The 63,909-nt window shown below is 41.9% G+C and overlaps 5 protein-coding genes and 1 pseudogene across 9 annotated transcripts; 4 read left to right on the top strand and 2 right to left on the bottom strand.

Annotated features, from left to right (window-relative positions):
• Window positions 1-4,152: 4,152 nt before the first annotated feature.
• LOC115128384 (proteasome subunit beta type-8-like) lies at window positions 4,153-6,949 on the bottom strand. The gene is made up of 6 exons (XM_029658194.2): window positions 6,807-6,949; window positions 6,319-6,460; window positions 5,588-5,699; window positions 5,030-5,159; window positions 4,627-4,831; window positions 4,153-4,334 (listed from the first exon to the last, which is right to left on the bottom strand). Exons 1-6 carry the CDS (start codon window positions 6,930-6,932, stop codon window positions 4,246-4,248), a joined length of 804 nt encoding a protein of 267 aa, XP_029514054.1. The 5' UTR covers window positions 6,933-6,949; the 3' UTR covers window positions 4,153-4,245.
• A 594-nt stretch (window positions 6,950-7,543) lies between these two features.
• LOC115128383 (proteasome subunit beta type-7-like) lies at window positions 7,544-18,116 on the bottom strand. 3 transcript variants are annotated; one of them, XM_029658191.2, is made up of 9 exons: window positions 17,936-18,116; window positions 17,575-17,635; window positions 17,146-17,239; window positions 15,097-15,194; window positions 14,761-14,901; window positions 8,671-8,786; window positions 8,449-8,507; window positions 8,090-8,241; window positions 7,544-7,942 (listed from the first exon to the last, which is right to left on the bottom strand). In XM_029658191.2, exons 1-9 carry the CDS (start codon window positions 17,982-17,984, stop codon window positions 7,831-7,833), a joined length of 882 nt encoding a protein of 293 aa, XP_029514051.1. In that variant the 5' UTR covers window positions 17,985-18,116; the 3' UTR covers window positions 7,544-7,830. The 3 variants fall into 3 exon arrangements, with proteins under 3 accessions (XP_029514051.1, XP_029514053.1, XP_029514052.1); XM_029658193.2 differs by lacking the exons at window positions 17,575-17,635; window positions 17,936-18,116 and adding an exon at window positions 17,660-17,743; XM_029658192.2 differs by lacking the exon at window positions 17,936-18,116 and having other exon boundaries at window positions 17,575-17,728.
• On the top strand, window positions 17,747-21,210 carry psmb12 (proteasome 20S subunit beta 12). Of its 2 annotated transcripts, none has more exons than XM_029658196.2 (6): window positions 17,747-17,835; window positions 18,640-18,710; window positions 19,547-19,678; window positions 20,109-20,238; window positions 20,322-20,466; window positions 20,768-21,210. In XM_029658196.2, the coding sequence occupies exons 1-6, from the start codon at window positions 17,788-17,790 to the stop codon at window positions 20,893-20,895; spliced, it is 654 nt and encodes a 217-aa protein (XP_029514056.1). In that variant the 5' UTR covers window positions 17,747-17,787; the 3' UTR covers window positions 20,896-21,210. The 2 variants fall into 2 exon arrangements, with proteins under 2 accessions (XP_029514056.1, XP_064873812.1); XM_065017740.1 differs by lacking the exon at window positions 17,747-17,835 and adding an exon at window positions 18,905-19,115 and having other exon boundaries at window positions 18,645-18,710.
• Window positions 21,211-22,989: 1,779 nt separating this feature from the next.
• Window positions 22,990-26,688, top strand: LOC115128387 (proteasome subunit beta type-9). Of its 2 annotated transcripts, XM_029658199.2 has the most exons (7): window positions 22,990-23,089; window positions 23,244-23,383; window positions 23,616-23,683; window positions 23,808-23,939; window positions 24,205-24,334; window positions 25,970-26,111; window positions 26,251-26,688. In XM_029658199.2, the coding sequence occupies exons 2-7, from the start codon at window positions 23,330-23,332 to the stop codon at window positions 26,376-26,378; spliced, it is 654 nt and encodes a 217-aa protein (XP_029514059.1). In that variant the 5' UTR covers window positions 22,990-23,089; window positions 23,244-23,329; the 3' UTR covers window positions 26,379-26,688. The 2 variants fall into 2 exon arrangements, with proteins under 2 accessions (XP_029514059.1, XP_064873811.1); XM_065017739.1 differs by lacking the exon at window positions 22,990-23,089 and having other exon boundaries at window positions 23,109-23,383.
• Window positions 26,689-27,506: 818 nt separating this feature from the next.
• LOC115128386 (antigen peptide transporter 2-like) lies at window positions 27,507-32,015 on the top strand. Its single transcript, XM_029658198.2, has 11 exons — window positions 27,507-28,161; window positions 28,245-28,359; window positions 28,532-28,662; window positions 28,945-29,150; window positions 29,358-29,555; window positions 29,707-29,835; window positions 30,130-30,318; window positions 30,434-30,607; window positions 30,851-31,010; window positions 31,118-31,254; window positions 31,416-32,015. Exons 1-11 carry the CDS (start codon window positions 27,627-27,629, stop codon window positions 31,620-31,622), a joined length of 2,181 nt encoding a protein of 726 aa, XP_029514058.1. The 5' UTR covers window positions 27,507-27,626; the 3' UTR covers window positions 31,623-32,015.
• Window positions 32,016-37,391: 5,376 nt separating this feature from the next.
• On the top strand, window positions 37,392-52,727 carry LOC115128775 (proteasome subunit beta type-8-like; annotated as a pseudogene).
• The last annotated feature ends 11,182 nt before the right edge of the window (window positions 52,728-63,909 follow it).

The following is a 63,909-nucleotide window of genomic DNA, read 5'->3' on the forward strand; positions in this document are numbered from 1 at the left end:
GTGTAACTGAGTCAAGTTTGTGGGCCTCCTTGCTCGCACACGCTTTTTCAGTTCTGCCCACAAATTTTCTGTAGGATTGAGGTCAGGGCTTTGCTTCATCAGACCAGAGGACATTTTTCCAAAATAGTATGATCTTTGTCCTCTGGTCTGATGAAGCAAAAATAGAACTGTTTGGCCATAATGGCCATCGTTATGTTCAGAGGAAAAAGGGGGAGGCTTGCAAACCGAAGCACACCATCCCAACTGTGAAGCACGGGGGTGGCAGAATCATTTTGTGGGGGTGCTTTGCTGCAGGAGGGACTGGTGCACTTCACAGAATAGATGGCATCATGAGGTATGAAAATTATGTGGATATATTGAAGCAACATCTCAAGACAGCAGTCAGGAAGTTAAAGCTTGGTCGCAAATGGGTCTTCCAAATGGACAATGACCCCAAGCATACTTCCAAAGTTGTGTCAAAAGTCAACAAAGTTGTGTCAGACAACAAAGTCAAGTGATAGAAGAATTTGTATGTTTAAGATAATGACTAAAGTATTCCACCCTCAAACCATATAATTGTATGAAATGTGTTACAGTCATAATCCAATAATGTGTGTGACTAGACCATTGTGTTACTATTTCACAATATGAGCAGGGTATAGTTGAGACATTCAAGGACATCTGAACTGTCGACTTGTGATAACGGTGAAACTAATAACTGGAAAGAGAACTCTCCACCCTAGGGAGGAAAAAAACTGTTAGAAACGGCTAGGCTTGCGAAGATGATGAAACATGTGGCTGAAGTGTGATAAACAATGTGTGTGAACTTTGGAAAAATACAGCCCACCTGAAGAGAGGTGGAGTTTCTACTGATGTGAGTTCATTTGTGTGTGTGTGCTATAAAAGACTGGCTCTGCATTTGAGGGGCAGAGCGCTCTCTTAATAAAGTATTGATCTATTGCAGGCTGAGGGTGTCTATTTCTTTGAACTGGAGATTTACAACCTTCAGGAATTAGACAGAGATATATAATTGTTCAGTTAGAACATTGAGAATTTCTTATGACATCAAGGTATTGGAGTGGCCATCACAAAGCCCTGACCTCAATCCTTGTAACGGAATTCCTCTTCTTCAGAGGAGGAGTAGCAAGGATCAGACCAATGTGCAGCGTGGTAAGTGTCCATAATGATATATTTAATAAATCAACTGAACAAAATAACAAAAGTACAAACAAACAACCGAAATAGTCTCCCGTATGATAAAAACACTAACACAGGATACAACCACCCACAAAACACAATATAAAACAGGCTACCTAAATATGGCTCCCAATCAGAGACAACGACTGACACCTGCCTCTGATTGAGAACCATACTAGGCCAAACACATAGAAATATAACAACAGAACAAAACATAGAAAAACAACATAGAATGCCCACCCCAACTCACGCCCTGACCAACTAAAATAAAGACATAAAAAAGGAACTAAGGTCAGAACGTGACAATCCTACAGAAAATTTGTGGGCAGAACTGAAAAAGTGCAAGCAAGGAGGCTTACAATCGAAACTCAATTACACCAGCTCTGTCAGGAGGAATGGGCCAAAATTCCCCCAACTTATTGTGGGAAGTTTGTGGAAGGCTACCCAAAACATTCAACCCAAGTTAAACAATTTAAATGCAATGCTAACAAATACTAATTGAGTGTATGTAAACTTCTGACCCACTGGGAATGTGATGAAAGAAATAAAAGCTGAAATAAATCATTCTCTCTACTATTATTCTGACATTTCACATTCTTAAAGTGGTGATCCTAACTGACCTAAAACAGGGACTTTTTACCCTGATTAAATGTCAGCAATTGTGAAAAATTGAGTTTAAATATATTTGACTAATGTGTATGTAAACCTCCGACTTCAACTGTAAGTGAACTCTGGCCAATGAATCAATGATATTTATTGATCAATAAACTGCCAAGGAGAACAGAGCAGCTGTAGCAGTACTTCTGTCCGCTTCCATGCTGAAATTTAATAGCCTATCATAGGGTATTCACCAAGACCTGTTGAACAGAATCCTGCCTGGCAACAGATGACATCGATGTTGGTAGACTTTTATGAAATGTAGTTGCTATACGGGATGTAATTCACTTTTTATCATAACATGTTGGGACCTACAGTATACTCCCCATGTAATGCACACACTATTCCACTATTCAGACCACAGTGACTCATTTATCAAGCTGAGAAAATGAACATAATATGGGAGAAATAGCCTACTTCAGATGTTATGGCAAATTCATTCCATTAATTAAAAGCACATTGTGTTTGTAATGTTTGATTTGTACAGTGAACTCCTACACTAAGGTGGACATTTACAGAATGGTGCCAACCATAAGCAACTGGGCGAACACATCCGACTGGTTTGTGACATGTACTTGTTTTTCAGGAAACAGTTTGTTTTACGCTTGACAGGACAATAAGGACTTGACTTACTCCTTCAATCGTTGGTTATGAGGTTATGTTATTTGACCCTTTTGCGTGCTAAAATACTTGACTAAACCTATTCAAGTCACAAAGTTGTTAAGTCCCAATTTAGTTAACATGTATTTCACAAGTCTCAACAGACTACAGAGAAAATACAAATCCAGGTTTGTATGACTGGCACTGGGAAACAACTGGTCGATTCTCATATACCAGGGTTCCCCAACTGGTGGCCCGAGGGTGATTTTTGGACATAAAATACTTGAAAAACACCAGCAAATCAGCTCCAAGTGATTCTAATTTGGGAAATCTGTTCCAAAGTATTCCCACGCATAAATATAGATACACTGAGTGTACAAAAATCTAGGAACACCTTCCTAATATTGAATTGCAAGAAAAAAATACATCTATTCATCGGGGAATGGACTCTACAAGGTGTTGAAAGCGTTCCACAGGGATGCTGGCCCATGTTGACTCCAATGCTTCCCACAGTTGTGTCAAGTTGCCTGGACGTCCTTTGGGTGGTGGACCTACTTGATACAAACGGGAAACAAGAACAACCCAGCGGCATTGCAGTTGACACAAACAGGTGTGACACAAACAGGTGTGACACAAACAGGTGTGACACAAACAGGTGTGACACAGACAGGTGTGACACAAACAGGTGTGACACAGACAGGTGTGACACAAACAGGTGTGACACAAACAGGTGTGACACAAACAGGTGTGACACAAACAGGTGTGCCTTGCACCTACTATCATACCCCATTCAAAGGCAACTAAATATTTTGTCTTGCCCATTCACCCTATGAATGGCACATACACAATCCATGTCTCAATTGTTTTAAGGCTTAAAAATTATACTTTAACCTGTCTCCTCCCCTTCATCTACACTGGATCGACACTGATCCACACTGAAGTGGATTTAACACATGGCATCAATAAGTGATCATAGCTTTCACCTGGCCAGTCTATGTTGTGGAAAGAGCAGGCGTTATGATGTTTTCTGAACTCAGTGTATGTGGTCTGAAATTATTATGTTATAGTCAAATATACAGTATGTCTGGTCAATTTGCAGTTTAAAAATGATTTGTAATTATGTTCTGGCCCCCTTAAGAAAAAATGTAGTCATATACTGTACATTCAACTCAGACTGGTAACAGATGCAACAAGTTGTGCCAAATGTTTTTTTAAAACCTTTTTTCTCCCCAGTTTGATGATATCCAATTGGTAGTTACAGTCTTGTCCCATCACTGCAACTCCCGTACGGACTCAGGAGAGGCGAAGATCGAGAGCTGTGCGTCCTCCAAAACACAACCAAGCCACATTGCCTGCTTAACCCAGATGCCAGCCGCACCAATGTATCAGAGAAAACCCTACATCTGGCAACTCTGTCAGCACCCAGCCCGCGACAGGACTCGCTAGAGCACGTTGGGATAAGGACATCCTGTCCGGCCAAACCCTCCCCTAACCCGGATGACGCTGGGCCAATTGTGCACCGCCTGATGGGTTTCCCGGTCACGGCCAGCTGCGACAGAGCCTGAACTTGAACCAGGATCTCTAGTGGCACAGCCAGCACTGCGATGTAGATGCAGTACCTTAGACCACTGCACCACTCGAGAGGCCCGTGACAATTTACTTGACATAAACATTGTTAGGCATGTAAGATCTCCAGGTTAAACAATAGAGGCCAGAGTATACAGTTTGAAAACCGTCTTTATTTGGAGCAGTGTTGGGATCAGTTGAGAGAGAACACAGTGTGTCTGTGTGGGTGTGGAAAATGATCTGGGATCAGAACATGCCTTTCCTGTAGCGGTGGATCAGCTCTGAAACGTCTTCTTTACACACCTTTATCCAGCCGTCCTCCTGCATGTGGTACACTGGACAAACACACAGACAGTTACACATACATGCATTTAAAAATACATACATTAATTTAAAGATATTGTTTACATTTTATTTTCCTTTGGCTTCAGCATATAATAAATGGTTATGAGATAAGATTATAATTGAACATTTAGTTCTAACCTCTTACATGGAATTCACACCTGGAATTTACACAACAAACACCTATCTTATGATTCACATGGTCACACAAGAAATTACTAAATCAAGACAAATCAAATCAAAATAGTCACAGAATGAGTATAGGTTTAGAACAAGGTCACTCACGGTTGACCACTCCTCCGGAGTAGGCGTCTCTGTGTGTGGCGTGGGTGATACCGCGACGGCCCAGCTCGTACGCCTCCTCTACCGTCATGTCCTCACGGTAGCCACTGTCAATCACTCCGTACGCATAGCTGCTACCACAACCAGTAGAGAACATGCGACCAGAGAGACGTGTGGCGTTGTCATCCACATAGTACAAACCAGGGCCCTGGACAGCAAGACACAAATAAATTGAAACTCATCAACAGATGTGACAATTGGAGGCACTCAAACATGTTGGGTACCATAAGGATGAAAACGGAGGCCTTCTAATACACATGCAGGCTCGCGCACACACGCACACACACACACACACACACACGCACATACCACACACACACACATACCACTCCCACCCACCCTGTACCTTATTGTCCCAGCCAATGATCATGCTGCCCATGGAGAGGCCCATGCCCCTGTAGCCCAGCATCATGTTACACAGCAGCTTGGAGGCTGCAGACACTGAGATCCTCTGTTTGTTCCTCAGTTTGTACAGCCTGAGAGACAAAGAGATGGAGGGTCAGTCACTGTATGAGACAAGGCGGTCAGAGTGCTAACACACTGGTTTACCTCCCGATACATTTTAACACCCCAGATACCTAAAGGGTCAAGGCATTAATATGGCTTAGAAAGCAGACCAAGAAGACTAAGATAAGGAGAGGGCGAGTCTGGATCAGCATTATGGACAAAACCTTAATTAGATGGTAACCACAAAGTCACTGGTTGATACTGATATGGTTGTGAGGTCATTACTTTATGTCTCGTGCATTTGTTGTGAGTGTAAGGAAATTTATTGGTAAATGTTCTCTTCGTCCAACCCATGCCTATAAACCGGACTTACACAGACAGGCATTGATGACTGTGATATTAACACAGTGTAACTGTATAGCGGGACTCAATCCCACAGAGACAAGCTCCAACAGACCTGCACTCCTTAGCCAGCAGTCTCTCCCAGTACTGGCAGTCAGCAGCACTGCCGGACATGGTCCCCAGCAGGTAAGGGTTGATCTCTATCACCTTGTTAGCCTCCTTCGACGCTGCAGGGAAAGACAAAGACACAGCAACAGGGTTAGAGAATGGTTGCTTTATGTTTGGTTATAGATGTCGGGGGAACTGAGATGCATTCTGCATCTGGCGGTGTCGGATGTGTCTACGACTGCTTCTGGAACAGAACTCTGAATGGACCAACTCAAGGCTAATCACATCAACCTTCCAAGGTAAATCACATCAAAATGGATGAGCTTACAAACACCCCTTGTAGATTTGGTTTAGTACTCGCAATACAGTGGGCAGTTATAGAAGTAACAGTAGTATGTAATAGATCCTTTATAGCTTAGATGGTAGAGCATGGTGGTTGAACGCCAGGGTAGTGGGTTCTATTCCCGGGACCACCCATATGTAAAATGTATGCACGCATGACTGTAAATCACTTTGCATAAAACTGTCTGCTAAATGTCATATATGAAGTATATATGCTATTACTGGTGTATTACTGTGTATAGGTGTTGTCGGATGAACACAAGTGTATGAGAGATTAAAGCTAATTTTCTTAAATTATAAATCTGAACCACATGCACTCAAGACTCCGCAGGGCTGATGGGGTGAAGTGGTTTTGGTTTTCAAGGAAAGCTAAACCTTATGGAATATGATGTTTACCAATGTAGCTGCCAGCTGAGGCCCTCGAGTCCACAGCCACAATGACACCATGGCGGAATGTAAAAGCCAGGGTAGTAGTACCATGGTTCAGATCTATGGACACACCACCTTCACGGCTGCATGACTTGAGGAACCCTGAGGGCTAGAGAGAAAGAGAGCAATATAGAGGGGAACTGAGAAATAGATTGATCCAACCGTTTAAAAAATGAGTGAGACAGCAGCTTTAGTCAGCATCTTTTCTGGAGCGTGCGCGCACATGTATGGTTGTGCGTGGCGTGCGTAAAACTGTGTTTGAGGTGAGTTGTGCTTCTCCATTGAACCATGCGTAATTCTATAGTTCACTTCACACATGAATAGTTCACTTCACATAAGCATCGCAGAAGAAACAGAAACTACGTGCAAATTGAAAGAAGCTTAAAATTTATTTTGGCACATACCCAAGATCACGGTCTCCAATATTTCTTATTAAAAATGAATAGGATACTCACATCCACTCCAACGGGAACAGAAAATTGCTGATTCGGTCGGTCGATAAAATGCCCTACTCCTGTTCCAATAATCTGCCCACGAAGTTCCGAGTGGGATTTATAACCACTTACATCGAAAAGGGCCATACTGATTCAATCAAATATACGAATGTAGGCTCAAATATATCAATATAGGCTATCTCTTCATTAAATCTGAAAGCAAAAATACAGCCTTACTTCGCTCGGTTGAATCAAGGAAATGTTTTTCCTTTACAATGCACACGAAACCGAAAGGGTTTTTAAGGTAACTTCTCATTCGTGATCGTAAAAGTTACCAACACAGCATCTATAGGCTAATGTGTATTTGACAATAGCCTAACCTAGCCAAGCCTATAGTCATACTGATAAACAAGTGTTCATAGTCTTGGAAGTTTTGCCATAATATATCACAACAATATACAGTAAATTGAGTGTAAATGTATCACACATTTGGCCAATCGCTGAGCATTATTTGTGGCATCGTCGTCAGTAAATATGGAGACTTACCTGTTAGGAGGTTTCATGTGGTTAACATTATGGTGTATTACGTTTCACAATTTGAAACATTTAAAATATCGAAATCCCCTGGAAGGTAGTAGCAGGTATATTCTTCATTGGTGAACCATGGCAAGATGATTAAAAACACACCAAAATGAAGATGATGTGAGAACTGTGCTAAAAGGGAAAGCTAAAAGTGAGGAGGGAAAACTCAAAACACATTTTCATGAAAAATAATGTAGACTTTTTATTCAATCAATCACTTTCCAATATTTCACCCACTAGCTTAGGTATTTTATACCTGTTCAAAATGTATCGCTGCCTACAGTTCATTCAACTAAGATCTTTATGTCACAAGGTTTTTATGGCTTTGCATTGTAGTGTCACCTTGTAGTCAAGTCTTGTCATTATTAGGTGTCTTTTATTCATTTCTTTTATGTCTGAATATTGTGATTAGCCTCTGTGTGACTGTCTCCGGCCTCTCTTTGTCGTTTCTGAGTGGTCAGGTTCAGGCGGTATCCATCCGCTGGACTGTCTCCTGCACTACCTCCAGCTCCAGAGGGACTATTTTCTCTGTCAAAATAGATGTTGTACCTGGACCATACTTGTATCTCTTCTGCCTGAATGAGAGAGGGTGAGAGAGAGAGTGGGAATGAGAGAAAGGAGAGAGAAATGAACCACTGTTTTGACAAACAACAATAATTTTCGCAAATATGCTGTCTAGACTAATACTTGAAGCAGAATCTGAGGATGGTGACATCATTTACCTCTTGTCTTTGTACTCTGACTCCTGGTACGGCCTGATGTAGTCCACCCCCTGTTTACTGATGACACAGATATCTATGTTGTTTCCTGAGCCCAGGTCACTCATGATGCCAGAGTGGATGGCATCCCGGACCAGCTCCTTAGCCTCCTCCATCTAGTAGGACACAGGAATGGGGAGTGAGTGAAGGGACTGGGATGGGGAGGTAGGTCTACAATACATCCAGATTAATGTAAACAAATCTCATGCATTCTTTGTGGCGAGTCCAATGACTTAACTCTTGAGACTTGAACTCTGTCGACGCGATAGCATATGAACTAAATGTATGACAACTTCTAGCCTGCCTAAGGAAAAGTCACAAACCTCCATATTAGGTTTGAACCTGTCCTCCAGAATCCCCAAAGCAGCCAAATCACCAGACCCTACACAAAACACATTTCAAAGTAAAACACAAATATGAATCAACTAAATGTAATCATTTATAGATTATTCATGACTAGTTGATTAATCAACTAATAATGGCCCAAACAATAACAGTGTATGGGTGTATGCTTATGTATGCTTGACACAGTAGCAGTCCCTCACCCATTGCAAGGTATGGCACATTGTCTATGCTCCCATAGGGCCCCACTGTGTAGAGGTGATTGCCGTTGCAGTCCACCCCTCCTAGGATTAGACTGGCCCCTATCTGGCCCCGGTACCTATGAGAGAATTATGAGATTGTTAATAATCTAACAATAATCGCTGGTTGAAAACTGTTTTCTGCCCCTCCCAAAAGATAGAATTTGTAGATAATTGGCCCTCTTTCTGGGACTCACCCACAAACAGGACCAAGCCTGACCTGCTGAGGAGTGACGGACTCCATCCTAGCTGGAGGGGTGCTCTCATCTTATCTACCAACATAGACAGGGCTCTAACTCCTCTAGCTCCACAATGAAATAGGGTGCAGGCCAGGCAGCAGGCTATAAGCCAGCCTGCCAGCATAGTGGAGTCTGCCACTAGCATAGTCAGTGTAGTCAGCTCAGCTATCACCATTGAGACCGTGTCTGTGCCTCGACCTAGGTTGGGCAAAACTAAACATGGCGGTGTTCGCCTTAGCAATCTCACTAGGATAAAGACCACCTCCATTCCTGTCATTACTGAAAGAGATCATGATACCTCACTTCTCAAAATAGGGCTACTTAATGTTAGATCCCTTACTTCAAAGGCAATTATAGTCAATGAACTAATCACTGATCATAATCTTGATGTGATTGGCCTGACTGAAACATGGCTTAAGCCTGATGAATTTACTGTGTTAAATGAGGCCTCACCTCCTGGCTACACTAGTGAGCATATCCCCGTGCATCCCGCAAAGGCGGAGGTGTTGCTAACATTTACGATAGCAAATTTCAATTTACAAAAAAAAAAAATGACGTTTTCGTCTTTTGAGCTTCTAGTCATGAAATCTATGCAGCCTACTCAATCACTTTTTATAGCTACTGTTTACAGGCCTCCTGGGCCATATACAGCGTTTCTCACTGAGTTCCCTGAATTCCTATCGGACCTTGTAGTCATTGCAGATAATATTCTAATCTTTGGTGACTTTAATATTCACATGGAAAAGTCCACAGACCCACTCCAAAAGGCTTTCGGAGCCATCATCGACTCAGTGGGTTTTGTCCAACATGTCTCTGGACCCACTCACTGTCACAGTCATACGCTGGACCTAGTTTTGTCCCATGGAATAAATGTTGTGGATCTTAATGTTTTTCCTCATAATCCTGGACTATCGGACCACCATTTTATTACGTTTGCAATTGCAACAAATAATCTGCTCAGACCCCAACCAAGGAACATCAAAAGTCGTGCTATAAATTCACAGACAACACAAAGATTCCTTGATGCCCTTCCAGACTCCCTCTGCCTACCCAAGGACGCCAGAGGACAAAAATCCGTTAACCACCTAACTGAGTATCTCAATTTAACCTTGCGCAATACCCTAGATGCAGTTGCACCCCTAAAAACTAAAAAAATGTCTCATAAGAAACTAGCTCCCTGGTACACAGAAAATACCCGAGCTCTGAAGCAAGCTTCCAGAAAATTGGAACGGAAATGGCGCCACACCAAACTGGAAGTCTTCCGACTAGCTTGGAAGGACGGTACCGTGCAGTACCGAAGAGCCCTTACTGCTGCTCGATCATCCTATTTTTCTAACTTAATTGAGGAAAATAAGAACAATCCGAAATTCCTTTTTGATACTGTCGCAAAGCTAACTAAAAAGCAGCATTCCCAAGAGAGGATGACTTTCACTTTAGCAGTGATAAATTCATGAACTTCTTTGAGGAAAAGATTATGATTATTAGAAAGCAAATTACGGACTCCTCTTTAAACCTGCGTATTCCTCCAAACCTCAGTTGTCCTGAGTCTGCACAACTCTGCCAGGACCTAGGATCAAGAGAGACGCTCAAGTGTTTTAGTACTATATCTCTTGACACAATGATGAAAATAATCATGGCCTCTAAACCTTCAAGCTGCATACTGGACCCTATTCCAACTAAACTACTGAAAGAGCTGCTTCCTGTGCTTGGCCCTCCTATGTTGAACATAATAAACGGCTCTCTATCCACTGGATGTGTACCAAACTCACTAAAAGTGGCAGTAATAAAGCCTCTCTTGAAAAAGCCAAACCTTGACCCAGAAAATATAAAAAACTATCGGCCTATATCGAATCTTCCATTCCTCTCAAAAATTTTAGAGAAGGCTGTTGCGCAGCAACTCACTGCCTTCCTGAAGACAAACAATGTATACGAAATGCTTCAGTCTGGTTTTAGACCCCATCATAGCACTGAGACGGCACTTGTGAAGGTGGTAAATGACATTTTAATGGCAACGGACCGAGGCTCTGCATCTGTCCTCGTGCTCCTAGACCTTAGTGCTGCTTTTGATACCATCGATCACCACATTCTTTTGGAGAGATTGGAAACCCAAATTGGTCTACACGGACATGTTCTGGCCTGGTTTAGATCTTATCTGTCGGAAAGATATCAGTTTGTCTCTGTGAATGGTTTGTCCTCTGACAAATCAACTGTAAATTTCGGTGTTCCTCAAGGTTCTGTTTTAGGACCACTATTGTTTTCACTATATATTTTACCTCTTGGGGATGTTATTCGAAAACATAATGTAAACTTTCACTGCTATGCGGATGACACACAGCTGTACATTTCAATGAAACATGGTGAAGCCCCAAAATTGCCCTCGCTAGAAGCATGTGTTTCAGACATAAGGAAGTGGATGGCTGCAAACTTTCTACTATTAAACTCGGACAAAACAGAGATGCTTGTTCTAGGTCCCAAGAAACAAAGAGATCTTCTGTTGAATCTGACAATTAATCTTAATGGTTGTACAGTCGTCTCAAATAAAACTGTGAAGGACCTCGGCGTTACTCTGGACCCTGATCTCTCTTTTGAAGAACATATCAAGACCATTTCGAGGACAGCTTTTTTCCATCTACGTAACATTGCAAAAATCAGAAACTTTCTGTCCAAAAATGATGCAGAAAAATTAATCCATGCTTTTGTCACTTCTAGGTTAGACTACTGCAATGCTCTATTTTCCGGCTACCCGGATAAAGCACTAAATAAACTTCAGTTAGTGCTGAATACGGCTGCTAGAATCCTGACTAGAACCAAAAAATTTGATCATATTACTCCAGTGCTAGCCTCTCTACACTGGCTTCCTGTCAAAGCAAGGGCTGATTTCAAGGTTTTACTGCTAACCTACAAAGCATTACATGGGCTTGCTCCTACCTATCTCTCTGATTTGGTCCTGCCGTACATACCTACACGTACGCTACGGTCACAAGACGCAGGCCTCCTAATTGTCCCTAGAATTTCTAAGCAAACAGCTGGAGGCAGGGCTTTCTCCTATAGAGCTCCATTTTTATGGAACGGTCTGCCTACCCATGTCAGAGACGCAAACTCGGTCTCAACCTTTAAGTCTTTACTGAAGACTCATCTCTTCAGTGGGTCATATGATTGAGTGTAGTCTGGCCCAGGAGTGGGAAGGTGAACGGAAAGGCTCTGGAGCAACGAACCACCCTTGCTGTCTCTGCCTGGCCGATTCCCCTCTTTCCACTGGGATTCTCTGCCTCTACCCTGTTACGGGGCTGAGTCACTGGCTTACTGGGGCTCTCTCATGCCGTCCCTGGGGGGTGCGTCACCTGGGTGGGTTGATTCACTGTTGTGGTCGGCCTGTCTGGGTTGGCGCCCCCCTTGGGTTGAGCTGTGGCGGAGATCTTTGTGGGCTATACTCGGCCTTGTCTCAGGATGGTAAGTTGGTGGTTGAAGATATCCCTCTAGTGGTGTGGGGGCTGTGCTTTGGCAAAGTGGGTGGGGTTATATCCTTCCTGTTTGGCCCTGTCCGGGGTGTCCTCGGATGGGGCCACAGTGTCTCCTGACCCCTCCTGTCTCAGCCTCCAGTATTTATGCTGCATTAGTTTATGTGTCGGGGGGCTAGGGTCAGTTTGTTATATCTGGAGTACTTCTCCTGTCCTATTCGGTGTCCTGTGTGAATCTAAGTGTGCGTTCTCTAATTCTCTCCTTCTCTCTTTCTTTCTCTCTCTCGGAGGACCTGAGCCCTAGGACCATGCCCCAGGACTACCTGACATGATGACTCCTTGCTGTCCCCAGTCCACCTGGCCATGCTGCTGCTCCAGTTTCAACTGGCCTGGGCCCTAGGACCATGTCCCAGGACTACCTGACATGATGACTCCTTGCTGTCCCCAGTCCACCTGGCCATGCTGCTGCTCCAGTTTCAACTGTTCTGCCTTACTATTATTCAACCATGCTGGTCATTTATGAACATTTGAACATCTTGGCCACGTTCTGTTATAATCTCCACCCGGCACAGCCAGAAGAGGACTGGCCACCCCACATATGCTCTCTCTAATTCTCTCTTTCTTTCTCTCTCTCGGAGGACCTGAGCCCTAGGACCGTGCCCCAGGACTACCTGACATGATGACTCCTTGCTGTCCCCAGTCCACCTGACTGTGCTGCTGCTCCAGTTTCAACTGTTCTGCCTTATTATTATTCGACCATGCTGGTCATTTATGAACATTTGAACATCTTGGTCATGTTCTGTTATAATCTCTACCCGGCACAGCCAGAAGAGGACTGGCCACCCCACATAGCCTGGTTCCTCTCTAGGTTTCTTCCTAGGTTTTGGCCTTTCTAGGGAGTTTTTCCTAGCCACCGTGCTTTTACACCTGCATTGTTTGCTGTTTGGGGTTTTAGGCTGGGTTTCTGTACAGCACTTTGAGATATCAGCTGATGTACGAAGGGCTATATAAATAAATTTGATTTGATTTTGATTTAACAAGAATTTCTATTTTGAATCAAATTTATCTGACATGAAAGGCTGTTACATTGGAGCGCCTATAGTGGTGGTTGAGGTGAGTTTTTTCAACAGACAGTCATGTTTAAATGGGCAATCTGTGATTGCTACATCAATTTTTGGACTTTTAAATGAAGGATATATACCCATTGATTCTTGAAGAGTGTAACTTATAAATGCCTCATGGGCTTATTAGTTCAACTGTCGTACCCCTATCAGAACCCAAAATAGAAGCATTTTTAACTCCACTGTTTATAAACAATGTATTTGTAAACAAACACTGGAATAGCCTTAAAACATGGGCCTAGATTCAGTCAGTTCAGCTTTAACCAGCGATAACCGACAACAGCATAGCATAGCTTTTGTTTAGGCAATGTCGGAGGTGTAACTGCGTTGGAGCGGTCAAACCCAGAAGTGGTTTGCCGGCGTTATACCTATTATCGCCGACATTATACCTATCGCCGACATTATACCTATCGCCGGCATTATACCTATCGCCGGCGTTATACCTATTATCGCCGACATTATACCTATCGCCGACATTATACCTATCGCCGGCATTATACCTATCGCCGACATTATACCTATCGCCAGCATTATACCTATCGCCGGCATTATACCTATCGCCGACATTATACCTATCGCCGGCATTATACCTATCGCCGACATTATACCTATCGCCGGCATTATACCTATTGCCGACATTATACCTATTATCGCCGACATTATACCTATCGCCGACATTATACCTATCGCCGGCATTATACCTGTCGCCGACATTATACCTATCGCCGGCATTATACCTATCGCCGGCATTGCCATAGGATGCACAGAGTCGCAGTAGTAGAAATCCCATGCAGCCGTGTTACAAGTTCGAACATCGGAATGTGTGACGTAATCTACACCTCGATTAGGCTGATAGAAATCCTTATTATTTAGTTGAATGATTTCCAATTTGAGCGTCATTATTTCTACAGAGCCTACACTTTCTCGTTCTGAACTTGTAACGCAAATGGCGTGGCTTTGTGACAATAAGCACACGAGCAGCCGCTCACCGAATCGTCAGCTCCAGCGCAGTTAAACCTCTGACATCGCCTGAATAAAAACAGTGAAATGTGATTGTTGGTTATCGCAGGTTAACACTGATCTGATTGAATCTAGGCCATGGTAAAAAAATATTATAATAACTGACCTCGCAGATGGTCAGTCCTTTCATCCATTGCTTTGTGGATTAATTCATTAATTAATTAACCACCGCTGTAATGGAGAGTGGTAAAGATACACACACGCGCACACACACACCTGAATAGCATGTCCTGCAGTATGTTTACTGCCATCACGACACGTGGGTTCCTGCCGCTGTTCATAGAAAAGATGGTGAGGTTGGAGGAGAGCAGGTCGGTCGTCTTCTCTGTATCCGCTGCAGTTCCTGCACCACAGCAGCTGAGAGAGGGAGTAGACAGGAGAGAGGGGACAGGAGAACAATGGATGTGCGGGCATGGATATCTCAAATAAAAGGGACAGCCTCCATTTTTATCACTACTCTCCCACTTCTCTCTTACACACACGACAATCAATTCCATTCTAAACATAAGTCACACATTGACTATCCCTTAAAACAGGTGTAGGCCTACTCACTATATATTGGGGGAGATGTAGTGGATCTTGGCGCACATCTTATCAGCCACCACTTCACCGGAGGTGGCCCGTGTGTCTGCTCCCAGTACCACTCCCTCCTGCACAAACAAGGCCCCAAAGAACATTCCATTTAATACCCAATTGATTTCAATACATTTTGTCCATCATTATTGTCTTTTTTAAGTCACATATAGACAGGCAAGGATCATGATAAGGTACAGGGAACAAACATGTAAACACAACAACAAACGCAACAATTTCAAAGATTGTACTGAGTTACAGTTCATATAAGGAAACCAGTCCATTTAAATAAATTCATTAGGCCCTAATCTATGGATTGCACATGACTGGGAATATAGATATGCATCTGTTGGTCACAGATACCTTAAAGAAAAAGTAGGGGCATGCATCAGAAAACCAGTCAGTATCTGTTGTGACAATAATTTGCCTCATGCAAATTTGCCTCATGCAGCGTCTCCTTCACATAGAGTTGATCCGGCTGTTGATTGTGGCCTGTGTAAGGTTGCCCACTCTTTGTCAATGGCTGTGCGAAGTTGCTGGATATTGGCGGGAACTGGAACATGCTGTGGTACACGTCGATCCAGAGCATCCCAAACATGCTCAATGGGTGACATGTCTGTGAGTATGCAGGCCATGGAAGAACTGGGACATTTTCAGCTTCCAGGAATTGTGTACAGATCCTTGCGACATGGGGCTGTGCATTATCATGCTGAAACATGAGGTGATGGCAGTGGATGAATGGCACGACAATGGGCCTCAGGATCTCACCACGGTATCTTTGTGCATTCAAATTTTCATCGATAAAATGCCTGTCCATACCATAACCCCACCACCACCATGGGGCACTCCGTTCACAACGTTGACATTAGCAAATCGCTCCCCCACACATCGCCATACACATTATTTACCATCTGCCCGGTACAGTTGAAACCGGGATTCATCTGTGAAAAGCACACTTCTCCAGTGTGCCAATAGCCATCAAAGGTGAGCATTTGCCCACTGAAGTCAGTTATGAAGCCGAACTGCAGTCAGGTCAAGACCCTGGTGAGGACGACGAGCACACAGATGAGCTTCCCTGAGATGGCTTCTGACAGTTTGTGCAGAAATTATTTGGTTGTATAAACCCACAGTTTCATCAGCTGTCAGGGTTGATTGGTCTTAGACTATCCCGCAGGTGAAGAAGCCGGATGTGGAGGTCCTGGGCTGTCGTCGTTACAAGTGGTCTGCAGTTGTGAGGCCATTTGGACGTACTGACAAACTCTAAAACGATATTGGAGGTGGCTTATGGTAGAGAAATGAATATTAAATTCTCTGGCAAAAGCTCTGGTGGACATTCCTGCAGTCAGCATGCCAATTGCACGCTCCCTCAAAACTTGAGACCTCTGTGGCATTGTGTTGTGTGACAAAACTGCACATTTTAGAGTGGCCTTTTCTTGTCCCCAACATAAGGTGCACCTGTGTAATGATACTGCTGTTTAATCAGCTTCTGTCAGGTGGATGAAAATGTTCACTAACCGGGATGTAAAACATTTGTGCAGGAAATTTGAGAGAAACTGTTGTTTTGTGCATACGGAACATTTCTGTGATCTTTTATTTCAGCTTATGAAACATGGGACCAACACTTGACATGTTATATTTTTGTTCAGTACAGTGCTTGACTTGGGCTTGTGCTCACCAGAGCTGAGTACTGGCACCTCAAATGTTCTACTGCTTGAGCTCCTGTTCCTGTTATAGAATATTATCTCAAAAGTATTGTGGAGCACCTGCACCTAAATATAAGAAGTACCAGCAACCAAAATGAGTACTTGCACCTACAGTATGTCAGTCCAAATATGTCACAATCAAATCTATTATTATTATTAACAAAAAACACAACTAGAACTTGAGAAATTCAATGCAAGCACTGGTTCATTATATTATGTTAAATTTACTTAAAATACATGAAATGGGACCACTGAAAATTGCCCCGCTATATGGATCTTCCACTTATTAGAGATGCCTTCCCATTTCAGTGGACATCACTCTCACCTTGCACACTAGTCCAGCTATGGTGGTCCCAGTCTTCATAGGCTTAGGGGTCTTGGTCTGTCCTCCCTCAAGCAGGGCCTCCAGAGCAACATTTCTGTTTGATGAAGATATAGACCAATCAAATACACAATACCAATACAGTGTACCACAAAATCATACAAAGAAAAGCCCTATCTAATGGTGACCAGATCAATAACATTGCAATCAGCTGATTAACACATAGAAGTATGACTTTCATTAAAAGAAAATGCAGAAAGAATCAAATGCAGCCTTAGAAATTATTTAGTCTTGCGGGTCTTTTTATAAAACATATTTTCATAGATAATACGAGATTTATTACTTTCACTTTTGACATAGGCTTAGTTTGGATTACGATTTACAAAACAAACTCAATGTTATTATCGATAAAAAATAAAAGGGAAATCATACCTGGCGACGTTCTCGAAATTAAATCCTGTAGGTATTTCGAGAACATTTGATAGCGCCATACCTGAAAAGGTTATTTTGCACTCACTTGTAAGATTCTGACTTCCCTTACAACCCTTTGCACGTCGCACAAGGTCGCAATATTCTCGATCTGATGTGACCCTACAGTATGTGACTAAGGAACACAGTTTTATCCCTCTTTAATCGGTGTTAATAATGGAAAGACACTTAATGGACTCTCAAATCAAAGGAGTTAGCACAGGCGTAAGTAAAACATTTGTGATATTTTGTATCTGATCATGTTATACATTTTCCTAAATTGAAACAGCGATATACAGTAGCGTACATTTTGGGACCAATTTACCTGAATTTATGAGGATTTTAATTCTAGGTTGCCTTGTTGATGTTGTCATTAATTCATCTCGGTACACTAAAGCTGAAATTCATGTAAAACGTTTATACATTTAACTTAATAATAATAATAACTTCATATTTTCTGAAGAACAAAGGGCTGAATTTACTTTCGTTTTCGAGTCATTCATCTGCAACTCAAACTCAGGGTAGAAATTAACCTACGTACATGCTCCCAAAATCCCAACTACAGCCCATCCATTGACTATAGACCAAGGGTGTCAAACTCATTTTGCTCTGGGGGCCGCGTTCAGTTTTTAACAAGGTCGGGAGGGCTGCACTGAAAATTGGTTATATTTCTAATGGTTATTAAAAAAAATTGTCCTCTAGCCATCGAATTTCCCATGCTCCCTGTATGAAACTGTATGATTGTAATTCATTTCTACACAATTTCGATTTGGTTTTAGTCATTTTAAAGTATATTGACTTTTTTAACGCAAACCTCCCGGATTGGACCCCCTCACCGGCTGGATGTTTAACACCCCTTGTATAGACCATATTCAAAAGGAGGAAAATGACCTTAGATCAGATATAATAAATGTCATAAATTTATGATCATACAAATATATACTTTTTATTATATCTTATATTGTAATTGTATGCTCCCTCTATCCCCATCGAACTGATTATACATGCTCTGCATTTGATCTCCTACAGACCACCATCTTGGCGGTGACGTTCAATGGAGGGGTTATCATCGGCTCAGATTCCAGGGCGTCCATTGGAGGGTAACATGCTGACCACACCGCTCATGTTACATGCGCGAGCGTTGCAAAATAAATGTACACATACATGTTATTCAAACTGCTCACGCGCGTCAACAAATGTCTGCGTAGCCAGGAGCTAAAATATAACTTGTTTCTATTTGTGACGCTTGACCCTCTGCAAGTCCCGCCTCTCCCATCTCCTCATTGGTTTTTAGGAGCATATACCCACGTGGGTGATTGAAAGATGAACTGAGGTCCACACTCCATTCCAGTTGGTGGTGGTAATGCACCAAGTTTGTTGCCAACCGCCATATAAAGTCTGAAGAAAAAGAAGAAGACTGAAGGAGGAGCGATTACTAGAAACTAACTTGTGTACCCTTTTATCTGTGGATTAATGGTCGGAGTAGAGGACCTTGTGCATTTCAGGTAAAATAACAACCCAATGTTTATATCCCAGGACAAATTAGCTAACAACAGCAAGGTAGCCATGAATGTTTGATTCTTTTCAACCTGGCCCCAATTTAATATAGTTGGTTCAGAATTAGTTTTGATATTTCAACCTGCATGTCCTGATCGCGTCTGGTGTGGATGAACAAAATCAACATGTGCGCAATGGCTCACGCGGAAGCGCATGCGAAACCGGTCTAGTTAGCCTGTGAGGAGGCTCTTCAACACCTATTAACACCTTGCACCAAGTTAATCATGCTCCTCCTTTCCTCTAGACATGTCTTTATGATCAAATACGTCTGTGACACGCAACATATGAAATAAATCAGCCATCACTTATAGCAATATATACATTGCACTGTGTCACCAGGAGTCTGTCTAATGTGTCTCTACCTCCACTTTACCCACAGGTACTACGTGTCCTCTAAGACCATCAACAAGCTGATCCAGGTCCATGACAGGATATTCTGCTGCATCGCCGGCTCCCTGGCAGACGCTCAGGCCGTCACCAAGGCTGCCAAGTTCCAGATCTCCTTCCACAGGTATAGACCACCCTTTCCCTGTCTCTGTCCCTGGCCTTATCTGGATCGACATAGCTCGTGATGATTGATGTCAAACTAATGAAGCTTGACTGATGTGTGATTGATTTGTATTATTATCAGCAATGGGGAGAACTCCATTTCAGAGGTGGTCTTGGTAGTAATGTGCGGCCTACGTTTACATTTTAGTCATTTAGCAGACACTCTTATCCTGAGCAACTTACAGTAGCAATTAGGGTTAAGTGCCATGGTCAAGGGCACATTGACAAAAATGTCTTTACCTAGTTGGCTCGGGGATCAAACCAGCGACCTTTTGGTTACTGGTCCGAAGCTCTTAATCGCTAGGCCTCTTGAACTACAATAGACATAGAAACAAACTGTGGAATAATCCTGAAGCTAAATGATGACAACCATGTCTTCTCTGTGTGGTAAGTATTCAGATGGAGTCCCCTCCTCTGGTGAAGGCAGCAGCGTCCGTGTTGAAGGAGCTGTGCTACAACAACAAGGAGGAGCTGCAGGCCGGCTTCATCACTGCAGGCTGGGACAGGAAGAAAGGGCCACAGGTGAAGCACTGGGGCATAACAAACAGTCAAACAGACCTATAGAATAGAACACACATGATTTCTGACTGTTATCTCACCTGTAGGTTTACACAGTGGCCCTGGGCGGTATGTTACTCAGTCAGCCGTTCACCATCGGAGGATCAGGCAGCACATACATCTACGGTTACGCCGACGCCAAATATAAACCTGACATGAGCAAAGAGGAGTGCCTGCAGTTTGCTACAAATGGTAAAAGTTGATTTTCCCTTTAGGCTTCCTTGTTTTATCCGAATGGCACTGTTTTTTTTATATAGGATAAAAGATGTCAGATATTGAATCATTTTTAATATGTTTTATTGAAAACGTCTTCCAGTGGGACAGGAGAGTGATTGTAGGATGGGTTTGCGATGGGATTATTGGCACTGGAACACAACAGACCTGTTTCCCGAAAATGTGGAAGGATATGGTTCCATACCCATCTCTGCCTGCCATCTGACCTATTTTCCTCTCTTTCCTCCCTCCCCCTTCTTTTTCTCTTCACCCCACCTAGCTCTTGCCCTGGCTATGGGCAGAGACAATGTCAGCGGGGGTGTGGCACACCTGGTAGTGATCACGGAGGAGGGGGTGGAGCATATTGTCATCCCTGGAGACAAGCTGCCCAAGTTCCACGACGAGTAGTGACACTTCAATCAGCCAATCAGCTGTGACACTCTGTGAGAGGAATTTGGAACCTTCACCCAACCAATCACTGTTGTTCATACTGTACATGCAGCATTTGGTGTTCATAGGCCTAACTATTCACATCAGTTTTGGGACTGTGGTTAGAAATAAACACTAATGATTTCCAAGAGTTCAATGTGAGAATCTACTCTGCTCCTGCCTATGTGTTTTCTAATCCACACTGTGTTCACTTTGTTTCTGTGCTTTATATATTTTTTAATCTGATGACCTTTGTATGGAATCAATCAAATCAAAGTAAAAAATATCTTTACACTGCGTGTAAGTGTGTTTGATTAGAAATGTGTCAATCTGACAGTCCCCACTATAATTGATTAGGCTATTTCTGAGGGAATATGCCCCATTTACTTTGAGGCATCATTAGCAATAAATTAGGAAACATCAAATCAAATTTTATTTGTCACAAGTGCCGAATACAACAGGTGTAGTAGACCTTACAGTGAAATGCTTACTTACAAGCCCTTAACCAACAATGCACTTAAGAAAAATAAGAGTTAAGAAAATATTTACTAAATAAACAAAAGTAAAAAATAAAAGAGCAACATTACAATAATAAAATGAAGCTATATACAGGGGGTGCCAGTACCGAGGCAATGTACAGGGCTACAGGTTAGTTGAGGTAATATGTACATGTACACTACCGTTCAAAAGTTTGGGGTCACTTAGACATTTCCTTGTTTTTGAAAGAAAAGCTATTTTTTTGTCCATTAAAATAACATCAAATTCATCAGAAATACAGAGTAGAAATTGTTAATGTTGTACATGACTATTGTAGCTGGAAACTGATGATTTTTTAAGGAATATCTACAGAGGCCCATTATCAGCAACCATTACTCCTGTGTTCCAATGGCACGTTGTGTTAGCTAATCAAAGTTTGTCATTTTAAATGGCTAATTGATCATTAGAAAACCTGTTTGGAATTATGTTAGAACAACTGAAAGCTATTGTCCTGATTAAAGAAGCAATAAAATTGTCCTTCTTTAAACTAGTTGAGTATCTGGAGCATCAGCATTTGTGGGTTCGATTACAGGCTCAAAATGGCCAGGAACAAAGACTTTCTTCTGAAACTCGTCAGTCTATTCTTGTTCTGAGAAATTAAGGCTATTTCATGCGAGAAACAGTGAAGAGGATCCTGGCCTTCTAGGCAGAGTTGCAAAGAAAAAGCCATATCTCAGACTGGCCAATATAAAGAAAAGATTAAGTTGGGCAAAAGAACACAGACACTGGACAGGGGAACTCTGCCTAGAATGGATGGACATTTCTAAGTGACCCCAAACTTTCGAACGGTATTGTAGGTAGGGATAAAGTGAGCCTGTTATAACTAATGCGTATTTAAACCTGTGTTTACATGACAGCAACATACAAATAATAAAACATGTAAATATTGGTATAACTTAAAACTGTTATATAATGAGTGAGACAGGCGCACGAATACGATACCCCAAGACAGGCTAACCTCTCACGGTTACAATAACGGGAGGTTCTTTTTCAAATATATTTATGCCTCTGTAACTTTCTCACTCATCATTATTTACGATTCATTCAGGATTATCCCTAATCATGGTAGCATCCACATTAATGTAGAAGTGTTTAGAAACATATTATATTCTTATCTACAATAAAAGTGACTCCAAAATTACACAATTCATTATTTACCATTCCTTTCTATTGGGCACAAATGAATCTGAAACGCATCCAAAACAAACACCAAATGCATCCAACAAGTTTGTAGAGTCACAAGCTTGATGTAGTCATTGCGTGCTGTGAATATGGGACCACACTACTTAATTTTAGACTACTCTACTACACGTATAACTTAATTTGTCCCAATACTTCTGTTCCCCTAAAATGAAGGGACTATGTACAAAAAGTGCCGTAATTTCTAAACGGTTCACCCGATATGGATGAAAATACCTTTACATTTAAACGGACAGTCTACACTTTAACCTCATAGTCATAGTACCATTTCAATTCCAAAGTGTTGGAGTACAGAGCCAAAACAACAACAAAATATTGTCTCTGACCCGATGCTTTTGGAGCTCTGTATGTTTCTTGGGAAATAATTTCAGCCTCTCACTGACAATCTAACTTTCATTTTCATTTTCTTCTGGAAAATGGTGGACCAGACAGAAAGGTATGACGGCTTCTTTCTCAAATATCTCTAATAGTTGACTCTAAATACAAAATTGTAGTGTAATAGCAATCGCTCGCGTATGTCCTAAATGAGGCGTCGTTTGGTTTTAAATTGCATGTTTTCTTTCTCTTTCCATTTCGCGTTGAGTCAATAGGCTTCTCACACACCGTGCTCACTGAACAGGTATCAACGCGACCAGCCACTTATTATCTATCGGGCGCAAAAATCAAGCGCTTTAAGATGTTAGAAGAATCATCAGAGCCAGGGTGGCTATCTGAAGAAGTAAAAACTGGGGTGAGTATATATTTTGATGACATGTATGGAGGTTGAATTGATATTAGCCTATAATGTTGGGGTGTTCATTCTGTTTTTGTCTATTTATTTGTAGGAATGTTTAAATATAATCTATTGCCTTTTCCAAATGGTCAGTCTCAAAGTGAACGTAGCTGTGTTGAGTCATTCAAATTAGTAATTTAATTATGCCCTCAAGACCGCTTAATCAAACTTGTGTCTGTTTTCCTATCAGACCACCATCATTGCTATTGAGTTTGATGGAGGGGTGGTGCTGGGCTCTGACTCCCGAGTGTCTGCTGGGTAAATTTCTGTACCAAGTCTTTGAAAGCCAATCATTTACTATGAACATTCAAAAAGTGATGGTCCTCCCTAAACCCTCCGTTTTTCCTCCATCCATCCTCCCTCTTCTCTCCATCCCTCACAGGGAGACTGTGGTGAACCGGGTGATGAACAAGCTCTCTCTCCTCCATGACAAGATCTACTGCGCCCTGTCAGGCTCGGCTGCGGACGCCCAGACCATCGCTGAGATGGTTAACTCCCAGCTGGATGTGCACAGGTATTACCCGTGTTTCCTGCTTCATGGCTATTTATTGTGGTCGACAATATATCTAGTCCTATGTAGAACACATTAAGTTGAGTTAATAAATGTATGGAAAGGTCAATAGGCCTTCACTGTGCATTTTCTCATGTTCTCATTTTATTTTTATTTAACCTTTATTTAATTAACTATGCAATAGGGGATTGCCTTTATACAGTAGATGCAGTTAAATAATTATGCTATTAAGCTGTGGCTTATGTGACTTGTGACCTCTTGAACTCAGCATTGAGGTTGGAGAGGATCCTCAAGTTCGTTCAGCTGCCACTCTGGTGAAAAACATCTCGTACAAGTACAAAGAAGAGCTGTCAGCGCATCTCATTGTTGCCGGGTGGGACAAGAGAGGAGGGGGACAGGTCAGTCGCTACATAGAAATGCCACATCTATAAACACTAGTCCCATCTGTATTCATTTCTTTATTGTGCACCTTTCGGAACATTGTCTTGCACCTTGAACATTTAAACTGATGACTGAAGCTCAGAAGAGGTCATTTTAAATTGAATTTAACCATTTTGTAATAGTTTTGAGTGCATGCTTAAATGAACTTTTAGTACAATTAGTAGGGGAGAGCCGGGACAAAAGTAAAACGGGGTGAAAGTAACACACCCATTTGCTCAGATGAGACAGGAGCTAGAATCAGATAGTGAAATCAGCACGTTACTAATGCAGAGGACGAGCAACCTGCAAAAAAACTGCCCAGTCCAACCAAATGATCAACAAAAAGTAGTTGAGTAATGTAAGTACCCGGACGTGTTTTTCGGTTATAGAGTTGAATAGTGTTGAATTTAAGGTTCCAAACAGATGTTGTTTTCTTAAACCCATTTAGTAACTAAATGACAGCACAGGTTTCAAGTAAAATGCTAGCTAGTCTTGGTTGTTAGCCAGGGAGACGTTACAAGAGAGATCGGTGGGACGAATGGAACACAATGTTACCTGATGACCTGGATTAAAATAACTTTAAGCACAGGCCATTGTCTCTTCTAGTTCATAATGCTTTTATAATGTTATCAAGATATCAACAAGTGACAATGTTTAAAAATGTGATCTGACATCATTAGTATTATGCCTTAATCAATTGACTTGATGGGTCAGCTTCTCAAAAAGCTTTTATCGACCGGCTAGTGGTTAAAAATATTTATCTTTATGATTCTGGGGATCAATTACCTTGTGTTAAGCCATGGAAATGTGATAAGCATGATGAGTTTTCTGTTTGTGAGGAGAATAAAAAAAGTTTATTCTATCAAGACTCGAGGAGTGCGTATGATAAGGGCAGCTGGAGATAACCTGATTGTTAGGGCCACAAAAAAAATGTAAATAAAAAAACCTTTATTTAACCAGATAGGCCAGATGGTGATAAACATCTACTACATTCCCATTGAAGTGAGATGAGAAAATGATGGTTAATATCTATTATTTGATCCATTTTAGTCCGATTAATATTGTAAGGCAAAACATTGTGGTTGAGCAACATTGCGATGTTGATGCAATGTTGATTTTCATACATTTAGAACTTATAGCATTAATTATTATTCAAATCGGCACAAAAATGTATTTATGGCTGATAGTACATTTGTTGAAAGTAACGAGCATTACAAATCAGAAACTTGGAGATAAGACAGCTATTGTACACTTCTCGCCAGGTGTTACTTCCGTCCCAAGGCTGTGTTACTCCCGCCCCGCCAGCAGGTACAAAAGTAACGTTGCGGTAGTTCTGTTGCCGGCCTATTTCATGTCAATTCATTTACCCTAGAAATTGAATTACAGTTGCTAATGGTAGAGGACATATATAAATTGAATTGTCATGAAATATGATCTATCTAGCTCTATCGATCCGAGTAATTAGGAAAAGTCCAAAAAGTGTTACTTTCGTTCTGGTTCTCCCCTACATAATCAAACTCACAGTTGTTCACTAGTCTGCATAATATTTTACTTACTTCAGAGTTTGCTAGGTTTCTGTGCTCAAGCATCCCCCTCTCATTGATCTGTCCCAGGTGTACGTGACCCTGAATGGCTTGTTGTCCAGACAACCCTTTGCGGTAGGCGGTTCCGGAAGCGCTTATGTCTATGGGTTTGTTGATGCAGAGTACCGGAAGGCCATGAGCAAAGAGGACTGCCAACAGTTTGTTGTCAACAGTGAGTGACATTGCACTTTTAAAATACTTATGTGTTGATATATGACCTAAACAGCATGACTTTGGAAGCTATTAAGATGTTGTATAATTTTTTATAATAAATTCTCCCTCTCTCTCTTTCTTCACCTCTCCTCTCTCAGCACTTTCATTGGCCATGAGTCGAGATGGTTCGAGTGGAGGTGTGGCCTACCTTGTCACTATCGATGAAAAGGGTGCAGAGGAGAAATGCATCCTGGGCAACGAGTTGCCCACTTTTTATGATCAGTAAAAACTGTGTTGTGAAAACTGAAACACTCAAGTTGTCGTAGTTATTGAACAGTGAGTGGACATTTGGCCGACTTATGAACAAACAGTATTAAATCTACACAGGATATAGAATGTTTGAATAAGGTTATAAATCATGCTGGCACAATGTTCAATATTCTCATCCCCACATCACTACACATACTACTTTTGTATTATTCATAATAGTTAAGCCCTCTGTTGAAGACACTGATTTTATTTTGGGCACCCGGGGACCTCATGCTGGACTGTGTCTTTGGGTGATTCACAAGTCAATAAACCATCTCTCAATTAAACTTTCTTTGGCTATTTCTCTGTATGTTTATTTTTTTCAACACCAAAACAACTATTCAAGAAGTATTCTGCCACCATCAAACGTGTTGGTAATTTTTGTTATTATGATTATGTTTGCCGGGATATAAACCATGCACTTGTGAGGCCATGGGGATTTTCGTAGCAAATTGTATTCATTTTAGGTGATGAGTCATCAGTTACCAAGTGGATATGAAGCCAGCAGGTTTCATTTAAAAAAAAAACGAATTGTTGACTTGTGTTCATTAAAGCTAGCATATGACAGACCTACATTAGCCTACTTAGGTTATCCTAGTGAGTGGTTAAGGTGAAATAGACAATATATCAGCTATATCAATGGGGTTAATGAGGTCACAGACATGGTCACGTATATTTGTGGACTGTGGGAACTGTTACCTCACATGAACTCCAAAAGGCGCCAAAGCGGGGAGCGCAAACGAGACCAGTGCATATACACACGCATACACAAAAGGGGTTCTTCCGTTGTCCCCATAGGAGACCCCTTTTTGGTTCCAGGTATAACTATTTTGGGTTCCATGTAGAACCATCTGTGGAAAGGGATCTACCTGGAACAGAAAGGGGTTCTCCTATGGGGAGAGCCCTTTTAGGTTATAGATAGCACCTTTTTTTCCCCCGAAGAATGTAGGATAAACATGTCACCATTAACCACTATACTAGCAGTATTGTTTGTTATTTATTATGTCACAGAATACAAGCTAAATGATAAGGTGCACAGTATTGTGTAGAATATTTCCCTCTGATTCTGATTAAGGCATATGGGAAATTGAAACTGAAACTAAAACGCTGCCTCTGAAAATATCTGAAAACAGTCCATTCAGTGGACAGGATCTTCATGAATTCGGGGACTTGCCATCTCTCACCTTTTAATTAATAGGTAGGTTATAGATTAAAAAACATTTAGATGACAAAAATGATGCTTAGAACGTGCGTGTTCGCTATGGCTGTAGGTCTATGCATTGACATAACCACATTGGCTTTTGGCGCATCTATTTCCAAAACTGGAACAAGAACTTTTGATGCTTTCGGGAATGTGGTGCGTCTATGGGTTGTAACGGGGATTCGGTTAGTTTTACTACTCTGTTTATCGCTACTCACACTAGGATCGATAAAACCCGTATTCAAGCGCTGGTTAGCGGTGCACTGTTTCCTTGCCCCGGTCTATGAGACTGGGCGACTTATGCTGTATGGAGGTTCACCGGAGCGCGTGTATGGATCTTTGGGTCTGGGGAGTCCAAGTTTGTGGCCATTGTGTACCGTGGCAACAGCTGCAGCAGCCTTATTTTGGGAGACAACCTTCCCTGACAGCAATGGAGAAAGCAACGGTAAACAGAAGACGCAGAAGGCACGAGTGCTGTTCATGAGAGTCCTCATCTTCTACAGACCTGACACCCTCCTTTTGGTTGGGGCATTTATATTCCTGTCACTGGCTGTCCTCTGTAAGTATTTCATTGCTGTTTTGAAAAAAGTAGTATTATATGATGATGATGTTGATGATGATAGTGGTGGTGTGTGTTTTCAGGTGAGATGTTCATCCCATTCTACACTGGAAAAGTGATTGACATCTTGGGTACCCAGTACAAGTGGAATAACTTTCTCACAGCTATCATCCTCATGGGGCTTTACTCTTTGGGAAGGTAAGTTGATACAGCAGTATATACAGTCTCCTGTCAATATCGCACATTCCACGCTGTACGTTGTATTGTTTCAAAATGTTTGTGATTGAAGACGCCGACTTCTCTGCTGCAATGTGAACATCAGATTGATTATTCCAACACACCAATAGCTTAATATGTCTGTTTGTTGCAGCTCTTTCAGTGCTGGCTGTCGTGGTGGCCTCTTCATGTGTGCCATCAACAGCTTCACCTGCAGAATGAAAGTGAAGCTGTTTGGGGCCCTGGTGAAGCAGGAGATTGGCTTCTTTGAGACCATCAAGACAGGTAGAGACACGTTAATGATTCCAAACATCTTATGGTGGTGATCCGAAAGTATGATCAGCGTGCAATCTGTTGTCTCACTGGATCAAGTGGAAACCTTGTTTGTTCATGAAATTTCCACTGTAGCTAAAATGCACATTCTATGGAACTTTCTTTGTCCTTCAATAGACTGTCCTCTAGTGCGTGGCAGAATATCTCTTGAACCCACTGCCAGTTTGTTCTTCTATGCTCCTTGGTTATTCGACGACGTTAAAACAATTTACTTTCACCTCTGAACTGTCGTAGGTGACATCACGTCCCGGCTGTCCACAGACACCACCCTGATGGGCCGGGCGGTGGCCCTAAACGTCAACGTCCTACTGAGGACCCTCATTAAGACGGTGGGTATGCTGTCGCTCATGATGAGCCTGTCCTGGAAGCTGACTCTGCTCATGCTGATGGAGACGCCCATCACCGGCCTGTTGCAAAGCGTCCATGACAACTATTACCAGGTATAGTACAGTCGTTTGTGTCCAGAACAGAAGGTCCGGGAAATGATCTATTGGTGCCTGCAGACCCTGAAATTATTAGCTGAAATCGTTATAATTTTTTATTTTTGTTGTGAAAATACAGTACATGAGATGTTGACTGCTAAATGTACTGGGTAACCTTATAAAATAGAGTCCAGTAAATGTTATTGTGGATTGACTGTTCCTCAGAGGCTCTCTAAGGAGGTGCAGGACTCTATAGCCATGGCGAACGAGGCAGCGGGGGAAACAGTTGGCGGAATCCGGACCGTACGAAGCTTCAAAACTGAGCAGCATGAGGCTGGTCGCTATAACAACAGGTTGATGGACACCCACAATCTCAAGACCAGGCGGGACACCGTCAGGGCAGTCTACCTGCTCCTGAGAAGAGTGAGTATGCAGGGATCACTCCCTGCTCAGAATATGCTCAGAATACATCAATTGTTTTTATTTGATTAGGAATAAGGCAAACTGCCTGTCACCATCTTTTATGATCTTCTGTGCACATTCTCATCACATTCTGTGTGTTTGTGTGTTACAGCTAACAGCAGTGGTAATGCAGGTGGCTATGCTGTACTATGGCAGACTGTTTATCCAGCGAGGTCAGATGAGCACTGGGAACCTGGTCTCTTTCATCCTCTATCAGTCTGACCTGGCAGACAATATCAGGGTACGCTAATGCTACTTTACCTTTGTGTCTCAGCCCCATCCTTCACAGTGAGACAAATGTCTTATCAACAACCGTTAACGTTCCATCAACCATTAAGAGTGTAATACATTTTACAAGTTTAATCGCAATGTATTCATTAAGAAAGTACATAATGTAAAAGTTGCTATAGAGACGAGAAAGATCATACAACATAAATACGTAGTAACTGTTGAAAATGTTGATTCCAAACACTAACATTTTTTTGAGTTACGAAGATACAATTCTGTACAATAAATCTGCCCTCTGCCCTCTCAGACTTTGATTTACATTTTTGGCGACATGCTGAATTCAGTGGGGGCAGCTGGTAAGGTGTTTGAGTACCTGGACAGAGAGCCCCAGGTCAGCACCAAGGGGACACTCCAACCAGAGACCTTGACTGGACACGTCCAGTTCCACAACCTCTCCTTCTCCTACCCCACCCGCCAGGAACGCAAAGTACTGCAGGTAAAGCTTGCCTGGGAGGAAGTTGGAACAAGGGGCAGTTTCGTCATCACCACATTTTTGCATTTCCTTGTGCCATTGCTGAGGTAGTGTGTCATTGGCTCTCTGCTTGTGTTAGGGCTTCTCTCTGGAGCTGAGGCCGGGTCAGCTGACTGCTCTGGTGGGGCCATCAGGAGGGGGGAAGAGCACCTGTGTCAGTCTGCTGGAGAGGTTCTACCAGCCTCAGCAGGGAGAGATCCTATTGGACGGACTGCCACTGCAGAGTTACCAGCACCACTACCTACACAGGAAGGTAATGTCGACAGCTACCAGAACCACTTCCAACACACCTGCACAGCAAAGTAATACAGCTACTCTTACACAGATATTGGTATTTTTACATGTCTAGAGAGCACAGGAAGATAACTGTAGCATGCCGCATTGTCTACCAACATCATTCCCTATTAGAAATCTTTGCAGAAGAAGAAACATTGCATTAAATTTGATGGGATGATTGGTGATAAAGTTTTCCCTGCTTGGGTTTTCCCTCTACCAGATAGCCATGGTAGGCCAGGAGCCTGTTCTGTTCTCTGGGTCCGTCAAGGACAACATTGCCTACGGCCTGGCAGACTGCTCTATGGAGAGGGTACAGGAAGCTGCTCGCAGAGCCAACGCCCACAGCTTCATCAGCCAACTGGAGAAGGGTTACGACACAGGTACACTGGCCCATGATCAATAACAAATAGGAATATTCTATATATCACTGCTGGATGACCACAAGGAGAGACTTGATACATTTACTGTCTGTCTGTCCATCTATTAGATGTAGGAGAGCGGGGTGGTCAGCTGTCCGGCGGTGAGAAGCAGCGTATCGCCATCGCCAGAGCTCTGATCAGAGAGCCACAGGTCCTCATCCTGGACGAGGTCACCAGCGCACTGGACACGGAGAGCGAACACATGGTACGGCATCCCTCCTCACATGAACCATATAGTTTTAGCCTTCCATCATCCATACTCTCAATATGGTTAGTGCTAGTAGTTTCACATACGTACTACCTATGACATTCTCTGTAGGGTTAGCGCTAGTTAGCGGTTTCACATATCTGTTATCGCTGTCTCAGGTCCAGGAGGCCCTGGCTAGCTGCCCCTCCCAGACCCTGCTGGTGATCGCTCACAGGCTGAAGACCATTGAGAGGGCAGATCAGATCATTCTGATTGACCAGGGGACTGTCCAGGAGCAGGGCACTCACCAGGAGTTGATGGACAGGAAGGGGAGCTACTACAAACTAAGAGAGAGACTCTTCACCGAAGACGACATGCCACATTGACAAAACAATGCTACTGTTTGAACTGTAAATAGTGATGTCATTTTCTCACTCTCTCTCTGACCAATACTCACTACCTCCTAATATACTGTAAACCACATGTACAGTACATCAAATTTATGTAAATATTGAATATAGTTAGATTTAGGGGGGTTTCTTAAGAGATGGACACTTCTGTTGGTGACATTTTGTTATCTTGTATGAGTGGTTTTGATTTGATTTGATTGTATTGTCTTCTTCCTATTCTTATTTCTTTAATGTTTGAATAATGCATAGAGGGACAGTGAGTGACCCATGTTCTAAAAAAGTTTATGATGTTCTGGAGCAAAAGTCTATTACGTTGCCTACCCAAGAGAATAAATCATCTATTAAACATTTCAATCTTTTGCTAAACCACATCATTTGATCTGACGCTTGTTTTACATTTCCTGTACACATCCATACCCATCGTTGTGAATGCTGTTGTCTTTAGTGTTTTATCGGTGCGACAGACTTGTCTGCAGCCATTTTTGTGGTGAAGTGTAGCCAAAAGCAATGTTTGCCGGTATTTTTTATTGTGCATGAGCTTTTGTCTTACTTTTTAGTGTTGTCTGGTCCACTTGAATGTGTACATGAGCATATTTGATTGGGGTACGGAATAATTGTTATTTTATCACACAGAGCATTAAGTCTTGGAAAGTCCCTGGAGAACCGTCCCTTGTTCTTTGCCAATGTTTTTGGCAGTCTGCCTGTCTGCACTATGGCTAAAGCCACAACATGTCAGTGCTCCAACACCCCCTACCGGAGAACAATAACACATAGACACAGACCTCAAGAGAGATACTGGCACCCATTTTAACGACCAGATCTGACTAGTGCACATCACCATGACATGGCGGCAGTCGAGTGTCATACTAATAGTGAGAGTTTCTTTTGGAGAATCCTTAACACTGATCAGGGGAAAAACACTGCTACAATGTGTCTTGCAGGTGTTTTGAAGTATTCACTTGGTCAGTGTCTTGTGAGTTTTCTGCTCATCTTTACTGTTTGTGCATCTGCAGCACTGGTACAGACATACATCATCTAGTCATCCAAATCCTCAACTCAATCAAAGTGGTGATAAGAAGTACCTGAGTTTGTTTATTTTGGGGCTCTTGCGGTTTGAGCTCAGGACATTCGTGAGATAAGTGTCATGTGGCAACATTCATCAACTCAATTATTTTCTCAGTAGAAGTTTGCATTGTCAGTTTGACATATACAGTATATTTTCCAGTCCCTTTAAGGTTGGTGACATATCAACAACAATCCACCTACCCACTGCCAACGGATACCGATAACAAGGGGTGGAGGGAGAGCACAAAGGTGAAAATACCAGCGGCCATCTCATCTCAAGACCTTCTGGCATCACAAAATGGCCGACAATAACTTGATCTGTCTGGGTGAAGCGGCAATTGTGCAACCACTGCATGCCAAATCAGTTGGCTTGCAATCCCGCCAGTACTTTCTGCCTTTGCTTTCACTTTCATTTCAGTATACTTCACCAAGCAAAACAAGCCAACGCCAAATCCTGTGTCTTGTGACTGCTATTTAGTCTTGGATACTCAATGCTGTTAAACAAGGACGCAGGCTGACATATTCTATTTTACTAAAATATGTGCCACTCCATTTAGTATATGTTACTTTACGTTAGGTAACATTACATTGACTTACAGTGGGGCAAAAAAGTTTTTAGTCAGCCCCCAATTGTGCAAGTTCTCCCACATAAAAATATGAGAGAGGCCTCATCATAGGTACATTTCAACTATGACAGACAAAATCAGAAAAAAAAGTAAGAGCAGTGCTGTTTTGAGGCTGTTGCTGGGCAACACGGACTTTCAACTCCCTCCAAAGATTTTCTATGGGGTTGAGATCTGGAGACTGGCTAGGCTACTCCAAGACCTTGAAATGCTTCTTACGAAGCCACTCCTTCGTTGCCAGGGCGGTGTGTTTGGGATCATTGTCATGCTGAAAGACCCAGCCACGTTTCATCTTCAATGCCCTTGCTGATGGAAGGAGGTTTTCACTCAAAATCTCACGATACATGGCCCCATTCATTCTTTCCTTTACACGGATCAGTCGTCCTGGTCCCTTTGCAGAAAAACATCCCCAAAGCATGATGTTTCCACCCCCATGCTTCACAGTAGGTATGGTGTTCTTTGGATGCAACTCAGCATTCTTTGTCCTCCAAACATGACGAGTTGAGTTTTTACCAAAAAGTTATATTTTGGTTTCATCTGACCATATGACATTCTCCCAATCTTCTTCTGGATCATCCAAATGCTCTCTAGCAAACTTCAGATGGGCCTGGACATGTACTGGCTTAAGCAGGGGGACACGTCTGGCACTGCAGGATTTGAGTCCCTGGCGGCGTAGTGCGTTACTGATGTTAGGCTTTGTTACTTCGGTCCCAGCTCTCTGCAGGTCATTCACTAGGTCCCCCTGAGTGGTTCTGGGATCTTTGCTCACCGTTCTTGTGATCATTTTGACCCCACGGGGTGAGATCTTGCGTGGAGCCCCAGATCGAGGGAGATTATCAGTGGTCTTGTATGTCTTCCATTTCCTAATAATTGCTCCCACAGTTGATTTCTTCAAACAAAGCTGCTTACCTATTGCAGATTCAGTCTTCCCAGCCTGGTGCAGGTCTACTTTTGTTTCTGGTGTCCTTTGACAGCTCTTTGGTCTTGGCCATAGTGGAGTTTGGAGTGTGACTGTTTGAGGTTGTGGACAGGTGTCTTTTATACTGATAACAAGTTCAAACAGGTGCCATTAATACAGGTAACGAGTGGAGGACAGAGGAGCCTCTTAAAGAAGAAGTTACAGTTCTGTCAGAGCCAGAATATTTATTTTCCACCATCATTTGCAAATAAATTCATAAAAAATCCTACAATGTTATTTTCTGGATTTTTTTCTCTCATTTTGTCTGTCATAGTTGAAGTGTACCTATGATGAAAATTACAGGCCTCTCTCATATTTTTAAGTGGGAGAACTTGCACAATTGGTGGCTGACTAAAAACTTTTTTGCCCCACTGTACCAATGCAATAGTGGTCGTACAATATAAAACTAATTGTAGGACGTATAGTAACGTATGTCTGGCTTGATTTTGACCCGTTTAGTATGATATATTACGTTCAACAGCTTTAGTCTGATATGATATTTTCAACTTGCATCAATATGCTACGTTCTGTTAGGATTTAAGGTTAGGGTTAGGAGTTATGTTAAAGGGTTATGGGAGGGTTGGCTAACATAAGTAGTTGCAAAGTAGCTAAAAAGTAGTAAGTAGTTGCAAAAGTTGACCGTGATGAGATTTGAATAAGCAACCTTTGGGTTGGTCGACGTTTGCATAACACCACCCTCCTTTAGTTTTTGCCTTAAGTAATCTACTGTCTGAAGAATTGCAACATTTGCCTAGAACTAACGCTGCAGATAGCAATACTGGGTAATTTGAAAAGCCATAGTCATTGGTGAGATTTTGGGGCTGCTTCTTTGCGATTTTGGGGCTGCTTCTTGGCAATTTTGGGGCTGTTTCTTGGCAATGTCTCACATGGAATAGCCTTCATTTCTCAGAACAAGAATAGACTGACGAGTTTCAGAAGAAAGGTCTTTGTTTCTGGCCATATTGAGTCTGTAATCGAACCCACAAATGCTGATGCTCCAGATACTCAACTAGTCTAAAGACGGCCAGTTTTATTGCTTCTTTAATCAGCAAAACAGTTTTCAGCTGTGCTAACATAATTGCAAAAGGGTTTTCTAATGATCAATTAGCCTTTTAAAATGATAAACTTGGATAAGCTAACACAACGTGCCATTGGAACACAGGAGTGATGGTTGCTGATAATGGGCCTCTGTACGCTTATGTACTGTAGATATTCCATTAAAAATCATCCGTTTCCTGCTACAATAATCATTTACAACATTAACAATGTCTACACTGTATTTCTGATCAATTTGATGTTATTTTAATGGACATAAAATGTGGAAAATTCATTTTTTGGGGTGTGAGTTGTTTTGATTTCAAGGTATTGTATTGTACTGTATTCTTCCCTTCATTTTGAGTGGCCCACGCTCTCTATTGTTCTTCTGTGACCCCCAGTTGACTGTAAAACCATATATGGAGCAAAGGTCTATCATGTTATCTATCCAAGAGATAGGAAATAGTGTAGTGAACCTGCCACGGTGTAACCACTCCCTGCCAAATCTGATGCTTTTTATTGGCTATTGAGAGGCTTTGAAGTCACTCCCCAGTAAGAGCAGTCCTCCGGCAAATGGAATTCTGCAGTATTTCAATTAAATGTTTCAAGGACAAAATGACTTAAGTGAATTATTTAAGTATGTTTGTTGTTGTAGTGGGAAAGTAACATTAAGTAATCCCTGAAAATGATACTTTAAGGAAGCTGACTTTAAGCTTCTGGGGCTCGTAGAGTGTTTGTGAGAGTGTCGTCTTTCCATTGAGGGGTCATAATAGTTTGTTGTAGCTGCAGCAGCCACATTTGCCAAAGTCTATTTCAGTAACCAAGATAACTGAAAATTGTTTCCAATGTATGATATTACCGTGATATCGTATGATATAGTGAACCCCCCTTCCAAGTGGCGCCCCAGGACAGAGTTTGGGAAACCATGCTCCACAGGAATGAATGAAATTCTACAATATTTCAATTAAATGTTTCAAGGACAAAATAACATGTATTTAAGTATTTTTGTTGCGGTAGGGACAGTAACATTCGTAATTCCTAAAAATTATACTTAAAAAATATATATATTTTGTCATTTTTTATGTTTAGCTCATATAATATCATTTAAAAGTATGCATGAAGGCGTCTGTAATAGAATGCATGTGGCAAAAATAAATGTAAACATTAATACATTCATTTCTATAGCTTCCAAAATAATCTTTTTTACGCTAGTGGGAGAATGCCAAGATGGAGGCACGGCGGCTTCAACACTTCTCGCCCCTATCAGTCATCTAGTGTATATATGAAATATTGGTTTGCACCCCACAGGCGTATAATATCTCAGCACACTGCCCCCACCACATGATTTCAAATAATTTAAACTCAGATCTGGAATTAGGTCACGAGAAGTGGAGGGAACTGGCACAATAACAAAATGGAGGACAATCACAAGGGATAGTCAACTGCTGTGTTGGCTACATGCAAGAATGGTTTGGCTTCAGAAGTTTCCGTAGTTGGCGGTTTCCTTACTTACTGGCTCATCAGAACCTGATCCTTCCTAGTTTGCCTAGTAACTGATTATGTATTGGCAGTCAAATCATAGCTGGGAGCTCCCAAAACTACTGCAAGGAGTTAAGAGCATTAAGGTATAAAATCATGGTTACTGATGCCCTTGGGATGTCCCTACCATAAACTCTAATCCTAACCTTAACCCCTACCCTTACCCTAAACCTTAACCAAGACCCTTACCTAACCCTACCTTAACTCTTACCTTACCCCTTTTCAAATTCAACTTCAATGGGGTGACTTCAGAGTCGTAACATCTCAAGAATCCCACTTAGACATTTTCCAGAAAACAATGGTTATAAGGCACTAATAGATGGCCTTTGCTGTTAGGCAAACAACCACATTATTAGCCAAATTTGGTCACTTTTTGTGACACAAATTCTAAAATAATCATAGAAACCCCATTTTATTTAATAGAGAACACATTGTATTTCATAGAGAACACATTGTATTTCATAGAAAACACATTTCACATTTTGAAATGGTGACGACGTCGAGGGCTTTGTGGTCTGTGGGGAAATGACAGGAAGCCACAGGTGAAGAGAGGAAAGCGAGGCAGTACCGATGTGGCTATTATCTTAGGTCACACACATTCCTCATGGCAGCTTTCAAAATAACTCATTGTTGACTTGAAGACTCACAGGGTGAGCTACACTCTTATTTAGATTGATGGGGCAGCGGTAGAGACGGTAGATAGTTTCAAATCCCTGTATATTCAGATCTCTGTGTAGGCCTATAGTTACTCTATGCATACCAAGGGACGAATGAGCTGAATATCCAACTCCTCCTGTAAATGTGTTTATCTTGATGCCATATTAGACGATGTATATATCTTTCCCCATCCTATATTTTTCAATTCTCCCCCAACCCCCATTTAATTTAAGGATCTACAAGCTGAGGAACTAAGAGAGGATCTCAGTATCTGCTGCCTCTACGCTCCTTGCCAACATGGTGGTCAACTACAGAGGGATGGGACTCTCCATGGGCACAATGATATGTGGCTGTGACAAGTAGGCAAGTTAAAGTTAGGCCCTTCGGGTTGCTTGGTTTGTGTGTCTCACTGTTAGAATAGATTGTCTAGTCTAGTCTTTTATTAACAAGTGATCAATGATATGGTCAATCATTTGATAATGTCAGTATTCAGTAATATCATCGGTCAGATGGGTTTGTTTTGTATACGGCTTGACTACGAAGTTTGCTCTTTTAGTGGGTAATTAACAAACACTCATTAGTTGAAATTGTATTGTCAGCCTGCTACTAATAGACATTCATGATTATTATTATTGTTATTATGATAGCAGGGTCCTGGGCTGTATTACGTTGATGACAATGGTCTGAGACTGGGGAGACATGCTCACCACTGGGTCTGGTAACTATGGTATGATGGACAGTGGCTCCCAATATGACTTGTCTGTTCCAGAAGCCTATGATTTGGCACAGAGGGCCATATTTCATGCTACACACAGAGATGGTTACTCTGGGGGAACAGTCAACAGTAAGTCTGAGCTTATTACCTGGTTTGTAATGTGTGTGTGTGTGTGTGTGTGTGTGTGTGTGTGTGTGTGTGTGTGTGTGTGTGTGTGTGTGTGTGTGTGCGCGCGCGTGTGTGTGTGTGTGTGTGTGTGTGTGTGTGTGTGTGTGTGTGTGTGTGTGCGAGTGTGCGTGCGTGTGTGTGTGCGAGTGTGCGTGCGTGGGTGTGTGTGTGTGTGTGCGAGTGTGCGTGCGTGTGTGTGTGTGTGTGTGTGTGCGAGTGTGCGTGCGTGGGTGTGTGCTTGACTCTGTCTTTGTTATTTGCACTGTATCACATCAATACATCACACATAGTCAAATAAGTATGTAAAATAATAAGTATCATGGAGCCGTGACCTTCTCTTGGGCAACATTAAATGGCAGTCACTGTCTTCAATAAAATACTTTTTTTAGAGAACTGTCATAGTATTTTTTTTAAACAATGTGGTTATGAGTATAAGACAATTATTTTATTTCAAATATTGAACAAAATAAAATCTTTAAAATTGTCTTTCAAATATAAGTTCACATTTAGAATTTATTTTCTCCTGCCACAGAACTTTCTAATGTGTTTTACAATAAACTCTCGTTAGATCTCACAGGTATTTGGAGAAAAAAAACAGGGCTGACATGACATTTCTGTTCCCCAAGAGGTCTATAATAACCTTTTCATACCACTGAGCTAAACCAAACCAAGCTGAGCCGAGCTGAACTGTGCTGGCCTAGTTACGCAACTGGTTACGCATCCACCATTGATGCTGGAACCATTCTGAAAAGGACAATGTGAAAAGAAAATATCTGAATAGTTCCCGATCGTTCTGATCGTTCTGATTGTTCTGATTGTGTTCTGATTGTGACGTCACAACTATTCCACGCTGGGTGACGATTTGGAACTATTCCACGCTGGGTGACGATTTGGAACTATTCCACGCTGGGTGACGATTTGGAACTATTCCACGCTGGGTGACGATTTGGAACTATTCCACGCTGGGTGAATTTTCTTTTCAGAGAAAATGTACGTGTAGTGATGTCCTGCTATTTTTGTTATTGTATTGTCATTTGAAATTTTAGAATAAAAATAAATAAACACAAAATAAATATATACTATTTCATGCTGGGAAGATTTTTCCATGACAGAGGCAACCAGAGTCAAGTGTTTAGAGAGTTGGGTTAGCTTTAAAAATATATATATATTGTTCTTATTCTAAACATTCAGTGACATATGCATCATAATGTAGAAACTTCAAACATAGATACATACCATTCTATATCTATGGGCCCTAGTCTCTAAATACATGGCTTTGGAGGCAACCAAATCTAATTTACGGCACGCAAGAGTTAGAGGCGGGTCCGGTCCACATTATATTATGGTACGGGATTAATGTTTCTTATTTTACTACACAGAAAGTCCCTGGAGGCCCGTCCCTTGTTCTTTGTCTATGTTTTTGGCAGTCTGCCTGGCTGCACCACTGCTAAAGCCACAAGACATCAGTACTCCACCTCCCCCTACCGGGGAACATTAACCTATCGATATAGACCTTAGGTGATACTGGCAACCATTTTATGACCAGATCTGCGACTGGTACACATCACTGCGAAATGGCCGCGGTCGAGTCGCATACAAATATTGAGCATTTCCTTTTTTTAGAATCCTTAACACTGATCAGGGAAAACACTTTGTGCATTTATCTTGCAGGTGTTTTGAAGTATTCACTTGGTCAGTGTCTTGTGAGTCTTCTGCTCACCTTTTCTGTTTGTGCATCTGCAGCACTGGTGCAGACATACATCATCTAGTCATCCAAATCATTGACTTAATCAATCAAAGTTTTGATAAGAAGTGCCTGGGTTTATATACAGTATCCTCTCCTCTCCTGCCCCTTTAGGTTGGTGACTCATTAACAACAATGCACCTACCTACTGCCTACAGAGAGGGAGGGGGAGCACAAAGGGGAAATACCAGCAGCCATCTCATCTCAAGACCTTCTAGCATCACAAACTGGCCGACAATCAGTTGATCTGTATCTGACATGGGTGAAGCTGCAATTGTGTAACCACTCCATGCCGAATCAGTTGGCTTGCAATCACACCCAATGATGTACAGTGCATTTGGAAAGTATTCCGACCCCTTGACTTTTTTTCTTACGTTACAGCCTTATTCTAAAATTGATTAAGTTGTCGTCCCGTCCCCCCATTAATCTACACACACTATCCATAATGACAAAGCAAAAACAGGTTTTCAGAAATGTTTGCAAATGTATAAAAAACGGAAATATCACATTTACATAAGTATTCAGACCCTTTACTCAGTACTTTGTTGAAGCACCTTTGGCAGCGATTACAGTCTTGAGTCTTCTTGGGTAAGACGCTACAAGCTTGGCACACCTGTATTTGGGGAGTTTCTCCCATTTGTCTCTGCAGATCCTCTCAAGCTCTGTCAGGTTGGATGAGGAGCGTCGCTGCACAGCTATTTTCATGTCTCTCCAGAGATGTTTGATCAGGTTCAAGTCCGGGCTCTGGCTGGGCCACTCAAGGTCATTCAGAGACTTGTTCCGAAGCCACTCCTGCGTTGTCTTGGCTGTGTGCTTAGGGTAGTTGTCCTGTTGGAAGGTGAACCTTCACCCCAGTCTGAGGTCCTGAGCGATCTGGAGCAGGTTTTTATCAGGGATCTCTCTGTACTTTGCTCCGTTCATCTTTCCCTCGACCCTGACTGGTCTCCCTGCCTCTGAAAAACATCCACACAGCATGATGCTGGCACCACGCTTCACTGTAGGTATTCAGACCTTCAGAATCTTGTTTCTCATGGTCTGAGTCCTTTAGGTGCCTTTTGGAACACTCCAATGAGGCTGTCATGTGCCTTATACTGAGGAGTGGCTTCCATCTGGCCACTCTACCAGGAAGACCTTATTGGTGCAGAGATGGTTGTCCTTCTGGAAGTTTCTCCCATCTCCACAGAGGAACCTTGGAGCTCTGTCAGAGTGACCATCAGGTTCTTGGTTACCTCCCTGACCAAGGCCCTTCTCCCCCGATTGCCAGCTCTAGGAGAAATCTTGGTGGTTCAAAATTTCTTCCATTTAAGAATGATGGAGGCCACTGTGTTCTTGGGGAGCTTCAATGCTGCACAAATGTTTTGGTACCCTTCCCCAGATCTGTGCCTTGACACAATCCCGTCTCAGAGCTCTACGGACAATTCCTTCGACCTCATGGCTTGGTTTTTGCTTTGACATGCACTGTCAACTGTGGGACCTTATAGACAGGTGTGTGCCTTTCCAAATCATGTCCACTCAATTGAATTTACCACAGGTGGACTCCAATCAAGTTGTAGAAACATCTCAAGGATGGTCAATGGAAACAGGATGCACCTGAGCTCAATTTCGAGTCTCATAGCAAAGGGTCTGAAAACTTAAGTAAATAAGGCAAAAATGATAAAAAACAGTTTTTATTTTGTCATTATGGGGTATTGTGTGTAGATTGATGAGAATTTGTTTTATTTAATCCATTTTAGAATAAGACTCAAACGTAACAAAATGTGGAAAAAGTCAAGGAGTCTGAATAGTTTCCAAATGCACTGTATATACATTCTGGATTGCTGATGCTATGTATTGGCCATTGACAGGCTTTGTAGTCACCGGTCGGCCATATTGGCACTCCCCAGTAAGAGCAGTCCATAGTAATGGATGGAATTCTACAGTATTTCAGTTCGATGTTTCAAGTACAAAATTACATGTATTTAAGTATTTGTTTTGTTCTAGTGGGGACAGTAACATTAGTCATCTTTAAAAATGATACTTTAAGGACATTTTTTAAATACTTTTTACTTTTATCATTAGCTCAATTAATATAATTTAAAAGTATCACTAAAGTTGTCTGTAATATAATAAATGTGGTAAAAGCTTTATAAACTATAGCTTGCAAAATATTTCTTACAACGATGGGGGAGTGCCAAAATGGAGGCACGGTGGCTTCAACACAGCGCCCCACAACCGTCATCTAGTGTATATATAATTTATTGATCGCATCATGTTGGAAAGTACCTTCTGCCTTTGCTTTCACTTTAGTAAAACCACTTCACCAAACAAAACCATGCCAAGCCCTGGGTCTTGTGACTGCTATTGAGGCTTTGATACACACTATTGCTGTTCAACAAGGACACCTTATCTGATCGTAATAAACAAAAGGCTGCATTAGATTTCATTACACAGACTTGGTTTGGTGTTAGATATTTGAGAATAGTCTTAGCAAATGAAGCACAACTTCCAAGCCTCATCATCAGCCTCACCTTAGGTAACCCATGTTGATAGTGAGTCACCACGGTGACCTGACACCGAAGATGATATCAAACATGCTGATTGTGGTAAACAAACAGCAGAAGTCCACTGCATGTAAAACTAGAGAAGCCAGTTTGCAGCCACAGAGGATGTGTCACACACCAAACCAAAATAGGCAGATGATCTAAGATGTCTTCCTGTTTGTTAAAGCTATAGGAAACTAGATAGTCTAGACTGGACCATTACTGAATTTGTTGGAGCTGCAGCAGCCTCATTTCCCATAGTCTATTTCAGTAAGTAAGATCACTGAAAAGGGCCTCCAATGTATAATATCACCATGATATCACATGATATAGTGGACCTAGTGTGGTATCCAGCTATGGTATTTTGATTGTCCTGATTTCTGACTAAGATACAGTGGTATCGTGCATTATTAAGGATTTATACCAGCCTTCTCCTGACACCACAGAACTTAGTATTACATGCTTGGGGGGTGTCAGGTAAACTCCCGTTGTCTTGTTGTGAATCCCCTAGATTACCCTGAAGACAGCACATTTTATTGGCCCTTATTGGTTCATCATCTTACAAGACGACATGCAGTTTCCTGTCCCGTTACAAAAAAATGTGAATGTGGTCTACTGGAAAGTCCTTTTGAGTGTGTTGAATTAAGGATTACAGTAGTTAGGGAGTTGCGCCCCACAGAGGTACAATATCTCAGCACACTGCCCCCACCACGTGATTTCAAAGAATTGAAACTCGGATCTGGAATTAGGTCACTAATGTGGGAGACAAGAATAGGAGAGAACTGGCACAATTTCAAACTTGAGGAAACTCTCAAGGGATAGTCAACTGCTGTTTCGGCTAATAAAAGATGGAATTGGCTACATGCAAGAATTGTTCCGCTTCAGAAGATTCCTTAGTTTCCTTACTTCCAGGCTCATCAGAATCTGATCCTTCCTTACTCCCATAGTAACTGATTATGTAATAGCAGTCCAATCAAAGAACACCCAAAACGAATGCCAGGAGTTAAGAGGAACAAATATATTGTATTTTCTGCTTTCTGGTGGATGAGATTGGATTTAGGCAAACAACCACATTATTGGCAACATTCAGCTACTTTTTCTTGACACTAATTCCGAAACAATCATAGAAAATATTTTATGTCATGGGAAACACATTAAACTTAAAAAAATAAATATATATTGTGGTTACACTTAAAAATATGAAGAGGTCAAATGGGCTCCCGAGTGGCACAGCGGTCTAAGGCACTGCATCTCAGTGCTTGAGGGGTCACTACAGACACCCTGGTTCAAATTCAGGCTGGATCACAACCGGCTGGGATTTGGAGTCCCATAAGGTGGCACACAATTGCCCCAGTGTCCCTGTAGGCTGTAAATTGGCTGGTGTAGGCTGTCATTGTAAATAAGAATTTGTTCCTAACTGACTTGCCTAGTTAAATTAAGGTTACACACAAGGGCTTTGTGGTCTGTGGGGAAGCCACAGGTGGTGAGAGGCAGCACAGATGTGGCTAATATATTAGGTCACACACATTCAGTATGGTGTAATTGCAGACTGCAATTTGGGGGCGTTTCTTGATGTCGGCTTTCCTTGATATCAGGAAACACCCATTGGTCAGTCCATTGATACCTGCCATTGGTCAGTTTTCACATTGCCCCACACTGCTTATTTCGAGGAGACTTCCCGGATTTACAATGTCCAAAAAACACTTGTTTTAAAGGAATGCTTTACATATGATAGGAATTGCATCATTTGTTTATACAGTACTAAGCGTGAATGTCTAGAACCAAAACATTTGATCATATTAGTCCATTGCTAACCTCCCTACACTGGCTTCCTCTTAAGGCAAGGGTTGATTTCAAGGTTTTACTGCTAACCTACAAAGCATTACATGGGCTTGCTCCTACCTATCTTTCCGATTTGGTCCTGCCGTACATACCTACACGTACGCTACGGTCACAAGATGCAGGCCTCCTAATTGTCCCTAGAATTTCTAAGCAAACAGCTGGAGGCAGGGCGTTCTCCTATAGAGCTCCATTTTTATGGAATGGTCTGCCTACCCATGTGAGAGACGCAGACTCGGTCTCAACCTTTAAGTAGGCCGGTTGGACATACTACCAAATTCTCTAAAACGACGTTGAAGGCGGTTTATGGTAGAGAAATTAACATTCAATTATCTGGCAACAGCTCTGGTGGACATTTCTGCAGTCAGCATGTCAATTGCACACTCCCTCAATCTGTGGCATTGTGTTGTGTGACAAAACGGCACATTTTAGAGTGGCCTTTAATTGCCCCCAGCACAAGGTGCACCGGTGCAACGATCATCACGTTGGGAAAAAGTCCCTTCTGCCTTTGCTTTCACTTTCACTTTAATAGACTTCACCAAGCAAAACAAGCCAAGCCCTGGGTCTTGTGACTTCTATTGAAGCTGTTATACACAATATCGCTGTTCAACAAGGACACCTTATCTGATTATAATAAACAAAAGGCTGCATTAGAATTCATTACACAGACTTGGTTTGGTGTTAGATATTTGAGAATAGTCTTAGCAAATGAAGCACAACTTCCTAGCCTCATTATTAGCCTCACCTTAGGTAACCCATGTTGATGGTGAGTCACCACGGTGACCTGACACAGTCAAGGATATCAAACACGCTGATGGTGATCAACAAACAGCAGAAGTCAACTGCAATGTGAAACTAGAGAAACCAGTTTGCAGACACAGAGGAAGTGTTGCACACCAAACCAATCTAAAATAGGCAGATGATCTAAGATCTCTTCTTGTTTGGCCAGAGTTCATGTAAGAATAACACTTACGGGTGCCCTGTGTTAAACTAGACTGGACCATTACTGAATTTGTTGTACCTGCATCAGCCTCATTTGCCAAAGTCCATTTCATTAAGTAGGATTACTGAAAAGGTTTTACAATTTATGATACCATGATATCACATGATATAGTGGACCTAGTGTGTTATCCAGCTACAGTATTTTGATTGTCATGATTTCTGACTAAGACACAGTGGTATTGTGTGTTATTATGGATTTGACACCAGCCTTTTCCACCTCCTGAGATGACAGAATTTAGTATTACATGGTTGGTGGGAGTCAGGTAAACTCCCGTTGCCTTGTTGTGAATCCCCTAGATTACCCCGAGGACAGCACATTTTACTGGCCCTTATTAATTCATCATTTTACAAGATGAGATGCAGTTTCCTGTCCCGTTACAAACATTTTTTAATGTGGTCTACTGGAAAGTCCTTTTGAGTGTGTTGAATTAAGGATTAACAGTAGTTAGGGAGTTGCGCCCCACAGAGGTACAATATCTCAGCACACTGCCCCCACCACGTGATTTCAAAGAATTGAAACTCGGATCTGGAATTAGGTCACTAATGTGGGAGACAAGCACAACAAAATTGAGGATATTCTCAAGGGGTAGTCAACTGCTGTTTTGGTTAATAAAAGCCGTTGTTGGCTACATGCAAGAATTGTAAATGCCTTAGTTGACGGTCTCCTTGCTTCCAGGTTCATCAGTACCTGATCCTTCCTTACTCCCATAGTAACTAATTATGTAACAGTGGTACAGTCATAGAACAACCCAAACTACTGCCAAGAGTTAAGAGGAACAAGCAGATGGTCTTTGCTGCTATCTAGTGGATGAGATTGGATTTAGGCAAACATTTAGGCAAACAACCATTATCCGTCTACTTTTTTTGTGACACTAATTCCAAAACAATCATAGAAAACTTATTTTATGTCATCGGAAACACATTTTACTTTTTGAAATGGTTATAATATGCGTACTCTTAAAAAGATGAAGAGGTCAAGGGCTTTGTCTGTGGGGAACCTACATGTTGTAAGGGGAAAGAGAGGCAGCAGAAATGTGGCTATTATTTTAGGTCACACACATCCAGTATGGTGTAATTGCAGACCGCAATTTGGGGCGTTTCTTGATGTCGGCATTTCTTGATATCAGGAAACGCCAATTGGTGCTTGCCATTGGTTAGTTTCCGCACTGTTTATTTCAAGAATACTTCAAGATTAACCATGTCAAAAAAGCACTCGTTTTAAAGGAACGCTTTATATATGATAGGAATTGCATGATTTAAAAAAATACTAAGCGTGAATGTCTGGATGGCACATGATGGAAAACTATTTATCAGAATGAGCATTTAGCATTTTTTAATAGCACGAACAAACTTCACATTTACTCTTGTCCAACACCTCAAAATCATATTGCATTACCTACAACAAACATATTAGACCGTAAAAATAGTAAATGACCCAGTTAACATTACTAATGTTTATTGAATAACCATTTAGAGTTGAAAACATAACAGTCTAACACTGACACAAGTAAACTAAACTTAGACTGTGTGTGTGTGTATGAATTTCTGGCAAAGTGAGAGACAATAACTCTGGTGTCTTCAGCTAAGCTAGAAACTTCACAATCTTAAAACACATGCTCAATTTGTCTGGGCATGAACTCTACAAGGTGTCGAAAACGTTCCACAGTCGTCATAACGAGGAGACCAAGGCACAGCGTGATAAGAATACATTCTTCTTTTATTACACGAAGACCACTAAACAAAACGACCTTGCCGCTATAAGACACGAGTGCTGACAGGCAACTACACATAGACTACACAACAATAAACAGCTGCCTCTGATTGGGAACCAATTCAGGCCACCATAGACCTACATTTACCTAGACAATACCAAAACCCCATAGATATATAAAAACCCTAGATAAGACGAAACACACATACCACCCTCATCACACCCTGACCTAACCAAAATAATAAAGTAAACAAAAATAACTAAGGTCAGGGCTTGACACACAGGGATGCTGGCCCATGTTGACTCCAATGTTGTGTAACGTTGTCTGGATGTCCTTTGGGTGGAGGACCATTCTTGATACACCCGGGAAACTGGCTCCTACTACCATACCCCGTTCAAAGGCACTTACATATTTTGCCTTGCCCATTTACCCTTTCAATGGCACACATACACAATCCAGGTCTCAATTGTCTCAAGGTTTAAAAATCCTTCTTTAACCTGTCTCCTCCCCTTCATCTACACTGATTGAAGTGTATTTAGCAAGTGACACCAATAAGGATCATAGCTTTCAGCTGATTAACCTGGTCAGTCTATGTCATGGATTAGAGGAGAAGAGAGAAATAGAACATTGACGTTACTCATTTTTTATTTAACCTTTATTTAACTAGAACAAATTCTTATTACATACAATGATAGCCTACCCCGGCCAAACCCTCCCCTAACCAGGGTGATGCTGGGCCAAGTGTGCGCCGCCCTATGGAACCCCCTATCACGACTGGTTGTGGTACAGCCTTGGATTGAACCAGGGTCTGTAGTGACTCCTACTAGCACTGAGATGCAGTACCTTAGACTGCTGTGCCACCCAGGAGCCCCAAATGACGTTGATGACGTTATGACTTGCAACGAGTGCTACTATAGGATCTGGGTCAGAGGAACATAATACATACACACAGTCATACACCTTAAAAACAGAGAGACATACTTGGTTTAACCCAGACCCCCCAGACACTCCCCAAACCAAGAGGGGCCAACCCTGATCCTGGAGAGCTATAGGGTGTGCAAGCTTGGCAGAGGTGTAATTAAGTAGTAATACTATTAATACTTAATTAATAAGTAATTAAGTAAAAATACTTTAAAGTAATACTTAAGTCATTTTGGGGGGGAATCTGTACTTTACTATTTATATTTCTGACAAACTTTTACTTTTACTTCACTACATTCCTAAAGAAAATAATGTACTTTTTACATTTTCCCGGACACCCAAAAGGTACTTGTTACATTTTGAATGCTAGCAGGACAGGAAAATGGTCCAATTCACACACTTCCCTGGTCATTGATACTGCCTCTGATCTGGCAGACTCAGTAAACACAAATGCTTTGTTTGTAAGTTTATTTTTTTTAATTTGACCTTTATTTAACCAGGCAAGTCAGTTAAGAACAAGTTCTTTTTTTCAATGACGGACTAGGAACAGTGGGTTAACTGCCTGTTCAGGGGCAGAATGACAGATTTGTACCTTGTCAGCTCGGGGTTTGAACTTGCAGGCTTCCAGTTGCTAGTCCAACGCTATAACCACTAGGCTACCCTGCCGCCCCCAGCAGTTATGTTGGAGTGTGCCCCTGGCTATCCGTAAATAAATATAAAACAAAATTGTACCGTCGAATTTGCTTAATATAAATAATTTGAAATGATTTATACTTTTGTGTGTGTGTGTGTGTGTGTACATGTGTGTGTGTGTGAGTGTGAGTGTGTGTGTACCTTGATCTCCTCCAAAGAAACCATGTTATTGGACAGCATGTATTCCTTCAGCATAGTGATGATGGGGTCACTCTTACTGTGCACTTCCTGGACCTCCTTAGGGGTACGCTGGTTCTTTGGCTGTCCCCATAGGATAACCTTTTTTTGTTCCAGGTAGAACCTTTTTGGGTGTCATGCAGAACCCTCTGTGTAAAGGATTCAACCTGGAACCAAATAGGGTTATTCAAAGGGTTCTCCTATGGGGACAGCTTAAGAACTCTTTTAGGTTCTAGATATACCTTTTTTTCTAAGAGTGTAGCTACAGGAAGTAAAAAAAAGGGGGTTTGACCTGATTAGCAGGGTTCAGCTCCAGCCCTTGGCTTATGAGATAGAGAGACACATAGCCCTGGAAAGGAAGGGGTGCTAGAGTATTGGGATGCATTCCCCCCCAAAAAACGCACTACACTGAGGGGTGTCTAGACAGACTAACATAGGGAGTGAGGGAGAGAGGCAACACAAAGAGGTGGGTAAGGCTAAAACAGAACAGATTAAGGGAGGAGAGAGAGAGAGGAGAGGAGAAGAGGAGAGGAGAGGAGAGGAGAGGAGGTGTGGGGAGGAGTGAGGGGGTGGAGAGAGACCAGGGGTCAGGTGATGGTAACAGGTTCAGGGGTCAGAGGTCAGAGATCACATCACACCTAACCCCGGGGTCGCTCATGCTGTGTCCATAGTAATGGTAGGTCTCCAGCTCCATAACAATTGGACCCTGCCAGAGAGGTTTCCTAACCAAGAGACTCAAGGTAGCCAACGTCATTACACTACTGAATAGCCTGATCAGGGATTTATATTGGAGCAGCAGTTCCTCAGCATCTTCCTATATTCATAATCTTGCAGCACACCAGGAGTACCAGGAGTGGTTAAACTGGGACCAGTCGCAGCTCTGTGCTGGAGTCTCTTCCACCGAGTGCCTCTATGCTGGTCACAATAGCCTCCCTGTCAGGGAAGAGACACTACTGTGATACTAGAAGCTGATCGTCGCTCTGAGATTAGATCGTCTGAGATAAAGTGATTCTTCAAGCTCTATATTGGTTCGCTAACATGAGCAAGGCCGGCCTGCTCATTAGGCAGGATTAGGCGGCCGCCTATGGCGACAGATAGAAGAGGGTAACATTTTCAGAGCTAAACTGACTAAGACGCACCTCCAACAAAACAAAAAACATCACATAATTCTGCCCAAAAAACATATTTTTAACACACCTTTTTCTCATCGCTGCAACGCCCCAACAGGCTCGGGAGAGGCAAAGGTTGAAGTTAGGTGTCCTCGGCCTAACCGTGACAGCTCACCCCGGAAGCCAGCCTCACCAATGTGTTGGAGGAAACACTGTTCAACTGGTGACCGGGGTCAACCAGCTCGCCACAGGGAGTCGCTAGAGCACCTTGAGCCAAGTAAAGTCCCCCGACCAAATAGCATTTTTGTCCCACCCAAATGACCCCTCCCCCCCTCCACATTCTGTGATGGCAAGGTAACTGCTGTTTTGACCTAACATAAATGTTTTTATTTATTCCCAGTGCTGAGTTAGTAGTATAACTAACATTTAATGTTACATAATGTTTCAGTCCCTCTCGACTGTTCAGTTCTGTCTGAAATGAACCCTTAACCTTTAAATTAACTCGCTAGCTAGCTAGTAGCTACCACACAGCCAGTTCAGCTCTAGCCCCTAGCTATCTGTCAGGTAGCAGTATCTAACAGCTGTCGTGTGTATGGGAATGTTTTGTAGCCTTTTTGTCCTGTTTCAACAGAAATAAATGAACTTGTCTGGTTTTCGCCAGTTGATGTACCCTTAGAGCTAGCCAAGAGTTGGCTAACGTTAGTTAGTTAGCTAGCTCACTAACTTCAGCTATTATTTTTGCCTCAATCCCACTAGACCCGAATCAAATTATGAAACCAGCGGCCAAACGATTGAAGACCTATATTTGGATGTTTTTTGACAGCACAATGTGAGTTTTTATTACAGTCAGTATAGCAATGTAATGTTATTGATCTGTCAGTTTCCCTAGTTAATTCACTACTTTTCACACTTACACTGTATAAACAGCTCTACAGGCTACGCTGCCATGGTGTACAGTCAGTTCACAACACTATGCTCATCATGTCTTAGCGGGATCAGATGGTGACAGGTGTCCCAGCAGGCTCAGACAGCCAGGGAAGACCAGTCTACAGAACAGGTGAATTTTCTAGTATACTATAACAATCAATGAATGGATACAAAGTTCCATATTGAGTTGATAGGGTAGGCTAGAGTCTGGGATCTGGGAATAATGTTCATGTCAATTATTGAACCATTGATTCTATTCTTGGATAATTTAAGGTATAAATGTACACCAAGGTAATTCTTTGTCATGCCTCATCTGAGCAGGATCAGATGACAACAGAAGTCTCACGGGGTCAGACAACCAGGGAAGAATCTGTAACAGTGCTGAGGTGAACTTTTGCAGAGTTTGTGACAGCGCTGAGGTGAACTTTTGCAGAGTCCGTGACAGCGCTGAGGTGAACTTTTGCAGATACAACACTATTATCTCGGTGCAGACACACTGGACAAGCCAGAAGCTCCCAAGTTTGAAACTATTTTAAGAGAGCTGTCACGCCCTGACCTTAGTTATCTTTGTTTTCTTTATTATTTTGGTTAGGTCAGGGTGTGATGAGGGTGGTATGTGTGTTTTTGGCTTGTCTAGGGTTTTTGTTTATCAATGGGGATTTGGTATGTCTAGGTAAATGTAGGTCTATGGTGGCCTGAATTGGTTCCCAATCAGAGGTAGCTATTTATTGTTGTCTCTGATTGGGGATCCTATTTAGGTTGCCATTTTCAATTTTGGTTTTGTGGGTAATTGTCTATGTGTAGTTGCCTGTCATGTTTTATTGGCTATGTGTAGTTGCCTGTCAGCACTCGTGGTATATAGCGTCACTTTTGTTTCTTTGTTTAGTGTTTTTCCTTAATTAAAAGAAGAATGTATGCTTATCACGCTGTGCCTTTGTCCCATCGTTACGACGAACGTGGAGAAAGATGAGTGGAGGACATCCTCGACCTGGGAGGGGGTAATGGCAGGGGACAAGACCCTGCCATGGAAGCAGGTGGATGGCACAGGAGGAAAGGCGATGATACGAGGAGTCAAGGCAACCACAGAAACCCCAAGAAAATGTTTTGGGGGGTACATGGAGCAGTCGGCGGAGCCAAGGAGTAAACCAGAGCCAGTCTGGGAGAAGGAGGATTCGGATGAGCGAGAAATGGGGGAGTTGTTGAGTTGGTGGAGGAAGCACGGATTTGGAATAAAATAACGTGTTGTCAGTTTGGTGCCACCTGAGTCAGCTCTCCGTACTCGTCCTGAAACGTGTGTTAAAGTTCCGGAACAATTGATGCCGGCTATACACACCAGGTCTCCAGTGTACCTTCAAGACCCAGTGCGTCCTGTGCCAACTCCTCGCACTCTCCCTCAAGTGCGCCTCCACAGTCCAGTACGTCCTGTTCCTGCTCCTCGCACTCGCCCTGAGGTGCGTGTCACCAGCCCGGTACCACCAGTGCCGGCACCACGCACCAGGCCTACAGTGTGCCTCGGCAGTCCAGAGTGTCCGGCGACAGTCTCCGGCGACGGTCCGGGGTCTCAGGCAATGCTCCACGCAGCAAGGGTCCCCAGCCCAGGGCCTACGGCGAGGATCCGCAGTCCAGAGCCTCCGAAGATGATCCTCAGGTCTGTGCCACAAGAGCAGACTCAGTGTAAAGAAGGGGGGGCGTCGAGAGCCGCCACCGAGGTTAGATGCCCACCCAGACCCTCCCATATAGGTTTAGGTTTGCGGCCGGGAGTCCGCACCTTTGGGGGGGGGGGGGGTACTGTCATGCCGTGACCTTAGTTATCTTTGTTGTATTTATTATTTTGGTTAGGTCAGGGTGTGACGAGGGTGGTATGTGTGTTTCTTGTCTAGGGTTTTTGTATATCTATGGGGTTTTGGTATGTCTAGGGAAATGTCGGTCTATGGTTGCCTGAAATGGTTCCCAATCAGAGGCAGCTGTTTATCGTTGTCTCTGATTGGGGATCCTATTTAGGTTGCCATTTTCCATTTTGGTTTTGTGGGTTATTGTCTGTGTAGTTGCCTGTCAGCGCTCGTGTTATATAGCGGCATGTTCAGTTTGTTTTTGTTAGTTTGTTTAGTGTTTTTCCTTCATTAAAAGAAGAATGTATGCTTATCACGCTGTGCCTTGGTCCCATTGTTACGACGAACGTGACAAGAGCCTACAAACCCATAAAGCTTATTTCTAAACTTTATCAAGGGTTGATAGAGGATTTTCCCATTGACACAAAACATGTGAGGAAGTCCTAGGAGACACTATTAATGATGTTGAATAGATACAGATATGTTAGAATGCCCAGTCATGATCATATACTCTCAGACATAGATTCCTGCAGTTTAAGACCATCCATAGAATGTACTATATGCCAGTGAAACTGAATATCATACACTCAGAAATGTTATTCCTCTGCCTGAAGTTTAAGGTGTAAAACACAAAAGGGGACATATTTGCATATGTTATGCTCTTGTGAAGGCTGGCTGAATTCTGGTTCTTTTATCTCTGCATGTCTACTTACTCTCTTCTCCCACTTTTTGATTGCTTGGAAATGTTGATACAGGAGACTGTTATCAGAAGAAACTGTGTAACCTAGCATTTATAGAGGCTAAGAAATGCATTGCCATTAACTGGAAGGTTGGTTATCCAACCTTTTATCACAATGAATAGCAGAAATGTCACGTTATGTATCATTCTATTTGATTTTGTACAAGATTACGGGTATACTGTGCAACTTTCATAAGCTCTGGATGACCTATATGGAATACGGTACGACAAAAGAGTCTATTAAAAACATGCCTACGTCAGAGGAGATACTTATTTAGGCAATCCCTAGCTGCTGGTCTGCTCAGTCCTGGCCCTGGGGGTCTGCCGTACTGTTGGTTGTCACTCTGACCTTGGCCAATTTATGAATGCTTCACTAAGATCCTGAAGCTGAGTGGGGGGTGTGTTGGTTTGGGGCGTTGCAGGACAGTGGACTCCTATGGGCAGGACCGGGCGATCCAGTGATATTGTGTGTAAGTAAAAAGAGCTCTACTGTACTATTAGGCTTATGATATGAATTACAGTGCCCTCTGTAATTATTGGGACAGGGAAGCATTTTTTTCCTCTTTTGGCTCTATACTTGGAATTGAAATTTGGAATTCAAATAAAGCAATGACTATGAACTGACTTGCCTAGATACATTGAAAAAAAAAAATATATATACTGTATATATACAGTGGGGCAAAAAAGTATTTAGTCAGCCATGGATGGATGCTACCATGATTACGGATAATCCTGAATGAATCGTGAATAATGATGAGTGATAAAGTTAGACGCACAAATATGATACCCTCGACATGCTAACCTCTCACCATTACAACAACAGGGGAGGTTAGCATTTTTGGGGGGTATTATATTTGTGCGTCTAACTTTCTCACTCATCTTTATTCATGATTCATTCAGGATTGTCCCTAATCATGGTAGCATCCACATTCATGTAGAAGTGTTTAGAAACATATTTTATTCTTATTTACAATATAAGTGACCCCCAAAATGAATCCAAAAGGGTCATATTAGATTGTGTAGAAGTGGGGGGAAATTAGCTTTTAGATGCCCAAAAATATTCTGAGGAAGGACCCCCAGACCACCCCCACCAGGTTATGCCACCCCCACTTCTAAAACCAAAGTTGCGCCCCTGCCAAAAACAATGTACATTTCTCTCAACCAGTGGCATAGGTGAGCGCAGATGCCACCCTGTGATAAGCAGGGCCCACTTTGTCAAAGGCAGGGGCGCAAAATATGTTGCTTGTCCATTCCCAGCACACCTCTCCAGAGTGCTGTTGGAGAGACTCATCGCTGCAATGCTCCACCCATGTTCCGTCAAAAAAAGCATCTAAAAAAATCTATATATAAAGGAAGAGAAGTTTAGGCCTATCCAGAGAGGGAGAGAGAGATATGTGTGTGTCGGCAGCATGCTACGACACCAACATGCATTTCTTTATCCTTGTCAGATAGGCTACTGCCTCTGCTATACAGATGTGGGAATACAGAAAGAGGCAAATTTTTGTTAATTTCGATCAGATTTGTAAAAGTAAAGACAATAATTGTATTATTAGGTTATAGGAGTAACTCTGGTAGCCATAAAACATTCTTCCTCACCTCAAATTCAACTGCCAGATTTTTTTATTTTTATTTTTATTTTAGTTTTTATTTATTTATTTATTTCACCTTTATTTAACCAGGTAGGCAAGTTGAGAGAGAACAAGTTCTCATTTACAATTGCGACCTGGCCAAGATAAAGTTGTAGTTGGAGCGCCGGTGATCGCTGCCTTCATATCATAGGCCCTCCGAATAATAGGCTAAAGTGTATACATTTTATGAGGATAATCAGGTTGTGATGGTGTGTGGGTGCTTTGCTGGTGACACTGTCTGTGATTTATTTAGAATTCAAGGCACACTTAACCAGCATGGCTACCACAGCATTCTGCAGCGATACGCCGTCCCATCTGGTTGGCGCTTAGTGGGACTATAATTTGTTTTTCAACAGAACATTGATCCAACACACCTCCAGCCTGTGTAAGGGCTATTTGACCAAGAAGGAGAGTGATGGAGTGTTGCATCAGATGACCTGGCCTCCACAATCACCCAACCTCAACCCTATTGAGATGGTATGGGATGAGTTGGACTGCAGAGTGAAGGAAAAGCAGCCAACAAGTGCTAAGCATATGTGGGAAGTCCTTCAAGACTGTTGGAAAAGCATTCCAGGTGAAGCTGGTTGAGAGAATGCCAAGAGTGTGCAAAGCTGTCTTCAAGGCAAAGGGTGGCTACTTTGTAAAATATTAAATATTGATTTCTTTTAACACTTTTTTGGTTACTACATGATTCCATATGTGTTATTTCATAGTTTTGATGTCTTCACTGTTATTCTACAATGTAGAAATAGTAAAAATAAGGGAAACCCCTTATTAGGGTGTGTCCAAACTTTTGACTGGTATGGTATGTTGTGGCAAACACAACGTTATGGCGCAACAGAATAAAACAAAACACTTGCGAACTGGTTTAAAACTACATAAAAGTTTTTAACCGGCAATATTGCAGCAATTACCAAGAAAGGCTAGTGCCTACCCTACCCAACAAATGACAGCAATAGGCTAATTATGTATATTTTACAAAAGACCTACTAATAACCTATCACAATTAAAAACAGAATGAAACAAAACAAGTTTTGCATATTTAAAGTACTGGTTTAGACGAATAAATAGGCCTACAATAATAACAATGATATACAATAACAATAATAATAATAAAACAAATGAATATAAATATGGGAAAAAAAAGTCAAGTTCAAAAATGGTAAGCTACCTGAATAGGGAGATAGATGCACAGTTGTCTGCATTTGTCCATTTGTGTGGTATTAAGACATATTCTGCTAATGTCTTCTATCATATAAATCAAGTAGAATTGAATGAAACGCTTTTTCAAAAGGCTGATTTCTTTTCCAGATCCTGCTAAAAAATCTTCCCAAAAATGTTTCTGCTCAACTGTATGCCAGTATGCAAATGGTAGAATGAACAAGTTGTGCGTTCCATCTGGCCACCGCATTCAGCAGAGTCTTTTGTGCATCACATATCACCTACATATGTAGAGTGGAAGCTTTTCGTGTTCATATTGTTGAAATCATTTTGGGATGGTTATTTTATGGTGATATGGGTGCGTCTATTGCTCCGTTCTTATTTGGGAACCCATTGATGGCATCATGGCATGGAAATTGTATGTATTGTATGTATTACTGCTCGTTTTGTTGATGATTGCATCATCCAAAACATTGGCTTATTGAGGACTGTGAGATGCCCATTGACAAACTCCTGCTGAAACGTGCCAGTTGCCAAAAACCCGAGGATGGATAGCACTTCGATGTGCACCGGAATGGCACACGTTTGCATTTTTAAAGTAGGTCTTCAATCCTTGCAAAAATCCTATAAGATTGTTTTTTGGATATGGTGTCTGAAGTCCCACCTGTTCCTGAAAACACGCTCTCTGCGAAATGCAGTGTGTGCCAAATCTTCAAACAGGGCAAGATCAGCCATCTCTCATTTGATTTCCCATTATGTCTTTTATAATATTTCAACAATGTTTTCACTTTCCCAAGTGCCTCTAATTAAACAAATGACATTACTTGATATATATTATTATCGTAACAAATGCACTGATCTGATCAAATGATATAGCGTGCAAACAGGTGTTGCATGAATTCACAACGTAAATACAATGAAATCGATTTTTTTTTATTACACTCAAAATTTCACACATTTTCAACATAGGCAGTATTTTCCCCATTCAACGAAGGACAAGCAGTTCCCTTATTCCACCACTTGGCACTGTGTGTGAGCATGGCCATGGCTGTGCATAAAGCACACTCTCAAGCAAACGTTCATACATGCCATGTTCGAGAGCCTCAAAACCGTGATGTAGCATGGATAATTTATGACTGACTGATCTACAAATAATAATGAGTACTTATTTATGATGCAGGGTGATTTGTAGATCAGTCCGTCGGCAGTTGCCTGCAGTCATCTTGATGCTCCCAAACACAGCCATTGATAAATCTGATAAATCTCACACTTTGTGGGGAAATGATCCCATACATGGTTTAGCACAGATTTGGGCCTACACATGAGGCCTCAGGTCATTTGGTTGTGCTATTAGATGAAGCACAGTGTATAAATAAAGTTGTCTAAATACAAAATATCTGACATTGTATTCCCATTTTAACTTTATTTATACACATTTATAAAATATATTTCATTAAATATCAAAAACAAAAAAATACACTTATTTGTTTGGCTAAGCATGACCATCATCCACATACCATTTAAAAATGTTTTTTTAACCAAATGCTTTTATGGCGTTAGTAATTGGATATTGTTCATAGAAGGGGGCTATTACCCCCACCTTACCCTATTTCACTCAACCCATGCATCCATTGCATTGAAATTAGATGACCATAATACTTTTCTGAAGTAGAATCAGTAGGAGGCTATTGATTATTTGCCCACCTACACCACATGGCAAAACATGGTTGGATCAACGTTGTTTCCAACCCATTTCAATCCCCAAAAAATCAATATGATGACATATAAAGATTAAAAAACTTGAGACCACCCTTAGTCCACACAGAAAGACACGTACAAATCTCTCCCTCGCCCTCCATTTGGCAAATCTGACCATAATTATATCTTCCTGCTTACAAGCAAAAACTGAAGCAGCAAGTACCCGTGGCTGAGTATGTAATACCTACATGTTTCAAGCAGACCACCATAGTCCCTGTGCCCAAGAACACCAAGGTAACCTGTCCAAATGAATACTGACCCGTAGCATTGTAGTCATGAAGAGCTTTGAAAAGCTGGTCATGGCTCACATCAACACCATCATCCCAGAAACCCTAGACCCACTCCAATTCGCATACCGCCCCAACAGATCCACAGAAGATGCAATCTCTATTGCACTCAACAGTGCCATTTCCCACCTGGACAAAAGGACCACCTACATGAGAATGCTGTTCATTGACTACAGCTCAGCGTTCAACACCATAGTGCCCTCAAAGCTCATCACTAAGGACCCTGGGACTAAACACCTTCCTCCGCAACTGGATCCTGGACTTCCTGACGGGCTGACACCCGGTGGTAAGGGTAGGCAACAACACATCTGCCACGCTGATCCTCAACACGGGGCCCCTCAAGGGTGTGTGCTTAGTCCCCTCCTGTACTCCTTGTTCACCCATGACTGCGTGGCCTAGCACGACTCCAACACCATCATTAAGTTTGCCAAGTATATAACGGTGGTAGACCTGATCACTGACAATGATGAGACAGCCTATAAGGAGGGGGTCAGAGACCTGAAAGTGTGGTGCCAAGACAGCAACCTCTCCCTCAATATGATCAAGACAAAGGAGATGATTGTGGACTACAGGAAAAGGAGGGCCGAGCACGCCCCCATTCTCATCGACGGGGCTGTAGTGGAGCAGGTTGAGAGCTTCAAGATCCTTGGTGTCCACATCACCAACAAACTATCATGGTCCAAACACAGAAAGACAGTTGTGAAGAGGGGATGACAATGCCTATTCCCCCTCAGGAGACTGAAAAGATTTGGCATGGGTCCTCAGATCCTCAAAAGTTTCTACAGCTGCACCATCAAGAGGGCACTTGACTGGTTGCATCACCACTTGGTATGGCAACTGCTTGGCCTCCGACCGCAAGGCGCTACAGAGGGTAGTGCGTACGGCCCTGTACATCACTGGGGCCAAGCTTCCTGCCATCCAGGACCTCTATACCAGGCTGTGTCAGAGGAAGGCCCTAAACATTTCCAAAGACTCCAGCAACCCTAGTCATAAACTGTTCTCTCTGCTACCGCATGGCAAGTGGTACTGGAGCGCCAAATCTAGGTCCAAAAGGCTCCTGAACAGCTTCTACCCCCAAGCCATAAGACTGCTGACAGCTAATCAAATGGCTACCCGGACTATTTGCATTAACCCCCCCCCCCACCCCACCCCCTTTGTTTATGCTGCTGCTTCTCGCTGATTATTATCTATTATCTATGCATAGTCACTTTACCCCTACCTACATGTACATATTACGTCAACTAACCTGTACACCCACACATTGACTTGGTACTGGTACTCGCAGTATATAGCCTAGTTATTGTTATTTTATAGTTTATTTTAGTTTATTTAGTAAAAAAAAAATCTTAACTCTTACTTTCTTAAAACTGCATTGTTGATTAAGGGCTTGTAAGTAAGTATTTGTTAAGAATTGTTGTATTTGGCGCATGTGACAAATAAAATTGGATTTGATGTAATCAACGTGGAAAACTAATTGGGTTTTCAAAAAGTTATCAACATATGGGAATTTTGTCTTTTTTTCAACCAACTTTGAAACTAAATTCAATGACATTGTGAAATGTTTTGTTGACTTCACGTGGAATTCACGTTAGTTGACAACTCAACCAAATGCAAATAAAAACTAAACGTCGAACTGATGTCTGTCCCCGGTGGGACATGTATCCATTTGGTATACAGAATGCAGCACGCTAATACTGACCACTAGATGACACTGTAGCACTGTGTTAACGGAGCATGTCATTATAATTGTTTCTAGATTGCGCTGCAGTACACAGTGACTTGAAATTGATCCGTTCATGTAAAATAAAAATGGTAAAAAAATGGTGACTGCAGGACAGGGTCCCAAAGGTAACATGGTATATACACCATTGTGTATATCATTAATCTAGTAGAAGTATTAGCAAGGATGGTGGATAAATGAAGATGTCTTACTACCATTGAAAACAATTGTCACAATTCCGGTCTGCTTAAGGGGGTGGCTCTCCTATAGGCACCAACGTGATAGCAGCTGGGTCTGGTCTGCTTAGTTCATTGACTGTATATGAACCAGACTGTATATGTCCATTTGGGACATCTCTTCTTTGTATTTTGACTAACCCACATGGTCTCATAGACCAGACGTAAGATAGTAAATGGAAATCCGAAACGCTCCATTTAGCATGATGTTAACAGTATGTTAAGTTTGGTTTGGTTACATAAGACAGAAGGTTAAGGCAATAAGAAAGTAGAGTGGTTGGTTGGGGAGGATAGGTAGGCGAGTAACCCGAACCTCTAGCAACTCAAAGGTTGCGTTTTTTAATCTCATCATAGACAACTTTAGCGTTATATCTAATTAGCCACTTTGCAACTACTTACTCATTTTTAGCTACTTTGCAACTACTTAGCATGTTAGCCAACCCTCCCCCTAACCTTTTAACCTAACTCATAACCTCAACCTAATTTTAGCCACCTAGCTAAAGCCAGCCACAACAAATTGGAATTCGTAACATATTGTAAGAATTGCAATCTGTAACATATAATTCAAATTATGTCTAACATATCATAGAAAAGGATGATGGACATCCACAAATGAATACATACCATATGAAACATAAGATTTGTACTACCCTGGATTTACATTTACTATGTTACGTCTAGCCCTGGATCCAGGTTGTACTGTCTGGCAAGTACTGGTCAAATCAACAATGCAAGATGTTCAGAATCAACACTATCTCAGTGTATCTTCCCCTCTGAACTGGTACCTCAGAGGGGAACCAGCTTTTTCAGTTGATTCACAACAGTTAACAAAATAGGGCAAAGAACTTACTTGTCTTTTGTGAAAGTATAGAAACACAGCAGTTTGATAGGTATAGTTTTAAAAAACATCTTGGAAAAGTCTTCAGACTTCTACTTTGACTAAATCTAGACATCCACGATGAAAACACCACTTTCTTTCTACTATGCATGTAGAAACTCTTGAATCTCAATGGTTGAATGAGATGAGAATCGTTAAGGGTTGTTTACCAGTGCATTTACAGGCTGCTCCCTTGGTTTCAATTGATTCTGTGGAGCCGAAAAACAGGGAGGTAACACAATAGGATGGCATACCAGCCATTCACACCTCCCAGCCTGTTTGTCAACCATCCAGTTGAAAGTACTGTCTTTCTGCCTGTGGTTTCAGCTAGCAGATGGGGAATAAGATAGTGAGAACAACCCTGATAATCACCAATTAGGTTCCACCCAAGAAATAATTTATTGACCAGACCAGTGCATTGATTCAATCACACAAGTGATCTGACATCATTCAGTTGTGGCTGCTTTGTGTGATGTATTGTTGTCTCTACCTTCGTGCCCTTTGTGCTGTTGTCTGTGCCCAGTAATGTTTGTACTATGTTTTGTGCTGCTACCATGTTGTTGTCATGTTGTGTTGCTACCATGCTGAGTTGTCATGTGTTGCTGCCTTGCTATGTTGTTGTCTTATGTCTCTCTTTATGTAGTGTTGTGTTGTCTCTCTTGTTGTGATGTGTGTTTTGTCCTATAATTAAATTGCATTAATTAATTTATTTTAATCTCAGGCCCCTGTCCCGCAAGAGGCCTTTTGCCTTTTGGTTGGCCATCATTATAAGTAAGAATTTGTTCTTAACTGACTTGTCTAGTTAAATAAAGGTCAAATAACGAATAAATCAAATCAAATCCGAGCGAACTTGAACTGTCCCTGAAGGAAAACTTGAGCTCCCCTCGAAAAAAATATGTACAAGTGAAACCAGTAAAATAGTGTATTGGTGCTTTTCTACATTACCAGGTAACTTACACTTATTTTGTATACCTGTGTGTCTGAGACATACAGTATGCTGCAAAACATAGGGATAGTTAGCTAGTTAGCTACACCGCTACATGGCAAAACAAAAAGTAATTAACTACTGAAAACACTACAAAGATTTGATTTTAGTTCAACACCACCAAGCTACTGCAAATTGTACTAAACTTACTAGTTGAACTAGATGTAGTTCACTACTCCAACACTGTAAACAGTTTGAAAAAGCTTTTTGAAAAAGCTTTAGTGAACTATGTCTGTTCCAGATTTGATTTGATTTGACAAATACAATTTGATTTGATTTGAACACCCCAAAGCCTGAGTGTTCTCGTCCTTGGAGTAACCTTCTGAGGGAAGCACCCACTTCTATTCCGATGCTAATCATCATTCTTAGATGCTGCCTTCCTTTTGAGAGCATGAATGCATAATTACACAGCTGTTTTAGAAGCCTGGACACATTTGTACAAACCGTGCAGCACTACATATATTTAATGTAATTTGAGTATCAATTAGTTCTAAATTAGAATTAGAGTTTGAGCCCATATTTCAGACACATGGCTGGTTTTGGGGATCCAGTCTATTTACTAAGTCTATTTCCGTACTTAAAATCACTTTCAATAGATATTCTCCATTGGGCATGCTTTTTAAGAGTAGGTTTAATCTGCACTCAAGGCTTTTCAATTTGACAGGCACACTATTTGTGCTGGCATTAGCACAGAACCCTGTTTTAAATACAGGGTTGTCAAAACAACACATAGAGCAGGGTCGACCAAACTGGGGCCTGCAGGTGTTTGGTTTGGCCCACCAAGTAAAAAAAATATTTAGGAATTCAGTCTCAGTTTACTGTTAAAAGTTAGAAATTAGAATACACAAGTTGCAATTTCGAAATGTTCCACTTATTATGTCATTCATTGGCAGTCACTCAATTAGCCCATGTCAGCTAACATTTTTTAGATTGCTAGGTAAGGTAGTCTCGGCAGTTATCTAAATAGTTTTGCCTGTGAGGTTGCTGCCCCCCCCCCCAACCAAATCTCGCTTAGGGTCTCTGTGATGAGGCAGCCTTAGACTGGCTTAATCACCATTTTAAAGGGTCTTTAAAATGTATTTAAATATTGCCTAAAAATGCGTGTGGATGTGTGGTTTGGACAAAGTGCACTATCTACACGTTTAGGTGTTCCTGATGTTAATTGTTTGCTACCGAGTTGGTTGCGCAGGTGGAAGCTAGGTGTGGTAAGTTACATAATTAGCGTGTAGTTCACCCATGAGTTATGTTCTATTTGATGTACTGTAGCTTTGTCTTTTTAAACTGAAGTATGACTAAATATGGCAATTTAAACTAATGAATGCAATTAATTTAAATCATGTTTTCCACAGTGTTACCTGGTCTAATTAATACATTGAAGTTATTGTAATCAAATGCTCATTCTGATTGGTTAATAAGTGTGGGCAGAGTTGAGGAGCAAAGGGATGAATCCTGTCCTTTTCTCTCAGCTCAAGGTTGAATATCATTTTACAATGTGCTCCACAGCAATGTGTTTGTTGCATCCTGTATGTACAGCAGAGGAGGCTGGTGGGAGGAGCTATAGGAGGATGGGCTAATTGTAATGGCTGGAATGGAATTAATGGAACGGTATAAAACGTATGGAAACCACACAGTTGACTCCG

The sequence above is a fragment of the Oncorhynchus nerka genome, linkage group LG4 (genome assembly GCF_034236695.1).
Source record: "Oncorhynchus nerka isolate Pitt River linkage group LG4, Oner_Uvic_2.0, whole genome shotgun sequence".
Classification (NCBI taxonomy): Eukaryota; Metazoa; Chordata; class Actinopteri; order Salmoniformes; family Salmonidae; genus Oncorhynchus; species Oncorhynchus nerka.

Coding starts and splice junctions, on each gene's coding strand:
- LOC115128384 (XM_029658194.2), bottom strand. CDS start 6,932: ATGGCCCTTTTCGATGTAAGTGGTTATAAATCCCACTCGGAACTTCGT. Junction 5,160..5,587: donor CTGCTGGCTAAGGAGTGCAG/GTCTGTTGGAGC, acceptor TTTGTCTCTCAG/GCTGTACAAACTGAGGAACA. Junction 4,335..4,626: donor CTCCGGAGGAGTGGTCAACC/GTGAGTGACCTT, acceptor GTGTTTGTCCAG/TGTACCACATGCAGGAGGAC.
- psmb12 (XM_029658196.2), top strand. CDS start 17,788: ATGGAAAGACACTTAATGGACTCTCAAATCAAAGGAGTTAGCACAGGC. Junction 17,836..18,639: donor TCAAAGGAGTTAGCACAGGC/GTAAGTAAAACA, acceptor GATCTCCTACAG/ACCACCATCTTGGCGGTGAC. Junction 20,239..20,321: donor ACAGGAAGAAAGGGCCACAG/GTGAAGCACTGG, acceptor TCTCACCTGTAG/GTTTACACAGTGGCCCTGGG.
- LOC115128383 (XM_029658191.2), bottom strand. CDS start 17,984: ATGACAACATCAACAAGGCAACCTAGAATTAAAATCCTCATAAATTCA. Junction 15,195..17,145: donor TAGCTGGACTAGTGTGCAAG/GTGAGAGTGATG, acceptor TTGTTTGTGCAG/GAGGGAGTGGTACTGGGAGC. Junction 8,508..8,670: donor TGTGCCATACCTTGCAATGG/GTGAGGGACTGC, acceptor TGTTTTGTGTAG/GGTCTGGTGATTTGGCTGCT.
- LOC115128387 (XM_029658199.2), top strand. CDS start 23,330: ATGTTAGAAGAATCATCAGAGCCAGGGTGGCTATCTGAAGAAGTAAAA. Junction 23,384..23,615: donor CTGAAGAAGTAAAAACTGGG/GTGAGTATATAT, acceptor TTTTCCTATCAG/ACCACCATCATTGCTATTGA. Junction 26,112..26,250: donor CCAACAGTTTGTTGTCAACA/GTGAGTGACATT, acceptor CTCCTCTCTCAG/CACTTTCATTGGCCATGAGT.
- LOC115128386 (XM_029658198.2), top strand. CDS start 27,627: ATGACAAAAATGATGCTTAGAACGTGCGTGTTCGCTATGGCTGTAGGT. Junction 29,151..29,357: donor TCCATGACAACTATTACCAG/GTATAGTACAGT, acceptor ACTGTTCCTCAG/AGGCTCTCTAAGGAGGTGCA. Junction 31,255..31,415: donor ACACGGAGAGCGAACACATG/GTACGGCATCCC, acceptor TCGCTGTCTCAG/GTCCAGGAGGCCCTGGCTAG.